Source organism: Lactuca virosa, chromosome 7 (genome assembly GCF_052849685.1).
Source record: "Lactuca virosa cultivar CGN04683 chromosome 7, Lactuca_virosa_CGN04683_v6, whole genome shotgun sequence".
Classification (NCBI taxonomy): domain Eukaryota; kingdom Viridiplantae; phylum Streptophyta; class Magnoliopsida; order Asterales; family Asteraceae; genus Lactuca; species Lactuca virosa.
This window is the reverse complement of record NC_136432.1, coordinates 256,083,271-256,155,359: the sequence shown is the minus strand read 5'-3', so window position 1 is coordinate 256,155,359 and position 72,089 is coordinate 256,083,271.

Genomic DNA, 72,089 nt, shown 5'->3' with positions numbered 1-72,089 from the left:
TTGTCTATGCATATGAGTTCTGTTAGTTCTAAACTGTGTGCATAACAGATTGGAAGCATTAGTGGGCCTTGTGCTACCAGATGCCAAGAAATTAAGATTGAACAAGTTCAGTCCATGTAAGGCTGAATTTGTTACTAACCTTGTCTTGTGATTATGGTTTTGACAAATTCACATGGATAGGAACTCATACACCATAAAATCTAAGTGTCATAAGGTTTCTCTCCGATACATGAAAATGATGGTGAGGAAATGCTTTCACTAAGAAGATTTTAAGTAGATAGCAATTGTGATGTTTGCATTCTCAAAGTCGTTAGTGGAGCGTGTGTGGTTAACCGACACACTAACATGGACTTGTGAGAAATGGCAAAGGTCTAAACAATTAAGACTATGATTAAGGCATCCCTTTTCATAGTTCTGGAAATTGTTTAGACACACATGTGAGCTATCTAAGAAAGGGTGTACGAATCTAAATTTCAGAAGTCCAGCTGATTTCTGGAAATATGTCAGAGCTAGTGGGAGCATAAGTGTTATGCTGATAATCATCATGTTAGTGGGAGCATGATTATTATGTTTAGTGTTACAAGTTAGCAATGTTAATTATAGAAAAACAAAAGTTTCAATTCATAAAGTTGTAGGGGTTGAAAAAGTTGTTTTGCTATAATTAAGGGAGAGGAAATTATACTTCATTTCAATTCTAAAAGCTTAGATTGAGTTTTAATCGTCTTTAGTCAAGGATATATATATGAATTTTATGTTGGAATGGTTCAACATAAGGAAATTCTATATATATTGCGTTCTCAAATTCGATTATGATCACGACATCCCTCTTCATAGTCGATTTTTGAAAACATGGAAAATAAAAAAATATTGTAGCAAAAGACTGATCCAGTATTAGGTCTTTATGTGAGACATCGTGAATCGTGTCCCATATGCTTCAGGTATAGGATCGGTCACATGTGCTATAGTATTCATCCTTTCTAAATTTTCCAAATGCTCAGAGCATTAACAAGGGAAAAGTCTAGAATTGGATAAGACTAAAATGATTAAGCAATTGTCGAGAACTATCTAAGGCTCACCAAAGATTGGTTGCTTAGGGACAGTTGGAAGTATAGTGTTAAATTTTGGAAGGACCATATGGATATATTCTGAAAAGAGGTAGCTCTTGTTCAGATATGATAATCAAAATAGGAATATGGAAATTTTCCATATTGGGAGTTGGATATTAAGAATCTATGAGAAAGTTAGAAACTTTTATGCAAGAAGGATGTTCAAAGCAATGTACTTTCAATATGAGAGTTCGTTTCCATAGAGTTGATCTCCTTTGGAATCCTCTGTAATGACTGATGACAAGGTTTTGGTGACCTTGTGCATAATCATTACGAGAGGATCAGTGCATATAAGTTTAAAATCTAACAGTTTTGTGGTAAATGGTAGGAAGTAGGAATTCTTACATTTACAATAAGGATTTGGGATTGTGAAATGAGCATCATTGGAATCATGTTCAATTGATCTATTTCACAAAGTAAAGATCATAGACAAACATAGTGTGCATACTTGGAGTATGGCATAACTATTGTTTAGAAAAACAAAGTGTACATGCTAGGAGCATGGGACGACTGTTGTTTTTGTTCAAGTATTAAGTTGATTATTTGAAACATTATACAATGAATAATTTGTAATCAATATGGTGATAATTAAAAGGTGGTTTTATTTATATTCAAAAGGGTTCTGAGACCATATTGGATTCGATTATTATTGTGTTTCACTTTGCATGTTTTGACTTCCAGAATAGCTAGGTTATTCGTTCCGAATGACTAAGTTATTTAAACACTCCATAGTCGTTCATATGTTGGAAGTAGGTATGAATTAAGACTGTCATGAATCGAGTTTGTAGATGGCTAAACGTGTTTAGACATAGCAATGGTTGCTACAACATTCATGAGTACTCATAAGTTATGAGTATTGGAATTAACCCACGCTCACTTGTATCACTTCATGGAATTTATCTCGAGTGATCGTGAGACGGTAATATCATATAAGTCTTCAAACTTAGAGATATGAGTTGTTACCTATGAGTTGGTTGTGCATTGATTGCACGTAAACGCATCAGTAACTTGATGTTATAAAACGTGCATTTGTGTATAATTCAACAAGTGGTAGAAACAAGTATATGAGTCGAAGTTTATCTGTTCCTTCTAGTCCTTGGAGGATTAGAAGCGATATATGGGCCCCTCGATGATTTTGTTTTGACCTATGTATCGGGCCCGGTCAGAACCTAATTGATGTGTTCAATTTAGTTCTTTGTCAAACAAATCGGAAATCGAGAAACAAACTGCTGGACAATAAGTACGACGTTGTTCCATGTATTTGTCCGGCTGATATCATGAGAACAGAAGGTGTCTAAGTCCATAACTTATTTGGTATATACTTGACCCGACCCGGCATGGTCCATTTGGGTTGCACTTCACCCAAACTGTTTATGGATAATTTTATGAGAATTGTATACTTACGATTTATTAATATATTATAAGTTATAATATATTAATATAAAGTCATGTTATTTAATTAGTTTTAATCTTGAATTAATTATGAATTCATTTAGTGATTAAAAGGAAGACTAATTAAATCATGGGCTATTATATTTATATGGTGTGGGCTAATACTCATTTGTTAATGGGCTAAGCTTATATGGAAGTCCATGGATGATCCATGGAGCTTTTAACCCATGGATCCTTGGAAAGGAAAAGACATGGGTTATTAGGGTTTCACCCTAACCATGCACACTATATAAACAAGCTCATGTTGCATGAAATACTACCCTAGTGTGTGTGTAATAGTGGTGGCCGATTTCTAAGTGTTAGTATACTCTCTCATACATTTTCCAAGTTTGTGGTGATTTGTGATTTCCATTTGAGGCATTCACATTATTGGTGCTTGGGTCTCAAACTCCAAGAAATCAACAATCAACAAAAGGTATGTAATTCATCTAGTCCTTTTATGTTTAAAAGTACCCCATGCCATGCTAGATAGGTTATAAACCTTGGAAATTAATATTTTGCATGTACCTTAGACAAACATAGATCCAAGGTTTATTAGGGTTGCATGTACACTTAGGAAGTGTTAGAATGCTCAAAACCCAACAGGTGGTGCTTCTAATAATCCAAGAAGAAGTATTTGAGTAGCACTTGGACAAGCAATAGCATAGTACCTATGGAAGAGCCTTGCATAAGGCTCTAAAGCAGGAAGCCCTGCAACAAGATGCTCATCCATGGCTGTTGTTGGAGGAGGAAGTAATAGAGCAGGAACAACAGTTGCAGTTAGAGTAGTGGTTTCATAACGAGCAACTTCATCATCACATACACTTAAAATTACACCTGTGCCATTAGCAACAGCCCACCTTGGTGTAGATGGCATTAACTGTGGATGCCTACCAGATCTACGTGAAGAAGCCATTACTAAACACAAAATTTTACTACTATGTTAATTGTCATTATCCTTCTTTCAAAAGTTTTATAATAAAAAAAAAACTTTTCCACTTACCAAGAGAAGGTGGCTTCAGTTCCCCTGCAGCGTATTTTCCCATAACACCCCCACACCTACATATGTTAAATAAGTAAGGAAAGGTAATAGTCATGAAAACACACAAAAAGGGTTTTTTTTTATAAATTAAACAAGCACTTACCAACGAAAGTAGTCGCTTCTGATACCTAAAGGTGCAGCAAGCAATAAATCAGTGATCCAAGGAGACAGAGGCCTTAGTGGTTTCCTTTCAGTAGGGTTACTTGTTGATGCTTGGCTACCACTGATACTTCTATCTATTTCACCATGTGGGTGTTCAACTTTGAAAATTGGTCGACTGTAATGTGTTAATATTCGTAAAATCTCTCCACATGCTAATGCCCATTGTTTGTTCATAAACCACATGAGAAGAAATAGAGAGGTGTGAGTATGACTTCAGGTGGCCAAGCCCTATTCACAATAAATAAATAAGTAAATAAATAAAATAATGATCAAACCAAACCATTTGTACATGTTACCTGAAGTTCAACTTTAGCACCACCTTCCTCCACCAGTCCATTCCGGGTGATTTCTAGAGGTGTGTTTAATTGCATTAACCTAGTTTGACCAGGAATCCTAAGATGATTATTCGGCTTCACAGGAATTGGGGCCCGATATTCAATCTCAGATGGCTCGCTTTTGAAAACAGACCCAAATTCAGGCAAAGGACTTGACCCTTTACTTACTGTGATTATCCCCTGTTCATCTTTCTCATGAGATGAAGGAGATAATGGACACATGGAATTGGTTGTAGCAACTTGTCCAATACAAGGAGGAAAAGGAGTAGAACGGTGAATCAGTAAAAAGATATCATCATTACATGGTATGTCTTGATCTTCCATGTTCAAAGTGCAAATAATTTGCCCTTCAGTAAGCTGAACAGATTCTATATGTGATACTGATGTTGATGCCACATCATCTTGAACACCTGGAATTACATCAACATTGCATAAATCAACTTCTTGATTAGGAACATCATCCATTGTATCTTTCATATTATCCTTCACATCTACATCCATGAAAAGAATATCATCTTCATTAGACAAGTTGAGAAGAGAATCTGGTAGATTTGTGTATTCACCCTCATGAAAAGAATACCACTTGAATTTATAAAACCATTAGGTATGTTTCCCAAAAGGGAAACTACTACCCCCGGTGAAGCTTTATTCTCCCTGATGTGATACATACCCTGTGCTCTGTACAACTTGACCAAGAGTTGCAACAACAACCTCACGTTTAGTAGCAGCAGCTCCATCCAATAAAGCTTCGACAACTCTTTGCATAAGTTCAGGGATATATTCTCTCATAGCAAAACAACCCTACACATATACAAGTAAGACTCAACAAATCATACATTTTACACTTAACATAACAAAAAAAATGTAACAATCTCCTACCACTCTAGCAAGATCTCCCATAGTTACAAGAGCATCCACGATAGGAAAGTGTTTTATGTAAAACATTTATATATTTCTAGAATGTAACACATGATTTTTTTATAAGAAATTAAGTAATGATTACAAAATACAAACCCGCAAGCTACGCTTTATGAGAAGAGCATGAGCATCTAAACCATAAAAGAACCAGAAAGGGTAGAACGAAAATCGAGCAAGAGCATAGGGGTACCTGAAGAGAAGAACATAATCTTGTTCGAGCAAATGATGTTGGAGGGTTTCCGGATTGCGAGTCCGATGTAGTTTCTATAAGAAAACAGTCATGCTTTCTAATTCCATATTGGAGTGCAGTGCTTCGGCCTTTGAGCGTAACATTCGTGTTTTGGCCCATGTTTCCAGAAATTCAAGTATCCGCTTTTGGGCTTCTATAATATTTCATCAATACGGAAAGATGCTTAGAACAAATGAGAATCAGAAACGAACGAGAATCAAGATTTGCATTCCTATTGAGACTTGAGAGTATAATACAGAATTGGGGCTTTTCTGACAATTTTAACAACGAGTAGGAGATATGGTGGTTCCAGTGGGTAGAAGTAAGTGAGCCTTGATCGATGTCAATGAACGGGGAAGAATCGGTGGCGGCGGTCGGAGTGCGAGGAAAGAAGCAAGCAACACTCGATGTAGGGAGGCGGAGGAAGACCAGAGAAGATTTTTGTGGTCAAAGAACACACCCAGAGCTAAAGAGGGGAAACAAGGAAGGAAGGCGGGTTTTCTAATTTTGTTGATTTCCTTTTTCTCGCTGCTAGTTGCTGAAGAACGCGTTTGTGAAATTATAAAGCAACATTTCTAGACGACACACCTTTAACATAAGCGCCTTCCATATTTTTTTTGTGAGACACTAATTTTAGGGCACGCAAAAATTTGCGTGCTAAATTCTTCAAATTTATAAAGATCTGACATTATTTTTAGGGCACAACCTTTTGCGTATCATTAATCAGTGTGTGTCGTAAAAAGCGTGTCATTAAAGGTCTGTTTTCTAGTAGTGCCTTTTTATTATCAAATGAATATCTAAATCCTTGTCTATACAAACCATGAAAAGAAATGATGCTTCTTGCCATTTCTGGGGAATAGCAACAGTTATTCAAATCTAGTCCTAATCCATTACTAAGCACTAAAGAGTAAACTCCAATCTTGGTGACAGACGACAATCTTCTGTTCCCCATGATCAAGTTTATCTTCACATGCTCCACATCCCTATTTCTTCTTAGGCCCTGCAAATCAGAACAAATGTGAAAACCACATCCTGTACCAAGTACCCAAGAAATAGCATGTGATGAATCATTAAATTGAATAGTGTAAATACATGCGTAGGACGGCTTGATGTTCCCATCCTTGATATCTTGCAAGTACTTCGGGCAGCTTCGTTTCTAATGCCCTATGTCGTGGCAGTGATAGCACTCTGCATCCTTTGGGCTTGATGTGGGTGCAACGGGACCAGCCTTGGTTCCACTAGAAGAGGTGTCATCACGATACTTTCCCTTATGGTGGGTCTTTGAAGGAGCCTTCCTCTTCTTACCCTTCCATTTCCCAATAACCAAAACTGGGGCAGCAGTAGGAGTTGATGCAATAGATTTATCCTTGAGGTTGCTCTCAGCAGTCCTCAACAACCCTTGAAGCTTTCTCAACATGACCTTCTCTTTGTTCATGTGGTAGGTCATGCGGAACTGGTTGTAGCAAGGAGGTAAGGAGTGAAGAATTATGTCAATCGCCAGCTCCTCATTGAAGTCCACATTTAACTTTTGCAGGCGGTCAACATATCTTTGCATCTTCTGGAGATGAGCAGTGACAGACTCTCCGTTCCTCATCTTGCTAGTGATCATCGAAGTGATGATCTCGTAGCCCTCCTTCCTCGCGCTTTGATGGTACCTATCCATCAAATCTTGATGCATCTCATAGGGATAGAAGTCCTCGTAGGACTTTTGGAGTTCTGTGGTCATGGTAGCGAGCATGATGCAATGGACATTCGTAGCATCACGCTCATGGTTTTCATAAGCAACAATCTCCTCGGGAGTAGCTGTTTCGAAGTTTATCTCCTTCAGCTCCTTGTCGATGACATATTCCTTTTCCTCGTAGCTGGTAACCATCCTTATGTTGCGGATCTAATCATTAAAATTATTCCCGTCGAAGATTACCCTCCCACACAAATTCATGAGTGACAATGAGCCGAAGGAGTTCGAGCCTTGAGCGTTGTTTGATATCGACATCTGAAAAGGAAAAGAGACAAAGTTTGATTAGATAGGAATCCCCAATTAAGCAACCAAAGGAGAAATCAGGGCTAGGATCCAACAACCTTATTTACAACTTAAAAGAGGGATGCCGTAATTTAAATTGCAAATAATTTGAAGGTAAGTGAATGACGATTCATTAATTTCCACCATGAAAAACAAAAGGTAATTAAGTTTTAAATGTATTGAAACTCCTAGATCTTTTGAGATTCATTGAACTTTTCAATGGCATGTTTAAATCTCGATATGCCCTTCAAGTTTGTGACTGGGATACCGAGGATCACAAACAAGGTGTGAATAACCATACGAATGTACTTGGTGCCCTCGATGTTATAGTCACCTAATTGATGGGATTTTGAGCATTCTAACACTTCCTAAGTGTACATGCAACACTAATAACCTTGAATCTATGTTTTCTCTATATACATGCAAATTTCTTTTCAAGGTTATTTCCTAACTAGCATGGCATGGGGATTACATAGAACATAAAACTAGTAGAAATACATACCTTGTTGTTGCTTGGATTCCTTCGAGACTTTGTGAGCCTAGCACCCCAAATGTTGTGCCTCAAATGCTTCACACAACACCACAAGACTTGGAATAACTTGAGAGAATACTTCTAGCACTCAAAATCGGTTATGCCCTCTCTAGTAACACTAGGTCACCATTTTGCTAGCCATGGGGTTCCTTTTATAGTGTTGTCACAATTAGGGTTTACACATGAATTCCCTTAATTGTCATGACTCTTGATTTCTCATGACCCATGGGTTTGTAACTCCCATGGACTATCCATGGAGCTCCATATGGTTATAACCAAACCCATAAACCATGGATCATTAATCCACCATAAAAGAATTGATGATTGTCTTAATCAACCCTATATATTTAATTAGTCTCACTTTGATCACCAAATTAATACTAGATTAATACTTGATCAATACTAATTAAATAATACTATTATTAATATATTAGAACTTATAATATATTAATAATCATAAGTGCCTTATTCTCTCATTTAGTCTATCCAAGTATTGCAATGCCATGCAACCCAAATGGACCATGCCGGGTCGGGTCAAGTACATACCAAATAAAGTTATGGACTTAGACACTATATCCAACAGTCTCCCACTTGGATAAGTCTAATAACTATATTTGCAAATATGACTTCAAAATCCGACTAGCAATCGTAGCTCTTTCAAAGTCTCTCGGAACTGAGATGATGATGATACGCCATTTAATATAAGTGATCATATAATTCTCTGTTCTCATGATATCAGCCGGACAAACACATGGAACATGGTCTTACTTATTGTCCAGCATTTGTTTCTCGATCTCTGATTTGTTTCGACATTGAACTAAATTAAACACATCAATTAGGTTCTAACCGGGCCCGGTACATAGGTCAAAACCAAATTATCGAGGGGCCCAGATATCGCTTCTATTTCTAGAAGGAACAGATAAACTTCGACTTATATGCTTGTACTAACTACTTGTTGAATTATTCACAAAGGCACGTTTTATGACATCGAGTTACCAATGCGTTTTCGTGCAATCAATGAATAACCAACTCATAGTCAACAACTCATATCTCTAGGTTTGAAGATTTATATGATATTACCGTCTCACGATCACTCGAGATAAATTCCATGAAGTGATGCAAGTGAGCGTGGGTTGGATCCAATACTCAGCCCTTATGAGTACTCATAAATGTTGTAGCAACCATTGCATTGTCCAAAGCACTTTTAGACAAATCATACAAGCCAAATTCATGACAGTCTTAAATCAATACTTACTTCCAAAGTTTGACTGACTGTGGATGGTTTGAATAATAACATAATTATTCTGGAAGTAAAAACATGCAAAATTGAAACATAGTAAACAATCAACACAAGATAGTAACACCTTACTCATAAATAAATAACAACTTTTATTTATCATCAAATGTCAATTACATTTTACAAGTTTCAGGAATCTAATTATTGAAACTAATATCATCCTTCAGCCCAATGCGCCTCGCATGCTGTAAATGCTTAACCCTGCTCAGTCCCTTCGTGAGGGGATCTGCCGGGTTCTCATCTAATGATACCCTCTTAGCCACGAGGAGTCCTTCTTCTATTCGATGTATGATGAAATGGTATTTTCTGTCAATGTGCATAGATCTCCCGTGATCTCTTGGTTCCTTAGCCAAAGCAACCGTACTTTCGCTGTCACAGAAAATTTCCATTGGCTCCTTTATAGCTGGTACAACTCCAAGGTCTCCGATGAAGTTCTTTAGCCATATCGCCTCCTTAGCTGCTTCACTTGCTGCTATGTACTCTGATTCACAAGTAGAATCAGCTACTGTCTCCTGCTTGGAACTTTTCCAAGTAATTGCCCCTCCATTTAGGATAAAGACCCAGCCTGACTGAGAGCGGAAATTATCCCTATCAGTCTGGAAGCTAGCATCCCTATATCCTTCCACTCTCACGTCATCACTGCCTCCGAGGGTAAGGACCCAATCCTTAGTCCTCCGCAGATACTTGAGAATGTTCTTTACCGCTGTCCAGTGTGCCTTGCCAGGGTTCCCTTGATATCTACTAACCATGCTCAAAGCAAAAGCCACATCAGGGCGAGTACAAGTCATAACATACATGATCGATCCCACAGCGGAAGCATATGGTATATGACTCATTTCAGCTATCTCAGCCTCTGTACTCGGACTCTGAGTCTTACTCAGCTTGGCATTACTCTGGATTGGTAATTCTCCTTTCATGGATTCTTGCATGCTGAACCTTTTCAGCACCTTATCCAAGTAAGTGCTTTGACTAAGTCCAATTAGTCTCTTACTCCTATCTCTCAATATCCTTATCCCTAGGATATAGGCAGCTTCCCCAAGGTCCTTCATAGCGAAACACTTCCGAAGCCAGGACTTAACCTCCTGTAAGGTTGGGACGTCGTTTCCTATGAGAAGTATGTCATCCACATACAACACCAAGAAGCTAACTATGCTCCCACTAGTCCTGACATACACACAAGACTCATCCTCACTCCTAGAAAAGCCAAACTCTTTGAGTTTCTCATCAAAGCAAAGATTCCATCTGCGAGATGCTTGTTTCAATCCATAAATGGATTTATCAAGCTTACACACTCTATTAGGGTATCTTGTATCGACAAAACCCTCTGGTTGAGCCATGTAAACATCCTCAGCCAACTTTCCATTAAGGAAAGCGGTTTTGACATCCATTTGCCATATTTCATAATCATGAAATGTAGCTATGGCTAACAATACTCTAATAGACTTAATCTTAGCTACTGGTGAGAAGGTCTCATCATAGTCAACTCCCGGAGTTTGAGTAAAGCCCTTCGCAACCAGTCCCGCTTTGTAAGTATGTACCTTCCCATCCATGTCGGTCTTCTTCTTGAAGATCCATTTGCACCCAACTGTCTTACGACCTGGTACATTGTCAACCAAGTTCCAAACTTGATTGTCATACATGGACTGAATCTCGCTGTCCATAGCCTCCTTCCATTTAGCAGACTCAGGGCCTGCCATGGATTCCCTGTAGTTATTAGGTTCATCCAAATCTATTAGTGTACTATCACTAATAAATGTATCACCTTCAGTGGTGATGTGATAACCATAATAAAAATCAGGTGTGTTCCTCACCCCAGTGGAACGTCTTGGAGGTACAGACTCATCTATCGGATCAACAGGAGTGTCCTCCTCAGGTTGGTCGATAGCATTTGAGGTTGCTTCACCACTTGACTCTTGAAGCTCTTCAAGGTCAATTTGCCTCCCACTGTCCCCTTGGCTTATGAATTCTCTCTCACGAAAGACTCCTCTTCTTGCTACAAAGACCACATTATCACTAGGTCTGTAGAAGAGGTAACCAAAGGATCTCTGTGGGTAGCCGATGAAAATACACCTCTCACTTCGAGGTTCAAGCTTATCATTTGTCTCACGCCTCACGAAAGCTTCACAACCCCAAATCTTGATGTGGTCCAAATTGGGAACTTTCCCAGTCCACATCTCGTGAGGTGTTTTGGCAACCTTTTTAGTAGGGACTAGATTAAGAATATGGGCGGCAGTCTCTAAGGCATACCCCCAGAAAGAGATTGGTAACGAAGCTCGACTCATCATGGAACGAACCATATCCAGCAAGGTTCAATTGCGCCTTTCAGCTACACCATTCAACTGTGGTGTTCTGGGAGGTGTCAATTGTGAGACAATCCCACATTCCTTAAGATAGTCAAGGAACTCAATGCTAAGATACTCTCCTCCCCGATCGGAACGGAGCATCTTGATGTTCCTGCCCAATTGATTCTCCACTTCCTGCTTAAACTCTTTGAACTTTTCAAAGGTTTCTGACTTATGCTTGATTAAGTAAATATATCCATATCTACTGTAATCATCAGTAAAAGTCACATAATAGCGGTTAGCATCCCTTATAGCAACTCTGAAGGGCCTACACACATCCGTGTGTACAAGGTCCAACAAACCTTCACCCCTATCACAAGTACCTGTGAAGGGTGACTTTGTCATTTTTCCAAGTAAACAAGACTCGCAACTATCACCTGACTTGAGGTCAAATGATTCCAAGACTCCAGCCTTTTGGAGTTGGCCTATACGCTTCTTGTTAACATGTCCAAGACGACAGTGCCACAAGGATGCTTTATCCAAGCTATCTGAAGAATCAATACACATCACATTATTTCATAGATTGTCTACAACATTCACGGCTTCATATACACCATCACAAGGTAATGCTTTAAAGTAAAATACATCATTGTAATAAACATTAATAGCACCATTTTTATTATCAAATGAAAATGAAAAACCTTGTTTGTACAAGCCATGAAAAGAAATAATATTTCTCGCCATTTCGGGCGAGTAACAACACTTATTCAAATCTAACATTAACCCATTATTAAGCAATAAAGAATAAACTCCTATCTTGGTAACAGGTGATGCTTTCCTGTTGCCCATGACTAAGTTTATCTTCCCGTGCTCCACTTGCTCACTTCTTCTTAGTGCCTGCAAATCAGTACAGATGTGAATACCACAACCTGTATCAAGCACCCAAGAATTAGCATTAGATGAGTTATTAGATAATATTGTGTAAATACCTGCATGGGTGGGTTTAACCTTCCCATCCTTTACATCTTGCAGATATTTAGGGCAGCTTCGCTTGAAGTATCCCTTATCCTGGCAATAGAAGCACTGTGCTTCCTTTGGGTTTGAAGAAGGAGTAATGGGACCTTTCTTTGTCCCACTTGAAGAGGAACCATCAAGAGTCTTACCCTTGGTACCCTTCGAAGGGCTTTTCCTCTTCTTACCCTTTCCCTACCCAATAGCCAGAACATGGGCTGTTGAAGGAGTAGAAGTAGCAACCGCTTTACCCTTAAAGCCATTTTCAGCTGTCCTTAAGAGTCCTTGAAGTTTGCTAAGTGTGACTTCCTCCTTGTTCATATGATAAGTCATACGAAACTGATCATAACTTGGAGGTAAGGAATGGAGAATGATGTCAATCGCCATTTCCTCAGGAAAGTCAACATTTAGCTTCAGCAACCGGTCAACGAACCTTTGCATCTTCTGCAAGTAACCGGTGATGGGTTCACCATCCTTCATCCTTGCGGTTATCATGGAGGAGATGATTTCATACCTCTCCTGACGCGCGCTCTGATGGTACCTTTCCATCAGATCCAGGTGCATCTCATAGGGGTAGAAATCTTCATAGGATTTTTGAAGTTCAGGAGTCATGGTGGCCATCATGATGCATGCTACTTTAGTAGCATCCTTTTCATGTGCAACAAACTCCGCAAACTCTTCATGAGTAGCAGTGGCTTCATTCACAACCTTAAGCTCCCTATCGAGGACATATTCTTTGTCCTCATAGCGGGTAATCATTCTGATGTTTCTGATCCACTCATTGAAATTGGATCCATCAAAGATGACCTTACCACACAAGTTCATAAGGGAAAAGGAGCCTGTTGGGTTTGAGCCAGAAACATTGTTGGAAGACATCTGAAAGGAAAGAAAGACAAGTTTCATTAGATTAGGAATCCTTAATAATTCACCCAAATGAAATATTAAGGCTAGGATCCAACAAACTATTTATAGTTGGAAGAGGGATGCCGTAATCCATACTATAAAATATTTGAAGGTAGGTAAATGACGATTTACCAATTTCCACCATAAGAACGAAATATTTTATTATTAGGTTTTATTGGTTTTGACACTCCTAGATCTTTTGAGATACATTGAACTTTTCAATGGCATGTTTGAATCTCGATTGTGCCCTCTCAAGTTTGTGACTGGGATGCCGAGGATCACAAACAAGGTGTGAATAACCATACAAATTGACTTGGTACCCTCAACAATATTACCTAATCGATGTGCCGGTTAACCACACACGCTCCACCGATCTATAATAAGGTCAAGTTACCCTTTGCCACCCTTACTAGTCCATGTTAGTGTGCCGGTTAACCACACACGCTCCACTAACGACTTGGTAAGGTACAAAGTGTAATTTTATGGGCTAGCACCAATTTCACATTTTCCTAAAGTAACTAAGATTGGGAATTTATAATGTATAGTTACTTTATAATTCATTATACTTTTAACGACTATTTAAAGTCGTATCCTACCCGTTCGGCTAACGACCCTCCACCGATCAAGGAAGCGGTGGGTGAGAGTGGACACCCATTAAGTCACCATTTTATAGGCAACAACCTTATACCCCCCTTATAGACCGGCTTCGTGAATGAGGCCTACTAACGGTAAGAATGACATATTCTTATACATATCTATATAATAAAATTATAATAATAGTATAAGTGTTGATTTTTAAAACTTTTAAAAATCTAAGGTTTAATTTGGAATTAAAGTATTAAAGTGTAAGACTTTTCAAATTCCAAAACTTGAGGGCAAGATTTGAAACTATTCCAAGTCTCTTCAATCTCTTCAATTTGTAACTTATGAGTTTTAATGGTTCATAAAAAGAAGACTCTTCATTTTATGAAACCTCTTTAGTTCTTTAATCATAATTAAAAGAAGTGACTTTTGGTTATCCATAACTTGAGGACAAGTTATGGACACCATCATAGCCATTAAGATCATGAATTAAACACACATGGAGGTTACACATAATTCCTATGATCTTCTAAACTCATATGAACACAAATTCATGTCAAGCAATTTCAAGAAAATCATATAAACATATATAATACTTGAAAATTGATAAAAGTCATGTGAAATGGGTTAACATAATCATTATCATTTTGAAAAACAGATTTTACAAGTCCAAAACAGATTGGGATAATGATCTTAATCCATTTCCAGCAACAAAACTCGAAAAAACTGCCCAACACGCTCCTACTCGCCGAGTGCATTATTCTACTCGTCGAGTAGGATGAATTTCTTCATGGACTCGGCGAGTCCTCCCCATGCACTCGGCGAGTCCAGTCGTCAGAGTGCAGAATTTTCGATTTTTAAGCAGTTTTGCAACAAGTATACAGAAAACAATCTTAGGCTCTGATACCACTGATGGGATTTTGAGCATTCTAACACTTCCTAAGTGTACATGCAACCCTAATAACCTTGAATCTATGTTTTCTCTATATACATGCAAATTTCTTTTCAAGGTTATTTCCTAACTAGCATGGCATGGGGATTACATAGAACATAAAACTAGTAGAAATACATACCTTGTTGTTGCTTGGATTCCTTCGAGACTTTGTGAGCCTAGCACCCCAAATGTTGTGCCTCAAATGCTTCACACAACACCACAAGACTTGGAATAACTTGAGAGAATACTTCTAGCACTCAAAATCGGTTATGCCCTCTCTAGTAACACTAGGTCACCATTTTGCTAGCCATAGGGTTCCTTTTATAGTGTTGTCACAATTAGGGTTTACACATGAATGCCCTTAATTGTCATGACTCTTGATTTCTCATGACCCATGGGTTTGTAACTCCCATGGACTATCCATGGAGCTCCATATGGTTATAACCAAACCCATAAACCATGGATCATTAATCCATCATAAAAGAATTGATGATTGTCATAATCAACCCTATATATTTAATTAGTCTCACTTTGATCACCAAATTAATACTAGATTAATACTTGATCAATACTAATTAAATAATACTATTATTAATATATTAGAACTTATAATATATTAATAATCATAAGTGCCTTATTCTCTCATTTAGTCTATCCAAGTATTGCAATGCCATGCAACCCAAATGGACCGTGCCGGGTCGGGTCAAGTACATACCAAATAAAGTTATGGACTTAGACACTATATCCAACACTAATCAATGTGCCGGTTAGCCACACACGCTCCATTGATCTATGACAAACAACAAGTCACCCTTTGCCACCTTTGCTTAGAGCCATATTAGTGTGCCGGTTAACCACACACGCTCCACTAACGTCTTAGCAAGGGTACAAAGTGTAATTCCATGGAATAGCATCAAATTCACATTTTTCCTAAAAGTAAGTAAGATTGGGAATTTTATAAAAACATTTAGTTACTTTATTAACCATTCTACTTTTAATGAGGAATTAGGTTGCCCTATCCTAGCCGTTCGGCTAACAACCCTCCACCAATCAAGGAAGCGGTGGGTGAGAATGGACACCCATTAAACGACCATTTTATAGGCCATAACCTTATACCCCCTTATAGATCGGCTTCGTGATTGAGGCCTACTGACGGTAAGACTAGCATTTATCTTATACATATATAATAATTATTCTTATAATATTATAATAGTATAGGGGTGAATTTTAAACTTGTAAAATTATAGGGTTTGGAATTTAATTATTTCAAAATCAAACTTTTAATCAAAATTTTAAATTCCAAAACTTGAGGGCAAGTTTTGAAACATTTCAAAACCATCTAGATCAAAATTCAAATAAACAATTAAACAATTAATTTGGTGATTATCTAATTTTGACCTAATCCAATTGCATGCATGATAATCGATCAAATAATTCAAATAATTAATATTTATCAAATAAGGTAATAATTATTTAATTAAAAGACCAAAATCTTTTATTTTGACAAAGATAATCATCTAGAATCAATAAAATTCGGATTTTATCAATTAGAAATACTTATGGTAATTATCCCAAGTCAAAATAAGCAAAAATCCCGAAATTCCCTTTGTCTGACTGCCCGACTCGCCGAGTCCCTTACTGGACTCGTCGAGTTCATCCGACTCAGCGAGTCCTCTTTGGGACTCGACGAGTCTGTCAGAAAGAAGGCCAAAAAATCGAATTTAAGCAATGAACAATCATACAATGCATCAAATACAATAGAAACCAAGCAAGGCTCTGATACCACTGATGGGTTTAGAGCAAAAGAACAATCATATGTGCTCATGCAAAACCCTAAATCTTGGATCTAGGTTTCTCTATTGTACATGCAATTCATCCAAGACTTGAATACCCTAATCTAGCATACTACAAAACTTGAGATCTATATAAATAACCAAGTAAGAATATTACCTCTTGATTGTAGTATGAAACTTGAATCTTCAAAGCTTATGAGAACCAAGCACCTCAAATGTGATGCCTCTAATGGCTTACAAACACCAAGGCAAGAGGATGATGTTTAGGAGAGAGGGTGAGAGGCTAGAAATCGGCTCCAAGCTTCCAAGGGATCAAGTGGCCGATTCCAATGCCTTAGGGGTCCTTTTATACTTGAGCTGCTAGGGTTTCAGTCAAAACCCTAATTGGATGGCTTAGGCCTTAAGCAATCCACATAACCTTCCAGAATAAGGCCGCCTTTGACGAATTCAATATGGACTCCACCTTAATTTCTTTCATGCCTTAATCCATAAGGATTCTCAGCCCAATATCAATTATCTTATAATTGCAGTTCCATTCCCCTTTATTTAATCAATCTCTTTTAGTCATAATAATTAATTCTTAATTAATTGTTTAACTAATATTAATTAAATAAATATGATTTCTCTTTTGATATATTATTCTTATAATATATTAATAAACCAAAATATCCTCTTTCTTTATAAATCGTCATGTCTGGTTGCTTTGGTGAAGGCAACCCAAAAGGACCATGCTCAACTAGGTCAAGTACATACCAAATATAGTTATGGACTTAGACACTAATCCAATAGAACTATCTACCATAACCAAGAAGAAAATAACATCCGAGCCACTATCTATACTAACTGATGTTGATGGCAACATATCATTACCTCCATAGTGTCCACTCCTATCTCCGACACCAAACACCTCAACTCTGTCTCTCTCACATTCTTCTCAAGACTCTCAATCACGATCTGCTGATATTGTAATAGAGATTGAGTCTCCTCTAGATGATCATAAGCGTGGAGGATCCTCATGTCATCATAATATCTCCTATGCTCTAATCCCCTAACTCTACCAGGTAACATCTTGACCTCTCTCCTCAGCGAGTCACGATCCTACTCCATCCAATGTTTGCGATCCTCGTATCGTGCAACATGCGAGACTAACATTGAGATCGCTCTATCTGTGGGATCCTCTAGGATGGGATCGCGCCTAGGTGCCTGGGATGACTCTCTGATCTCATAAAACCCAATGCTACCCTCCTGGATCCACTCATCAACCTGGGATGTCCATTTGTGGGTGGGGAACGTTTTTTTTTGATGGATTCGGGGATGATGGTGGTAAGGCTGCCCTCTTTGTGGGATGGGATAGGAATGGATTTTATGGGGGTAGTGATAATTTTATGTCTTGGGGCATGATTACTGAGAGAGGATAGGGGAAGTGGGGCAACAGTCTCTGGGATGACTCCGACTCAGTAGGGTCCTCCTCCTGAGTCTCCTCACAATCCTAGTGGGAAGACGAATCTGGGTTGGGCGAACTGTCTGTAGCTACACCACCGATCTCATCACCAGACTGCTCCTCTTTACTAGGTTCTTCCTTATCTTCAAATGGCTCCTCATCAGCTGATACTGGAGTAGACGGTAGGGGCATTGTAACATCCCGAAAATCATAGGGTAAAATTTTCATTTTTATTACAATCAAACATTCATTTAACCTTTATTCAAACATTTAGAAGTGTTCCAAAATATAACAATTATCAGAGTTCATTCCCAAAATCATGTCTTGCGGAAAACAAAGGTTTATGCGCTGCGATCAAGCCAGGCCCTTCCGTTCTGAACCGGATGTACCTGAAACCACCAACTACAAATTGTAAGCACAAAGCTTAGTGAGTTCCCCAAATACCACATACCATACATAACAAACATACTGCCAAGCATATCCGGGTTCTGGCCTACCCCTTCAGTGTATTTCAACCAGATACTGCCGAGCATATCTGGGTGCTCGACCTTCCCCTTCGGTCTATCTCAACCGGATACTACCGAGCATATCTGGGTGCTCGACCTACCCCCTTCGTTCTATTTCAACCGGATAACTAGTCTATTTCACCTCTACCACTACCACATAATATCACACAGAAATCATCAAGCGATACATGCACAACTGACAATTATCACATAAACAATCATCATAATATAACATAACTAGTGGGCCGGCCTTGGTTCCTTCGACCCACGATTTATACGAAGGGATACTCACCTCGAAAAGCTGAATCTCTCAGAAAGAAATCTCTTGATGCTGCCCTGACGACTCCCAAGCTATCAATGCAAAATAACAATCAATCAAGATCCAATAATCCATCTTAGGATACAATAACTATTTTACCCCTGGCCTAATTTGGATAATGACTAAGCCCCAAAATCATAACATAAAAGGTCCATCACTAGATAATCTTCCAAAGCCCACCAGTGGCCCAATTATGGCCCTATTTTCCAAATTAGGCCCAAATTCCTCTAATGGGCTTTACTCTAAAGCCCAAACATAAACATAGCCCAATACCTGATTGCATATTGTCCACTATACCCCAAAGCAACAAGGTCCAAGAAAATGGCCCAAGGAAAGCCCACTGTTTGGTCGAACGTTGGGCGTTTCCTTGTGGAACGATAGGCGTTCGTCACCAGTGAACAGATCGCGAGCCCCGGCCAGAACGTTGGCCGTTCCTCGACCCAACGTTGGGCGTTCGCACACCGATGCCCAAAAGTAAGCACATAATACCTAAAACCACACGACCAGAACCTATATCCAAGTCCTAAAGATCATCTAGAACCATAAAGTCACTCACTTGGTGGTTTTGCGTTCCCCAAAAGGTCCCAACTTCAAGGTATAGAATTCAACTTCCATAAAAAGGGCTCAATCTCATGCATGGGACTTATAAAACTCTGAAGATGCAAACCTTATAAATCTAAAACATCATAAACACCAAGTGAAGCAACTCAAAGCTTCTGGAGTAACCATAACTACAAGATCTCAACCATGGGACCAAAATCCATAAAACTTAGATCTAAGATTCTAATGAGCAAGGTTAGAGCTTTATACCTTAAATGTGCTGGAAATGGAGCAGAGAACCAAGATCTAAAAGCTCTTACTTGAACCACCACCTTGCACCAAGCTTCTCTTCCTTGAATGAGCTTAAAACATACACAATGAGTCACAACTCACAAGGAGGCTATAGGGTTTCGAGATTAAGGCTTGAGGCTATGGAGGCTGGAAATGAGGCCAACACCTGGGACTTAAGGTGTTTAAATAGGGTCCAACACCCTAAATTAGGGTTTCCATATGATCATAAGAACACCCTGCGTTTCCAAATCTTCCCGCATCCGCATTTCCCATGTACGCCCTGTGTACCTCCCTTGTACGCCATGCGTAGCCGTTTTGGCCCAACACCCCTCTAACTTCAAATGGTCATAACTTTTGCATCCCTTATCCGTTTTCGACGTTCTTTATATCCACAGAAAGGTGGAGAGAAGCTCTATACTTATAACAACTCACCTTCATCTTAAAACCTCCCGAACAAAACCCAAAATCCATAAAAGACTGAAATATAAAATTACGGTTATACCCTTGGCCTCCGAAGACACAATCGAACACTAGGATCACTTGGACCATAACACCCACACCCGAGAAGGGCCAAATTCTTCCTTTCCCAAGGTCTTAAGCCTCATGACCACTGAAGATTGGACTGCAGCCCCGAATAAAGAAGCAAATTTGAAACGAGTGTTACAACTCTCCCCCACTTAAATTAGGTTTCGTCCTCGAAAGCGCTCCTTACTAACACTCGTATCCAATCCTGAGGAAAGAACCCGAAAATTCTGCTCATAAAACGAGCTTCCCAAGACAACCGAACCCAAACTGAAATTCCATTCCGAAGAAAACAATCCCTAAGCTCCCGTAGGAAACCACTTCTACTTTTTTGAAACCTGAAATCCACTATGGTCTGACTCCCTGACAGACCGCCCATGTTGTAACATTACCAAACCAAGCCTTTATCGAATAAAAGAGCAAACATACACTTCTAACCCTGATCATCTTGATGCTACCAACAGAACAAATTCACTGACGATAACCAGATCCAGAACACCTATGCTTGACAGAAGGCTCAGATAATCCTTCCAGTAGGAGATTCATCCCTGCAACGGTTAGACTCAAATGAGAGCAGCGCAACAGGGTCAAATCAATCACTTTGAGATTATTTAATCCTGCTGCAAGTGACTTAGCACTTTCTATCAACAAGCTACTCTACACAGACGAACCCCAAAATCACTACTATTGCCTGAAGCATCACGCTGCCTCCTATCTGCTTTCCAAAAGTAACCGAGATTTCCCTGGTCCCAACTTATCTGCCAACTATCTGGATTACCAGGTTCCTGCCCGGTTGCTGAGCCAAATAACACCCTCACATTCGCCCCGCGTGACCTCCGAAAGGGAAGTTCGACCGGCAATAATTACCCAAACCATCTCGATACTAAACCCGATGCTAAGCTGAACGTTAAAGGACCAACTGTAGTATTACCTTATTCCCGGTCTCCCACAACCTACCGTTTCCTGATTCCAAACATGTTGTAGCCCTCCCACAGCCTGGAGAACAGACTCACCTTAACCTAAACCATTTGAAGAAATCTGTGAGCAAGTCACATATTTGCCACAATCTTACCGTTGAACATGGACGGTGAATGCTACAGCCACCCCGTAGTCTTACAACACTCCCACACTAACTGACCACTAGTGAATGCTACGGGCCACCACGTAGTCTTACAACACTTCTACACTAACTGGCCACTAGTGAATGCTACGGGCCACCCCGCAGTCTTACAATACTCCCATACTGTTAGGTTTTATGTACTCTAACATCCCTATGGTGCACATACAACCCTAATGCATTGGATCTAAGTTTTCTCTAGTTATACAAGCAACAATATTATCCAAAGCATGAAGCCTACAACTAGCATATAATTTGACATTTGAATCATAAAAAACTAGTTAGAAGATTACCATTATAGCTTGTTGTATTTGGCATTTAAGAACTTAGCACCTCAAGTGCGATGCCTCAAATGGTTCACAAAACACCAACAACAATTGGAGAACTTAAGAGAGAGGTTATGAGGCACTCAAAATCGACTATAGTATCTCTAAGATCACTAGTGTATCCAATTTTAGGCCAAGGGGTTACATATATATATATATATATATATATATATATATATATATATATATATACATATATATATATATATATATATATATATATATATATATATATATATATATATATATATGTATGTATATATATAGTGTAGAATCCAAGAGTCATATGTAACCCTAATTCTTACACTTAGGCTTATGATCCATAATCCATATGGACTAACTCTTCATGGACTCTTACATAAACTTAGCCCATCATGGACAATAGCCCAAATCATATGTATCATTGATTTACATAATTAGTCACCGTTAATTTAATTAGTCTCTTTTGATCACTAAATTAATTCCAAATTATTTCTTGATCAATACTAATTAAATAATATGATTTTACAATTCAAATATTATACTTATAATATATTAATAAATCACAAATAACCTCTTTCTCAAATATCCATACTATCATATAGTTCTGGTGAATGCAACCCAAAATGGACCATCTACTCTCGGGTCAAGTACATACCAATTATAGTTGTGGGCTTAGACACCTGATCCAACAGTCTCCCACTTGGATAAGTCTAATAACTATAACTGCAAGTACGACTTAAAAACCGACTAGCAGTCGTAGCTCTTAAAAGCCGCTGTCGAACTCTGACGCGCCATTTAGATAAGCGATCATATATTCCTCTATTCTAGATATCGTGTTGAGAGAAAAACTTGAGACACACTTGAACAAACGTTAGAACAAGTATAGTTGCGGAATAGTTTATCTCAAAGGATCTAAAAGCTCAACAATAATAATAAGTTAGAGTTAGATAATTAGAGAGTTAGGTGCGGAAATGTAAGCAAATATAAATGACAGCAGATATTATATCAAGTATACACATAAGTTGATTATTAACAAGGAATGCATTCAGACCAAGTTAGTAAGTGAGATCAAACTTAGTGATTAAGTCAAGAATGACTTACTCCGAAGAGAGATAATATTCAGTTATAATCTAGTAAACTTTTAGAGTAAGAAGGAGATAAGAGTAATAACACAAGATATGAGATTCAAGATGCGTAGTGTTATCAGATGTATTGAATAAGAAGGATTGAGCTCTATATATAGAGACTCAAATATTACATTAGTTCAACTATCTAAGCGTAGTCAGACAAGGCATACTGGACAAAAGAGAGTATTCTAAGAAAAGCAGATAAAGAGCTAAACTAAGAAAACTAGATAGTGAACTGCGGATAATGATGAATTCGGATGTGGTTGCTGAACTGAGTTGACTGTGGATCGTGGAGGGCTGCGGTAGACCAAGTTTAAGAGGGTCACTTTTATGATTCAACAATTTCCCCCTAAGTGACCTCTACAACTTTTCTTCAGTTATCAAGTTTTAGGAAATTGATTAGAATCCACCAAAACTTTCTGACATTCTCCAACCAGGTGATCCTTCTTAAAATTTTGAACCTGACTTCGGCAGTTGTGTGTTTTGACTTTTGAACTACGGTTCGACAAATTTCAAGTTTCTTCCTTGTGAGACGATTCATGGCAGTTATAGGAGTGAAATATTTGGTTTCATTGACCTTTCGTTTAAAAATGATTCCAAGATCTGGGATGTCACACCCCCAAACCAAGGATGGCGGAAACGTCCGGGGGTGGCGGACTTCATGTATAGTATCATAACAACGAGTATAATAATGATCAAAGCAATACAACCAAACATAAATATAATCGAAAAAGAATTACATGTTTTCAAGTGTTACATATTTCAATGATTGATTACAACATTATATAAAAATAGTTATTCAACGTCGTAGCGTTCCATCCTCAAAAGCTTGTGGTTACCTGGTTTCGTTGATTTCCTGAGAATACAAGTAGTTTTGAAAAAGTGTCAACAATTAAGTTGGTGAGTTCATAAGCTTTTTAGATGAATAGTTTGGAAACCGATCTTTGTTATGAATTGTGTGATACCAAGAAAAATCCAATATTTTCCTTATAAAAGTGACGTGTAGTCTTAAATTCCAAGACCGAAAGTATACAGTAATATCCATACTTATTGATATAAAAAGTGATTTTAAATCGACATAAAACCCTTTTTGATTTGAGAAAATCCCCGTAAACTTTATGTGTTGTTAACTCCCTATGTGAGTCGCTATAACCATACTATGACTAATGAACCTGCCACGACGTTTCTCAGGCGTCGAAAAAGATAATGACACTTGTCACCCCAGACCTGCCGGTCTAGATGTTGCATGCAGCTCAGGTGTGGTTTGTCAAACCCAATATAGATCTATACACAACTATCACGTTCTCCCTACAAGAGACTCTGGTTATAACTACCAGGAATTTTAACCCGTACTCTAGGAGTACTAAGAGAAATGTCTCACAATTTACGTTAACAAGTTTCCGTGTGGTGTGTGTGAGTGTAAAACCTTTTTCTGTGGGAATAAACCTTCCGAAATATGTTTGTTGTGTTAATGGAAACATAAACTATACCTATTATAGCTTATGAAGACGTTTTGTAATGGTAGAAATCCTCTTTGTATATGATGTAAACCTTTATAATGAGGTAAAAGACATGTAATATAACCAACATGTATTTATATATATGATAATACACACCTTGCTCAGCAAGTTACAAGGTGTAAATGAGTTACTGACAATTTTCTAGTTTTATCTTTTCTGTTCCTGTTCTTGGAATAATTATAGAAAAATCATACGGAGTCAAAAAGTGATTCCGTAATTTCTGAGGGTTTAGAAAATGTGTCTAGTTTGTTCATAATTTTTATTATTATTTTTAGAAGTCTCTAACTTGTGGGAAAATGTTAATATTCACTGACTGGTCCAAATTCGTTTCTGAAATGATAGGCAGTATTGTAAAAATCGCCATAAATTGTAGAAATATCGTATGGAGATGTGCAAGTAGCCATTTTAAAGGTATGAACCTGATCTTTTTTCATATTTAACAGTTTTGAAAGATATTAAGTCTAAGTTGGTCAAAACAGTCCGTGAATATGACTCAACTTTTCTGATGAAAGCTGTTGTTTGAGTTTTGTTAAATTGTTGGTGTTTTACTTGTATTCCCCCCCCCCCCCCCCCGCCCTTAAAACTTGAGAAAAACATGAAAATATAGGGGTATAAACTCACCTTGAGTTATTTCAGTAGATGGATGATGAAGAAAAGAAGTGTTCAACTCAAGAACACTTGGGAGATGTTTGAAGATTTGAAGATCTAACAACAAATATGATGATATTTGTGTAAGGAACCCTTGATTTCAGTGAAGAAGTGTAAGGAAAACAAGTGAGGGATGAAATATCTTACCAAAGGTGGATGAGAAGCCTTAAAACTCCTGGAGAATTCGAGAATTTGGAGAGAAGAGTGAGAGGGAAAAGTGTTTGCTCTTTGGTGAGAGAGTGAGTAAAGTGGAAGGAGAGAGGAGATTTCAGCTTTTGATGAACATTTACAGCTGGAGGAGGGATGTCAAAGGACCAATAGTTGACTAGGTAGGGATGAATAGTGACTGAGGTGACCATAAAGTGGGTATGTGGGTTGCTTGTGTCATAGCTTTATGGAAAGGTCAACACTCCACCTCAATATCTTATCCTATAGATTTTATTCTTAGACTAAGATTTCCCTTAAAATGTGTTTAAAATATGAATATTTAGAGTCTCTTATGTTAAAATACGAGTTTGGGTGAAAATCCCGCGTTAAAATCACGAAAAACGGGCTTAACAGGAGAAAGTAGTCGAAAACCGGGCAATATGGACCGAACCTGCGAGGTTCAGCTCTAAGAGAGTGGGAATCGAGAGAAGGGAAAGAAGGAACCGAGAGGAGGAGAAGGGACCGAAGGTGCGAGGGGGAGGGATCGAAGGTGCGAAGGCTCGGTCCAAAGTGGGTAGGTTCGCTTCTGACAGGTTCGCTTCTGACATGTTCGGCTACGAGAGGGTTCGGTCCTATTAGAAGGGTTCGGCCCTAAGAGGTTCGGTTCCTAAGAGGTTCGGTTCCTAAGGAGGGTTTTGGTCCTATATGGCTATTTTTCGAGAAATCTTTCCGTTTTGCTTGATTTTTGACCAAGTTAAGGGTCGGGATGACCCGGATGACTTTTAAAAAGTTTGAGAGAGATTTTGGGAGAGATTTCACATACTTGGAGAGATTTGGGAGAGATTTCACATACTTGGAGAGATTTGGGAAAGATTTCACATACTTTGAGAGATTAGGGAGAGATTTCACATACTTGGAGAGATTTGGGAGAGATTTCACATACTTGGAGAGATTTGGGAGAGATTTCACATACTTGGAGAGATTTGGGAGAGATTTCACATACTTGGAGAGATTTCATCTATTTGGAGAGATTTGGGAGAGATTTCACATGCTTAGAGATATTTGTGGTAGCGAGAGATAGAGCGAGAGAGATTTGAGAGAGACTTCGTTTGAGACCTTTTTGGATGTTTAGCTTCGCTATGCAAGGTGTGTAAACCCCGTTAAGTCTTGTTATGAATGTTATACTCCCCCGAAGGGTTTGTATTAATGTTTTATTGAGTAGGTCCATCACTTACCCTAATTTGGGTGTAGATTTTCTGAACACGTGAAACTTATAAGTGATGCTTTGTATTAAGATGGTGTGTTGTACAATAGTAAACATAAGGTAAACCCTAATATACAAGGGTTAATTGAGTTGACCGGTTTCACTTGTTGACTTTATTTGACTTTGACTTGACCAGAAATTGACGGTTGTCACATGGGAAGTTTGTTGCACCCAGAGATCTTTCTTGATAACCTTCAGTAAGCATCGGTGCAGGGTTAAGTGGTGGTAGATCGAACTTTTTGGCAAGGGCAGGGTGAATGTCTGCATCAATCTTTGCGAAGTCACAGACAGTTTCCCTTAGAAATGTGCTTGCCCTTTCAAATGCTATCTTCATCTTTGGATACTTCTCGGTTTTGTTTTGGAACACCTTTGCTATCAGGAAGACTTCTTCTGGATTCATGCATGGGAAGTCAGCTTGGGTGCGGATGTAGTCCTGATTCCTTCTTGTAAGAGTATACTGGATAAAGTCAGCTTTCATGAATTTCCTAGGCTTAAAGTTCTTGACTGTAGATGGTCTATCATTAGACCAGATTTTCTCTATTGAAGAAGCATGTTTAGCATGGAATAGATTGAGTCTTTCGATTTTCATGGGCAGTCTCTTGTGATCAGGTAAGCTGCGGTTAAATTGCGCAAATACAGTGAAGTATTTTTCATTGGGGGATATTGGAACATCCCAGTATCCGTCAGATGGGGGTTCAACAAAAGTAAGATAGGGTTTATAGTCATCATCCAGCAATCTGCGGTGGGGATTGATCCAAGAATTGACCAAAGATTCATCCATGGTTATGTCGAATCCGTTTTCTCTCCAGATTAGCTCAGCAAATTTGGCTGCTTTCCAGTCGGCTTTCTTCTATTTCATTGCGGGAGAATCTTTGGAATGTTCGGATAACATGTTGGATGCTAAGTTCTTGAAGTGGGGAGGAGTCTTCGGTCGCTTAGGAGAAGGATTAGATTCTTGAATGATTTCCTGTTGTGGTGGTGACTGATGTTGCGGTGGTTTCTGATGGCTTGAAAGCTTGTGAGGAGATGGTTGCGGTGAAGGAACTTTTTCATTAATGATAGGGGAGCTTCTATGTTGGTGCGGTGGTGACTGATGTTGCGGTGGTGTTTGATGGCTTGAATGCTTGTGAGGAGATGGTTGCGGTGAAGGAACTTTTCCATCAATGACAGGGGAGCTTCTATGTTGGTGAGAGATGATGTCTGAGTGATGGTCTTCACCACTTCCCCCTCTTGAGGAATGCAGAGCCGGGGATTCCTCAAGCCATTTCTTAATACCATCGACTTTAGCACACACATTGTCGAATTGAGCTTTGAGTGCATCAACCAGTTGCTGATTGTTTGGAATGGCTGTGTTGAAGAGTAGTCGATGAATCTCCTTGGTAAGTTGAAGAATCTCAGGACCATGAAAATTTGAAGATAGAGAGCGTCGAAGGCTGTTAATGGTAGATTGTAGGACCGAGATGGTGGACTTATAGGCAGTATGAGTTTCATCTATCAGCTTCTTCGAGTGAGTTGACTGATCCACAATGGTTGTTTGAAGGTCTGTCTTGATTGCGGATTCCTCAGAGATGAGGGGCTCCGCAGTAGCCATAAACTGCTGATGGTCAGCCTTACGACTTGTATCCAAAGAACGAATTCCCATTTCAATTTTCAAGGAAATTCGCTCAGCAGCTACTCGTTCACGAGTTTCAAGTCGTTCTATCCTTTCAATTCGGGACTGCGGTCCTGGAATGTCTTCAGGTTGCGGTTGAGTGGGCTTGACCGCAGCAAGAATCTGGTCTACTTTGGCTTGTAGACTTAGAAATTCTTTTCTGGACAGAACAATCTTCCTTTTCTTCTTCTTTTTCTCTTTAGGCTTGGAGGTTGAGTGTTGAGAGCCACTCGAAGCTTCTTCCTCATCAAAAATCATTAAGTCATCATCACAAGAGGTAGACTGAATTACCTCATTGATATCAAAGTCATCGAACCCGAATGTAGGTGCGGAGCTAACTTCGATTGCGGTGCCATCATCTTGAGAATCTTTAACATTTCAAGTTGGAGGGAGTTTTGATGAACCTTCACCACCAAGAGTGGACTGAGCGTTGCGGACCATCTCAGCCATTGTGGACATCCACTCCTGTATTTCATAATGGTGGTTATGGTGTTGGCGTTATTAATGGCGTCTGCCCAATACTTTGCCACTGATTGAATCTATTGCTGTTTTTGTTGAAGTTGCTTGGTCTATCGATCCTTTCTCGCTTGAAATGCCCTACAGAAAGCGGCATATTTCCTTGCTTCAACTTCATTGGTTGGCTTGTATTTACTCCATGAGTCATTAAGTTCAATTCCATCAATTCCTTGAAAATGCACCGAGGTATCCCTCGGGTCCACAGATCCTTGCACAATTGTGCTCACCGTGCCTAAACCACCTGGAAAAGATGTAAGCAGAGTAGGATTTCCTGAGCTTCCTCGGTCTCCATGACCCGTGGTCAAGTCTGGCCTCGGCTCAGTTCTGGCAAGGGCTGAAGAATTGCCCTGCAGTTGGGAAGGTGTTTGAAGTGTGTGGGTTACTGACAAAAGGATGGAGTTCAACTCCTCAGGTGAAAAGAAATGTAGACGGGAAGCCCTGGAGACCTTATGGCGAGAACCAGTTCCATCCTCTTGGGAGTGAGATGGGGGTGAGTCTCCACGATTAGCTGAAACAGACACACTTTCTGTGTTTGAGTGGAATTCGATGGTTGTATTGAATGCGTCTGCGGCCACCCCACGGACTACCGAAGCCTTTCGAGAGGCTGCGACATCAGTTTGGTCACACATTTGGTCTGTGGATTTGGTTTTTCTTTTCTTGAGGATAGAAATGGGTTGTGCATCATTATCAGAATCAATAGAGGGAAATTGAGATTTATTGTCATCGGATTCGTCATTTTAAGGCATGATGTGTTTGAGTTTCCTTTTCTTTGATGGTTCAGTGTTCTTGGGAGCATCTTTCTTCTTTGGGGTTCCGTGTTTCTTCGTGATGTTGCGGGGCCCTTGGTTGGTTGAGGCTACCTTCTTGATTCTTTGTGATAATGGTAAGTTGGATAGAGTATCGGAAGATGGAGCTGCGGTACTACCAGGATTGATGGGTGCGGATGAGGCTTGTATGTTCTGACTAGGTAGAGGCGGGGTAGGAAGGTATGGGTCAATACCTTATGTAGCCTCTATGTGGTCTGTGACATCAATGGTTTCAAGTCCAAGTGTAGACAGTATGTGGACTGGTTGTCATCTAGTGGGTCCAAAAATAGATTGGTCTTTAGAAGGGTTGTACCTTTTAAGATCTCTGGTGATGAAGAGGTTGACATCGTTGCCCATGCGCAGGCCCGCATCAGCATGAAGATCGGAGATTCATAGAGACCAGAATCTTGCAAAGGTGAGCTCGGTAGGATTTTCTTTTGGACTTTCCTTGGGGATGTACTGCAAGAAGTCATCCCACAGAATCTGACCGTAGTTGACATCGTGGCCAGTAAAAATACTCCATACTAACTCTAACAGTTTGAGGCCCATGTTATCGGTACCTCCGGTCCTTCCAGACAGACTGCGGATCACGACATGGCAAACGAACTGCCATACCGCAGGCAACTGATTTTTCTTGAATTCGCCTATGACTTTCAACTTCTTTTGGTAACCCATTTGGTAAAGTGCAGATAGAATGTCGGACGTGCTTGGGGTGAAGAACTTTGTTGAAGGATGAACTAATAGATTAATGGCGTTGAGAAACTTTTCTTTGGTCAGAATAACCAAAGAATCATACACCAGATTCAGATGCACCTCTTGAAGGTTGTTGAGAGGGCGATATGCAGAGAAAGCACATTCGTAGAGTGGTGAAAGTGGTACCACATCTGTGAAGGCGTCAAAAGGACCAAACAATGGATGATTGGACAGGAACTTGATCATCAACTTGATTGGAGCATTGTAAGAAGAATGATCATCGAACACTGCCCTAAAATTGCTTGATGCAATCGTTGGGGTTTGGTTCCTTAAAGCAGAGTCTGAACCAGTTGGGTTAACAGAGACAGATGCCTTGGAGTGTTTCTTTGAGATACCCGATTTCACCATTTTTAAAAGTTTGAAGAACTTGCAGGAAAACAGAGTGCAAGAAGGTGAAGGAGATGAAGTTCGTCTTGAGAGTTTTCAGAAAGCGTAAACCTTTCTTGGGAAGAAAAAGAGGGTTTTATAGTGGCAGATTTAAAACTTAATTGATTTTACCCTAAGTAGAATTGGGTAAAATAAAACGTTTGGTTTTTTTCTTTAGATGCAATCCCAGCCACAGATGATTTTATTAAAAGATTTATTTTTATTTTTTAATTTTCCAAAAGAGGTTGCATTTAATAAAATGCCAGTCCCTATAACATCACGTTTGATGAACGTGTGGTGAGGGGGTTAATCCATTGTATAAAGGAGGAAGATGTAACGCATTTGACGTTTTGGGGTAATAGGAAGAGACAGTTTAATGAAAAAGATTTCTTAAAAAGAAATTTTTATGGAAAACTGTTCTTTTTGTCATCATACCCAAAATTAGGTCTGACACAAGGTTTATTTTAAAAGTAGAACTGAAACGATGATATGCTACACCAAGAATGTTTTTTGAGAATGTTTTTCTTATTTAATGAAGCATCATTAAATAGCACACAACGTTTCAAGAATTTATGAAGTAGTTGAGAGATTGATCAATGTGATTGCGGATTGATACTTCATTGCGGATGGATCTTTTATCATTGCGGATGGATGGTTAGATGACTGCAGTAGAAGAACTGAGGAGAGCACTTGAAGAAAAATTAGTAACAACAAACAATAAGGACCATTGAATGATAGATATGATATATAGTTGCGGTACATGTGGGATACTGCGGTACATAGAATATACTGCGGTACATAGGATATACCAAAAAGTATCTATCATAAATAAATTCTATTAGGACCGCAACAGAGAGCAAGGGTGGTCTGCGGTACCTATCAATTCAAAAAGAATTGTGGGTCCGGATTCATCATTCCTAACATTTGTAGGAAACTGTTGAGTTTTCTAGAGTCAAGTTCCTTTGTGAATACATCAGCAATCTCTTCATGAGTATGGACAAAAATTAGTTCAATGTTACCTTTCAGGATGTGGTCTTTGATGAAGTGATACCGTAGTTTAATATGCTTTGTCTTATAGTGATGAATAGGATTGTGGGAAATCGCTATAGCACTCTCGGAGTCAAAATAAATTGGTATCCGCAGCATTCTGTATCCGTAGTCCATAAGTTGTGTTTTCATCCACAAGACTTGTGAACAGCAGCTGGCTGCGGCCACATATTCAGCTTCTGCGGTAGACAATGATACATAACTTTTTTTTCTTGATGACCAGCTGACGAGTCTTCCACCCAGAAATTGACATCCACCGGAGGTGCTTTTTCGATCTAGTCTGCATCTGGCATGATCCGCATCAGTGAATGCTTGTAGGCTGAAGTCATTTCCTGCGGGCTACCATAAACCAAGATTCTGGCTACCCTTCAATTATCTTAGAATGTGCTTGGCTGCGGTCATGTGTGACATTTTTGGATCAGCCAGGTACCTTGCGCATACACCAGTTGCAAAGACAATGTCCGGTCGGCTTGCAGTGAGGTACATCAATGAACCAATTATACCTCTATAAGTCTTGTGATCCACTGATTCACCGGAAGCATCAGCAGATATCTTATATCCGAAGGCCATGGGGACCTTGGCCGAAGAACAATTGTCCATTGAGTATTTATTCAGTAGTTCAGTGGTGTATTTCTCCTGATGGATGAATATACCTTGAGGGATTTGTTTCACTTGAAGTCCTAGAAAGAAGTTAATCTCTCTATTCATGCTCATTTTGAACTTGTTGGTCATGAGCTTAGCAAATTCATCCACCAACCCCTGATCAGTTGATCCGAAGATGATATCATCCACATATATCTGTACAAGAATAAGGTGATTACCATTTGCTTTTCTAAATAAAGTGGGATCAATCACTCCTCTTTTGTATCCGGACGAGACAAGAAATTCAGAGAGTCTCGTACCACGCACTTGGAGCTTGCTTTAGACCGTAGACTGCTTTTTCAAGCTTGTAGCAGTAGTCTGGGAATTCAAGACTTTCAAAGCCCGGAGGTTGCTGAAGGTAAACCTCCTCTTTTAATTCACCGTTGAGAAAAGCACTTTTCACATCCATTTGATGTACTTTGATGTTGTTGTGAGCTGCATATGCTAAGAAGATTCGGATGGCTTCCATTCCTGCCACCAGAGCGTACGTTTCATCATAGTCAATACCTTCAAGTTGACTATATCCCTTGGCAACTAGCCTTGCCTTGTTTCTGACGCCCGCATCGGATTCATCCAACTTGTTTTTGTACACCCATCTAGTACAAACAATAGTGTGACCTTGCGGCTTTGGAACGAGTTGCCACACTTTGTTTCTTTTGAATTCTTCTAGTTCTTCTTGCATTGCGGATATCCAGTCTGGTTCTAGTAATGCTTCTTTGATCGTTCGGGGCTCGACCGAGGACATGAATGCTGCATAGTGACAATGATCAGATAAATCCTTGGAAGATCGAGTCTGGATACCTGCGGGTGGGTTGCCGATGATTTGACCCGGTGGGTGGTCCTTCGTCCATACATGTAGATGGGGTTACAGATGATCAGCAGCTGCGGTAGAGGGAATGTCTTCAATATCGGAGGACTCTGCGGTTGGAGACGGCAATTCCCCCTAGATTTGAGAACAGCCTGCAGAATCATCTTGACCTGTTGGAGCGAGATTAGCATTTTCTTGAGCGATTGGAGGAGGTTCCCCCTGGATTGCTGATGGAAGATCCTCTTGAGCGTGAGAAGGTTCCCCTGGATTGTTGGAATTGTGAGAACTCTTGGGTCAGTTCTGGTGTCGATATTCTCTATGTTTTCATCATCCGAGTCCGAAGAAACGTTTGATGGTTGAAATCCTCTGCGGAGAGGGACTGGAGCTGCTTCTTCTAGCATTGGAACCTCGATGGTTGTCGTATGATCCAGAGTTGAGTTTTCCCCCTCAACCAGCAAGGTGGAAGTATTTAGTGACACATCATCGGATAGCATAGGACCAGATACTTCAGCATGTTGCATTTGAGCTTCAGGAGACACAAGAACCTCAAATAGTTTAACCGCCTCTATTGGATCGAAGAGATCATCATAGTTAACTTCAACTATGTTTAATGGACCCGAAGAGTCAGGAACATCACATTCCAGGATTGCTTTGGTTTCGGTGGAGGGAGCAGTGTTGCAGACATAATAATCATCGAACTTTAAATCAAAGCTTTCGACTATTAGTCTCGTACATATTATGAGAACCCTATAGGATACCTTGTTCGTTGAGTAACCTAGGAAGATGCGTTCATCAGATTTTGGTGTAAACTTGTTGAGATGATCCTTGTTGTTAATCACAAAACATCTGCACCCAAATATATGAAAGAATCGGACACTAGGCTTTCTGTTGTTAAGGCCCTCATATGGTGTTTTGCTGAGACGTTTGCACACAATGCTTCGGTTCTGCACAAAGCATGTTGTGGCCACTGCTTTGGCCCAGAAGTAGAGAGGAAGGTTGGCGAAATTGAGCATAGATCTAGCTGCTTCTACTAGAGTGCGATTCCTTCGCTCTACTACTCCATTCTGCTGTGGTGTGTACGGAGCTGAGAAATTGTGACTTATGCCCTTGAAAAGCAAGAAACTATTTAGATGATTATTAGTGAAATCGGTTCCATTGTCACTGCGGATGCGACGCACTTGTAGTTTGATTTGAAGCTCTATCTCCTTGATAAAATTGATGAGTGCCTGCGGTGTTTCTGACTTGAGTCTAAGAAAGAAAACCCATGTGAAACGTGTGAAGTCATCTACTATAACCAGTATGAATTTCTTGTGGTGAAGACTGGCTACGGTGGATGGACCACAGAGATCAATATGGAGAAGTTCCAGTGGTTCTGAGATTGAGGAGTCGATCACCATAGGATGACTTGCTTTGGATTGTTTGCTACACTCACATGCAGGGCAGAGAGTGTCATTGTGATACTTAAGAATAGGGAGACCTCGGAAAAGTTCCCCTGTGACCAGGTTGTTGATATACCGGAGGTTAAGATGAGCAAGCTTGCGGTGCCAGAGCCAACTAACTTCGGATATGGCTTTTGATAGGAAACATAGCTACAGTTTGCCGATGATCAGAGAGACATCCAGAGGATACATAGTACCTTCGGATCTGGATTTGATCAGGCAAGTGCTCCTATCGCTTGTCATTATGTAGCAGAATTGGTTATCAAATTCAACCCGATGGCCTGCCTTACATAGTTGGCCAACACTAATGAGATTGTGTTTAAGACCTTCCACGTAGGCGACCTTTTGAATAGAAAAGTTTCCAGTAGTAAGAACACCAAAACCTCGAATGATCCCATTCGCGTTGTTGCCAAATGTGACGTTACTCCCGTTACAAATTGGCCTGAAATCCTGAAGGTACTCTAACCTTCTGGTCATGTACAAGGAGCAGGCACTATCGATCAACCATTCTTCTTCATGGTCCTCCTTGCACAAAGCCTGAGATTTAAACGGTCAGTTTAGGCACCCAAACGAGTTTGGAGCCCGGGGCAACATATGAATTCTTAATTGATGCATGATACGAGGTTGCAGGGACTGGTTTTGTGTCAACTTTTAGACCTGGTCCTGGGTGTTTGAGATTTTTTGGAGTTGTGTGAGATTGAGAAAAGTTACGAGGTTTTTGAAAAGAACGAGATTTGACATGAGAAGAAATCTTTTGACACTGACATTTACAAACTGAACTTTTGTCATTTTCCTTGACATTTTGTTTGGTCAGCGATCTTGGTGAGGGAGTATGCTTGTGACCAGTCTGAGGGTTGTGAGGTCTGACAGTGGTATTGGTAAGATTGGAAAAGGCAGACTTTGCAGGTGTAAAAGCACGTGTAGACCATTTGTGAAGTGGTTTCTTCAAACTTTGATCTGACTTTAAGAGTGTTGGAGTTGGCAAAATACCCTTCCATTTTGGATCATCTGAGGAATATATTTGAAAACCATTGCTTCGAAAAGACTTTACTTTCTTTTGGGTTATGTCAGATGAATTTGGAATGGATTTAGAAACTGTACATTCCTTTTTCTTTGTTTTCTTGACTGCAGAGTTTTCGGACAGATAATTTGAGAAAACAAGTTTTTCTGGACTCCTAGACTTAGGAATTTTGACAAATCGCTTTTGTTTTGAAAGATTTTCCCGCTTATTGCCACGGGATCGAATTTCTTCTTTGAATGCCTTTTTTGCCTCGGTTTTAGGAGAACCGCAGTCAGTGACATTCAGTTACGGTTTCTTTGAAACATTTGTTAATTTTGAAAAACGAGGACTTGATTCATCCGAACTGGAGAGCTCTGGATTCAGGGAACATTAAACAACTTCAAAGTTTTCGATTGATAGTTCATGATGAATTGGTTGGATGGTCATGGTACTTTTGACTATGGTCTGTGGTTCGGAGCTTTGAACAACCGCAGAATAAGTCTGAGTGGATAAATTGGTGGGACAGTTGATGGAAGGTAGATGGACAGATTGCGGTTCATGATTGCAGTAAGGAATACTACAGTCTGACGGCAGAGAAGGGAAGTCCATTGAGACTTCAGGACCTTCCAAGACAATTTCATCATCGGCAATTGATGAAGTATGAGAACTGCGAAGAGTTGTGCTATCTATAGGATTAGAAAATTCAGGAAGAATTTCCTCGATAACATAATTGTTACTCAGATCGTGAAGTCTACCAAAGTGAGCTTTGATATCTTTAGGAAATGTTTTGTCATTGACCGGAAACAAGAATTCACGGTCCGGAGGGACGTAGGGACGGTCCTTATTGAATCGGGGTGATGAGTCCGTTGCGGTAGAGTACCCATTGGACCAACCCCAATTGTAAGTATTGTCAGTAGTCCCATTGTTAACAAGATTCTCGATGGCTTCAATTTCATTAAACAGTTCTTCTATTAATAGATTTAAACGTACAATTTCACTCTGAGCTAAATCTCTCTGGTTCAATGTTATTTCTAATTGTGTTTTACTCAACATTCTTGCATCTTTCTCTAACATTAAGTCCTTTTCTAACATAGCCATTTTGAGTCTTTTGTTGTCCAGTCGTCCCCTTACGTGAAACATCTCTTGGGACGCAATGTTCTTCTCATCTAATGCTTTGTTATAGTCTGTAAGGACGACAACACATGTGTCATTAAGATTGTCTATGAAGGGACGACAATCATGCATGCTATAATTTAGAGTTTGGATCATAAGTTTTACCTGTTCGACGATGCTGAGTGTCCCATCTTTCGCCATATAGCAATAATTCTTCTCCATCTTTGTAGAGCCATCCTCATCAGCAGTTGATATCATACAGATCTTTCCTTTTCATTTGACGCTGCTGATATCCTCATCTTCATCCCCAGAGGACCAAACCTGATCGTCTCTTTTCACTTGAGCAACATATGCTCTTCATTTTTCCTTTTCTTCCATCTCTTGAGCCATTCTGAGATAGAATGCTCTATCTTTTACTACATTTGCCTTGCAGTCTTTGGCAAAATTATTCTCTTTGTTGCACTTGTGACATATCACAACATCACTTTTGTCTTCTGAGGGAGTACCAGAGTCAGTGGTTTGGATGGACTGTGGTGCCTCCTTGGGTTGAGTGTTTTGAGACTGCGGTGGTGGGTGAGGTTTTTTTGTGAAACGAGAGTGATTGTTTTGAGAGTTAAGATTGCGGTTGAAAGGTGGCTTGTTATACTGTTGATTCTTTCGGAATGAAGGTGGTAATCGGTTGAATGGCTGGCTGACAAGAGCGATTGCATTCTGAAATTTTTCTTCATCGTCATACTCTGAGTCTGCTTCATATGACTGCGGAGGGTTGTCATATGCGGTGGAGTATGATTGAGAGTGAGGGGATTGTGCTACAAGAGCAAGTGGACCACCGAAGTCTGCACAGTCTTTGAGTATCGTAGACTCTTGGGCTTGCAGTTCACCGTAGAGCTTATAGAGAGAAAGAGAATGAATTTTTCGATCCCCTTGAACAATCATTTTGGCTGTCGTCCAGTGTCTTCCTAAACCGTTTAGAAACTGAAGATTTGTTTCATGGTTGCTTCGGACTGTGCCATCATTGGATAGCTTTGTGACTATCAGATTAAACCTCTTAAAGGAATCTTCCAAACTTTCACCCGCATGAGCTTTAAAGTTATTAAACTCATTGAGTGCAGTAGTAAGCTTTTTGTCTTGAGCTTGTTCAGTTCCTTCATACATGTTTTTGAGAACATCCCAGATCTCCTTTGCAGACTTGCAATTTATGATTATGTCGAAGTTGTCAGGCACAACTCCACACGAAATCTCATACAAGGCAATAGCGTCATTTTCCATTTTGTCAAGATCGTCTTTGGTAGGACAAACTTGAACAAGTATATTTCCATTCTCTGAGACCAGTGATGATATTCATTTGCCACAAGTATCGGTGCTCTATTCGAACTACCAACACTGTTTGATACATTAAGAGATAATGTCTGTGCCATATTTCCTTGTTTTGAAAAGTTTTTTGTTGTTTTTTTTGAAGAAATGAGCTTCAGTGGTATAGAAGGTTTTCTGAAAATCAGAGTTTTGCTTCAAAAGGCAACCACTTTGGCTCTGATACCAATTGTTGAGAGAAAAACTTGAGACACACTTGAACAAACGTTAGAACAAACTTGAACAAACTTTTGAGAACATCCCAGATCTCCTTTGCAGACTTGCAATTTATGATTATGTCGAAGTTGTCAGGCGCAACTCCACACGAAATCTCATAAAAGACAATAGCGTCATTTTCCCCTCTTGAAAATCAGAGTTTTGCTTCAAAAGGCAACCACTTTGGCTCTGATACCAATTTTGAGATAAAAAATTGAGACACACTTGAACAAACGTTAGAACAAGTATAGTTACGGAATATTTTATCTCAACGGATCTAAAAGCTCAACAATAATAATAAGTTAGAGTTAGATAATTAGAGAGTTAGGTGCAGAAATGTAAGGAAATATAAATGACAACAAATATTATATCAAGTATACACATAAGTTGATTTTTAACAAGGAATGCATTCAGACCAAGTTAGTAAGTGAGATCACACTTAGTGATTATGTTAAGAATGACTTGCTCCGAAGAGAGATAATATTCAGTTATAATCTAGTAAACTTTTAGAGTAAGAAGGGGATAAGAGTAATAACACAAGATATGAGATTCAAGATGCATAGTGTTATTAGATGTATTGAATAAGAACGATTGAGCTCTATATATAGAGACTCAAATATTACATTAGTTCAACTATCTAAGCGTAGCCATGCAAGGCATACGGGACAAAAGAGAGTATTCTAAGAAAAGAAGATAAAGAGCTAAACTAAGAAAACTAGATAGTGAACTGCGGATAATGATGACTTCGGATGTGGTTGCTGAACTGAGTTGACTGCAGATCGTGGAGGGCTGCGGTAGACCAAGTTTAAGAGGGTCACTTTTATGATTCAACATATCGTATGGACTGAGACATGGATTGTAATCTTCTCTCTGTCCATTTTTTGTTTCCCAATTTTCGATTTATGACAACTGACTAATTAAACAAATCAAATCAGTCTAGGCTTGGCCAAGCGCTTAGGGTTTTCATCACTAAATCATCAAGGGGCCCACTGATATCACTTTTATCCCTCTAAGGGTAAAAGGAACGGATAAACTTCGACTCATATGTTTGCTCTATTTACTCATCAAATGACACACAATAATATGTTTTATAACACCAAGTTATTGGTGCGTTTACATATTATCAATGTGCAACCGACTTGTAAACTGCAACTATATGTCTCTGTTTCAAGAATATACGATCTTATCGTCTCACTAATCACTCGTGATAAAATCCATGAAGTGATTAGATGAGTGTGGGTTTAACCCAATAATCAAATCTTATTATAGGAGTACTCATGAAAACTATAGCAAACTTGTGCTATGTCTAACACTTAGACAATCTACAAACGGATTCATGACAGTCTTGCCTCAATACCTACCTCCAAAGTATGATCGACTGTGGATAGTTTTGAATAATCTTATTATTCGGGCAGTCAAAACATGCAACATGAAACACATGAACAATCGAATCCAATATGGTCTCAAAACTTTTGAATATAAATAAAACACCTTTTATTTAATCACCATATTGATTACACATTATTCGTTGTATAATGTTTCGATTAATCAACTTAACACTTGAATTAAAACAATAGTTATCCCATGCTCCAAGCATGCACACTATGTTTATCTATGGCCCTTTCTTTGTGAAATAGATCAATTGAACATATTTTCAATGATGCTCATTTCACAAATCTAAATCCTTATTGCAAGTGTAAGAATAACAAATTCTTGTCACTGCTAGAATGTGTTAGATTCTAAACTATCATGCAATGTACCTTTTGTAATGTCGAGGTACCAAAGTCACAGAGGCTTTGACAACGATAGTACAAAACTTTCCACTAGAGATTGATAACAAAACAATTCCAAGAAGCGAAGTCACAAATTGAAAGTACATTCCTTTGAACATCCTTCTTGCATAAAAGTTTCTAACCTACACATAGATTCTTAATATCCATCTCCCATTATGGAAACATTTCCATATATGCCATATGACAATTCATTATAAATAGAATCATGTATATTCATAATAATGTCAATATGGTCCATCCATTACCATACTTCCAACTTCCCAAAAGTGACCAATCCTTAGTGAACTTTGGATTGTCCTTAACAGTTGTTTAATAACTTTAGTCATATCCGGTTCTAGTCCTTTTTCCCTCTTAATGCCCTACGCATTTGGAAAATTAGAACACATGAGTATTAGAGCATATTCAATCGATCCTATACCCGAAGCATATGGGATACGATTCATAATGTCTTACCTAAAGACATGATGCCCGACTAGTCTTTTGCTATAATATTTCCATATATATAATTTTCAATGTTGAAACACTTCAACATGGTATTCATATATTCTCATGACTAAGATTGATTAATACTTCAATCTAAGATTTTAGATCTGAAATAAATTATAAGTATCCTTTCGCTTATTATAGCGAAACAACCTTTCAAATTCTTAACCTTGGTTTCCTATAACCAATATTGCTAACCTGCAACACTTAACATAATAATCATCCTCCCACTATCATGATAATTATATTCTTACCAGCATAACACTTACGCTCCCACTAGCTTTGACATGTACCCAGAAATCAGCTGGACTTCTAGAAATCAATACTTATTGAATTTCTTTCCATAGTTCAGATTTCTGATACGAGATGCTTCGATAAGACTTTATCTAAGCTCATACACCTTTTATTAGAAAGCTTATTTGTGTGTCTAAACTATTTCATAACTTACAACAATAAGTTCTGAATGTTCAAACTATCTGTCATTTCTCATAATTCGAACTATGAAGAGGGATGTCGTAATCATAATCGAATTTGAGAACGCAATTAACACAACTGCTATCTCCTCAAAATCTTCTTAGTGAAAGTGTTTCCTCGTAATCATTTTCATGAAGTCGAGAGAAACCTTATGTCACTTATATTTTATGGTGTATGTGTTCCTATCCATGTGAAACTGTCATTTCCACCCATTATCATTAGATAACATCTATGGCAGATTCATACTCATATGGACTGAACTTGTTTAATCTTAATTTCATTCCACTTGGCAGCATTAAGGGCTACCATGTCTTCCAAGTTGTTAAGTTGTTCACCCTAACTGATTAATGAACTTTCATTCATCAAGGTGCTTTGCCTTATGCAAACAATTGAGAACTCATAAATCTCACATGCATAGTCAACTGTAACTGGAATGGGCACATAAACAAGAATATGTAAAAACGATAGGTTACAAACCTCAAGTCGTGTGCTACTGATTAACAATTGGTTTACTCTTGATTAGTTCTTGAAACTTTTCAAGATCTTTAAGACTCTCACTGACCTCTTGACATATAAGATTCTCTGTCAAGAAACACTCCTTCACAATATATATATATATATATATATATATATATATATATATATATATATATATTCAAGAGTTAGTTCGGATTCTTATCAAGAATGACACTTCATACAATTGGTCCTAGTTGGTCTCTGTTTTATCCAAAACATCACAACTACCAATTTCAAATGTGCTACAAACCTACTTAAGATATGTCACTCAAGTCATAATCTTGGAGAATGACTCTAGGACTCGATTTTGGAACGAAGTATGACTCACCTTAATTGATTTAACCATTTCAACAATTCCTGATTGCTCTTCTTAGCCATACAAATGCACTAAGGTGTCCTTAGATGATCAATTGTGATATGGTTTTCATAATCATTAAGATGATCACAAAACACGATAATAAAGTACTTTCCTTTCTTTTCAGATTGGAGAAACTTTTATCATTCTGCCTAATTGATTCTTCTTATTCGTTCTGCTATACATTGAAACTTTTTCAATGATTCAAAATTACACTTAATCTTGTAAGTATAACCATATTCACTAACTTTAGTAAATCATGACGAATAGTCTTATCGTTCTTTGTGGTGGACCTGGACTAGTACACAACAATTTGTACTAGATTCCCTAGTCCTTCACTCGACTCACATATGCAAGTGAACATGGAATTAGTCTTAATTTCCCAAATACGAAGGTTCTCATTCATCATGCAATACAAGTTGCATGATTCCAAGTTTTTGTCCAATTGAAACTTTGGTGATGAGAATGTTTCCTTATTTGGTAAATTTAGAAACTACCACAAAAGAAAGAATCAAATCCATATTGCTAAAAAATAGAAACATATAAACATCAATTTTCACAAATGCCATTGCAAGGAAATATAAAATAAGATAAATTTCAAAATTTTTCTTTATTTATAAAAATTGCAGAAAATCTTGTCCTTACAATGCAATTACAAATAAAAACTACGTTTCTAAATATTTCCAAACAATCTATCATAACTCCTAAGTGGTAGCTCAAATATCTGATCATCGAATCATGTGATCGAAATCTATCTTTTCGCGATCAGATTCAACTTACTCTTCCTTTAAGCTTCCTTTCTTTTCTTCGATCCTACAAAACATCAAAATGTAATTACATTACATCATGTATTAAGAATCTCCAAATAGGAACTTAATAGAGTTAGATAGTGGACTTACTTGAAGCAGAGTCAAACACTCTGACTTTACCATCCTAATGATCCTTTAGGTAGATATGACAGCTCTGCATCCAATGTTGTTACAACAAAGTTCTTGTAGGATCGATAGATTCTAAGTAGATAAACAATAAATGACGTAATGAAGAACACAGGAATGGTTTAACTGATGTCGAATGATTAAACTTTAACACCTCAGAAGAGCTCGATTAAGAACTTCGACTGTAGAGGTGTTTAGGGTTACAAAGCAATAATAACTATAATCACGTTCGTTTTTAAGGCATACATGCATGCACTATTTTAGCTAAACCCTACATAATAATCACGGATGGACAGGCCCAATACGGATATACAATACTAAGCCCATGACGCAACATAAAATATCCAACAATCTCCCCCCTTTTTTTTGGGTATTTAATGTTACGTCATGAGCTTAGTATTGTATATCCGGATTGGGCCTGTCCATCCGTGATTATTATGTAGGGTTTAGCTATAAATAGTGCATGCATGTATGCCTTAGAAACTAACGTGATTATAGTTATTATTGCTTTGTAACCCTAAACACCTCTACAGTCAAAGTTCTTAATCGAGCTCTTCTGAGGTGTTAAAGTTTAATCATTCGACATCAGTTAAACCATTCTTGTGTTCTTCATTACATCATTTATTGTTTATCTGCTTAGAATCTATCGATCCTACAAGAAATTTGTTCTATCAATTGGTATCAGAGCGGGAGACTGTGTGATCAATACACATTCCTTCTGTGTTAAGAATTCTTTAGGGTTTCCGCTTTTATCGAATATAAAGAAGCCGTTTTCTTCCTGGTGACGGTAACTCTTGTGTTTGATAAAACCCTAATCTCAAGTTTACAGGTCTGATTCTAGCGGTTCTACGGAAAGGCTCACCATGTCTCACGAAGATTCTCAAACTAATCCCATCAACATCTCTAACAGCATTGGATCCACTACAAGGGTTCCCATTCTTTACACTCAAGACTATGAAGTATGGGTGAATCACTTTGAAGATTACATGGTTGGATCTGAAGATAATGGTTATCTCATCTGGGAAGCTATCACGCTTGGTCCATTTGTTCAGTCTGGAACGAACACAACAGTGAAGACTCAAAAAGAATATAATAAGCTTGTGGCGGACGTAGATAAGATGCCACAGGACGAAAAGGATAAGTTGCTATGTAATGTGAAGGCCATGAGAATGATCAGATTCGCATTGCAATCTGACACTTTTTGGTTAGTTGGTTCGTACACGACGGCTAAAGAAATCTGGGATAGGTTGAAGGAACTTCATTCAACCGATGAAGATCTAGAACACTCCATTCAAACCTTGCTACTCTCTGAATTTGGAGTTTTCGAACAAACACCTGAAGAGAAACTGATACAAACCTTCGATCGCTTCAATCATCTCCTTAGCAAGATGATCAAGCATGGTAGAGAAAGAAAATTGATCGAGCAAAAGGTAAACTTCATGAATGGTTTAAGACCAGAATGGATGGCAGTGGTTTCAACAGTGAAAGCTCACGAACAATTCAAATCATACTCACTAGCGAAACTGGTGGGTATACTTAAATCCCATGAGAATGTGGTAACCAAGGAGGCGAAGGTAGTTTCGGGTGTGGGATCGTTAGCCCTTGTCTCAAAAGGCAAAAGTGTTGCAGAAGAAGAGGAGGAGTCAGATATGTCTGAATGTGACCTTACAAGCGAAGAGTATGCAATGATGGTCACCAATCCAAAAAGGTTTGCACGAAAGAAGTTCCCTGTCAATAAGAACCGAAACTGGCAGGGAAGTTACAGTTCTAAGAAGGTGAAAGATGAAGCGAAGAATACTTCTCAAAAGGATGATGACAAGAAGGAGAGACAGCTTGCAGGAGACTCTGGATTTGACTGCAATTACTATCATGGCAAGAACCACTTTGCCAAAGATTGCATGCTGAGGAAGATGGCTGAGAAAAGAGATGGTGAAGATGATGAGGTGTATTACATGGGAAAGTTGGAAGAGATCAAGAAAAAGAAGGTAACTAACAGTTCAATGAATGCCTTGATTGTGCAGGAAAATGCGGATCAAGATGAGTTCGTTGGCGTTGAAGTCTGGTCAACCGATTCTGAGGATGAAGAAGTGAGAAAGCCCACACATGGAAGAGCTTATGTGGCGAAGGATACTGGTTCGGCTGGAAAATGTTTGATGGTTACAGCTGGTAAACCAACCGAAAGTGAGTGTAAGGAGTCGAACCTGACCGAGGACAAGTGCTTTGCAGCCAAGCCCGTGAGTGAGAAGATCAACGACTGTGATCGGCTGATCAAAAAGGTACAATCCATCCTTGAATCACTTAAAGTTCCAGTACCAAATTATGAAGAAGAATTAAATGAATTAAAATTTAAATTTTCTAACTTAAGTGGTAGTCTCATGCAAACTCGCTTAGCGAACTCTAACCTAACTGACCAACTCAGCAGGGTGTCTTCAAAGAGTGAGGAGAGAAGGATGTGGATTGAGCTGAAGGAGACGGAGTTAAATAGGGCTAGGGATGAAATTATTTATTTGCAACGAGACAATTTAAAGTTTTTGAAACAAAGGAATGTTTTTTGTTTAATTGCTAAATGCTTATTTACAAATATTGCTCAGTTTCACTTAAGTTGTGAAATAGGGAAAAAGATTCATAAGATGATCTTACCCTTCCTTGAATTTAAGGAGGATGAGGTCATCGCTGAATGTGAATCCATAATATCCTCAGAAGAAACATCCATCGCTTATAAAATCGGACTGGACAAGATAGAGACCTTCATTGACTCTAAGGAACACAAGTGTATGCTTAAAAATCTTTTAGATGAAAATGATAGGTTAAAAATTAATTCTGAGACCATACAATCATTTGAGTCGTCTAACGCCAAATTAATTTCAGTACATAAAATGAATATAGAAAACACGTCTGAATTTGATGAGGAAAGTGAGATGAGCGAAATCTCGGTAGAAAATGTCGTTGATTGCTCTGAGTTCATGAAGAGTGAAACCGAGAATGAGAAACCCCTCATATATGAAAACTCGGTTGAATACGCTTGCCTGTCAAAAGACAAGCCACATAAACTCAAAGAGAAAGCAATGGTTTATCAAAAGGTTCAAACTGTGCCAAATCAGGTATATGCTGTTACAGGGGTCACTGCAAAACAAACAGCAGAATTAAAAATCTTGGTCGGCAAAGACAATGTTGAAGGGTGCGACGATTATTTCTGGTCAGCCCCTATTGATAACGCAGACGAAACCATCAGCTTATCGGAGCAAACCTCATGGAGGGTAAAAGGTAGATACGTTGCAGAACCCATCAACAAACCCTCAAGTTTTGACAAACCAAGCACAAGTGGAACAAAAGAGATACCTGAAGAACCAAAGAAAACACCGAATGTGCCTTCCAAGACTGCCGAAACTCAAAAGGAGAAGTAAAAATGAAGCTTCAATATTCACAAATCTTAGAAGAAGTTAGCTGAACAGAAACGACAAAGAAATCAAAGATACATGAAAAATCTGAATGAGCAAAAACGTTATTGGCAATCTTAAAACCCCAACTACGTTCCTTCCAAGAAAGAGTCAATTGCCAAAGAAAAGGAAAAGCTAAAAGGAAAAGAAAATTTTAGTCCAAGCTTCTACTATTCCAAAGCTCTGAACCGAACGTCTAGTTTCGGTTCCAACACCAGCGCTCAGAACCGAACGTCAAGTTTCGGTCACAACGCCAAGTCTAACAACCGAAAGTCAAGTTTCGGTCCTTCCTACTCCCAAAGAAAATCGAATTCAGTGAAGGACATCAATGGAAAGGGACAACTTGATTCAGATTCTGATATCAATAATAAGAAAAAGTCAGCTAACCCTAGGATTAAAAAGAATATCCCAAAACCATCTAACAACACACCATCTAATACACCAAAATTTAAACAAGATAAAAACAAAATCAGGGTGTATACCATCAAAAGAAAAGACCAAACAACTCTAATAAAAAGAACTTATTTGGTTGATATTTCTACTGCTATTCCTTTTTCTGTAAAAGACTCACCAGGGCCCAAGAAACTTTGGGTTCCTAAATCTGCTTGAATTTGCAGGTTATAAGTGACGAGCAGTTCGATGACGAATGGTACATAGACAGTGGCAGCTCGCGTCACTTGACAGGAAGGAGGGAAGAGCTGAGGGAGTTTCAGTCCCTAAAGGATGGTGGATGTGTGAAGTATGGAAATAACACTTATGGCACAATCAAAGGATATGGAATGATAACCAACGGAGAATTCTCGTTTCGAAAAGTAGCTTATGTGGAAGGGTTGCAGCATAACCTCATCCGTGTATGACAATTAGTTGTGGGAACTGGTTTAAAGGTTTCATTCGATGATGAGGGATCAGAAATAATTGAGAAGTAATCTAAAAGGGTTCTGTTGAAGTCTGAACGCAAGGGAGAGATGTATCCTTTAAATCTCAACCCAATTGGAGGAAAACCAGCAATATGCCTGCTGTCAAAGGCAAACACTGATGACAGCTGGTTGTGGCATCAACGCCTATCGCACCTGAACTTCAAAGACATTAATAAGTTGGTGCTTGGAGATCATGTTCGAGGCCTTTCTCTTCTCAAGTTTGATAAGGAACACCTATGTGCAGCGTGTGAGATGGGCAAATAAAGCAGAAAGAGCCATCCTACACGCATCAATACAAAGATTGTTGAAGCTCTTGAACTTCTGCATATTGACTTATGTTGACCTTCGGCTATCGAAAGCTTCGGTGGTAGTAAGTTCATTCTTGTCATAGTAGATGATTTTTCACGCTTCACCTGGGTTTTCTTTCTTAAACAGAAATCAGATGCGAATCCCAAGTTGAAGACATTCATCAAGCAAGTGAAAGTAGAGCTGCGAAAGCTGGTGAGGAATATAAGAAGCGACAATGGGCTTGAATTCAAGAATAAAGATTTTGAAGACTTTATGGCTGAAAAAGGGATATCTCACAACTTCTCGGCCCCTTATACACCACAACATAATGGGATTGTTGAAAGACGAAACCGTTCTTTATGTGAGGCAGCCCGAACCATGCTATTCTTCGCTTCTCTTCCACTATACTTCAGGGCTGATGCAGTTGCAACCGCGTGCTATACTCAGAACCGATCCTTACTCAATAAATGATTCTCAATCACTCCATATGAGATTCTGAACAATCGAAAGCCCAACGTTAAATTTTTCCACGTGTTCGGTTCAAGGTGTTTCATCTTCAATTCCAAAGAGAACCGAAACAAGTTTGACGTCAAAGCCGATGAGGGATTTTTTCTTGGTTATTCACTCACTTCCAAGGCATACAGAGTTTTGAACAAACGCTCTAAACGAATTGAAGAAACATACTATGTAACCTTTGATGGCAACTACATGAAGAAAGTTCAAAGAAGCGAAAGTGCCTTACGGGAAATATTTCCAGAATCAGGAAAAGTCTCGGTTCTAATTTCCAACCTGTTTGAAGAGTACATAAGGCTATGTGATGAACCAAAGAAGGCTGCACACTCAGAGGCGAAAGGAGCAGACAACAAAATCGACAATCTCAAAAAGATCATAGATAAAGCTGCAAAAGAAATGGAAAATGAACCTCCTAAACCGACTGGTGGTCAACCCTCTACTGACCCTCCAAACAACAGCTCAACGTTCAAGGGGGAGGGTTCATCTGCACCAAAGACAACCGATATGTCTTTCGAGGGGGAGAATCCAATACCAATCCCAACCCATAAAAGTCCAGTCGAGGGGGAGTATCCAATACCAATCCCAACCCATAAAAGTTCGGTCGAGGGGGAGCATCCAACTCCAATCCCAACCAATAATAGTCCAATCGAGGGGGAGAATCCAACTCCAACAGAGGAGGAAAACTCTGAACCTGACAAGGGATACTCTTCGCCATTTGAGGGGGAGAATGAGAAAACAAATGACGAAGGTGATCAATCAGAACTTGAAGAAGAGGTAAATGCAGAGGTAGATCCAGCCTATGACCCAAATTACCCTCCTCTAACGAAATGGACTAAGGACCATCCCAAAGCACAAATAATTGGTGAATCATCTGAGCAAGTTCTAACACGTTCTCAATTGAAAGCGAAACAAACTGCATTGTTCCCTAATGTTGAATTTTGTATGTTTAATTCGTTTGTCTCCAAAGTCGAACCGAAGACGGTTAATGCTGCACTTGATCATGCTGATTGAGTACAAGCCATGCAAGATGAACTCCATGAGTTTGAACGTAATCGAGTTTGGAGGTTGATTCCCACTCCAAAGGATGCTTCAGTGGTCGGCTTAAAATGGGTCTTCAGGAATAAATTGGGCAAAGAGGGGAATGTTATACGCAATAAGGCTCGGTTGGTGGTGAAAGGATATTGCCAAGAAGAAGGGATAGATTATGAGGAGACCTTCGCTCCAGTAGCAAGGTTGGAATTGGTTACAATCTTTCTGGCATATGCTGCTCATAAAAACTTTGAAGTTTTCCAAATGGATGTGAAATGTGCTTTCTTGAATGGAGAACTAGAAGAAACGGTGTATGTTGAGCAACCACCTGGGTTCGTGAACGAGAAATACCCTGATCATTGCTATGTGTTAGATAAAGCTGTATATGGTCTGAAGCAAGCACCGAGGGCCTGGTATGAAACTTTAACTCGCTTTCTTAAAATGTCAAAATTCAAGCAAGGTTTGGTTGACCCAACCTTCTTCCGAAAGAAAGAAGGCGAACATCTAATGATAGTTCAGATTTATGTCGATGACATCATCTTCGGCTCTACGAATCCTAGCTTAACGGCTGAATTCAGGAAGTTGATGGAGACTAAATTTGAAATGAGCGCAATGGGTCCGATTAATTTTTTCCTTGGTTTGAATATAAGACAGGGACCAGAAGGTATTTTTATCAACCAGGAGGCCTACACGAAGAACTTGCTAGCAAAGTTTGGTATGATGGGAGATTCGAAAGTGAAGGTTCCTATGGCGTTTGGCACAAAGTTAACACCGTCTTTGGAAAAACCTGCTATTGACGTAACACTCTATCGTCAAATGATAGGGTCTCTTCTGTATCTAACGGCTAGTAGACCAGACATTATGTTTTATGTTTGTTATTGTGCCAGGTTTCAAGCAAATCCAAGAGAACCTCGCATGGTGGCAGTGAAAAATATTTTCTGTTATTTGAAGCGAACCTCTTCTCTCGATCTTTGGTACCCTGCTAGATCTGGATTCTTTGTTCAAGCCTTTTCTAACGCCGATCTTGGAGGATGTGGTCTGGACCGAAAGAGCACAACTGGTGGATGCCAATTCCTTCACGGTAAACTTGTTAGCTGGTAGTCCAAGAAGCAAACTTGTGTGTCTCTTTCAACAGCCGAAGCTGAGTACATAGCTGCATCATCCTGTACCTCTCAAGTGATATGGATACAAAGCCAACTAAGAGACTACGGACTAAGTATGAAGAAAATACCTCTCTATTGTGACTCAGAAAGTGCGATAAGAATATGTCACAATCCAGTGCAACACTCAAAGATAAAGCATATTGCTCTGAGATACCATTTCATCAAGGACCATGTAGAAGATGGGAATGTGGAAGTACATTTCGTTCGGTTCTCTGATCAACTGGCTGACATATTCACTAAAGCCCTACCAGAAGCAAGCTTCAATAAAATTTTATGAGGTTTGGGAATGATGGAAGCAGAGTCGGTACCGAATCCTCAAACCTCTCTCTAAAAATTAGACAAGCGAAATAGAGCGAACGCTCGGTCTATTTCGGTTCCGGATTTTTCGGGAACCGAAATGAACCGAACGCTCGGTCTATTTCGGCTCCATAATTTTCGGGAACCGAAATGAACCAAACGCTCGGTCTATTTCGGCTTCGGAATTTTAGGGAACCGAAATGAACCGAACGCTCGGCTTATTTCGCTTCATTCTTTTAAGGTTTGGTTTCGGCTGTAAATTTTGTTTATTTTTTTTAAGTCTATTTCTTACTCTATTTTCTCTTTCATTTTTTTTTTTATTTTAGTAAGAGTGTTTTGTGCTAATTTCTTTTGGTTTATTTTTCTGTTTTTATTATTTTTCAGAACACTTCAAAAATCCAAAAATATTTTTTCTTTTATTTTTCTGTTTTTATTATTTTTCAGAAAATTTCAAAACTCCAAAAATATTTTTCTAAAAGTTTTTTTTGTTTTGTTTTGTTTGTGTGGTTTGTTTGTGTGCTTGTTCTTTTTAATTAGGTCCCAAGTATTTCAGTTCAACATAATTTAGAGCTAAGGCAAGTATGATTCTTTTCATATGAACTAGTTAAGTGTCCCTAGAAGCATGCTGTTGCATGACGTCCGAAGCCTCTAAGACTAAGAGCTAGGCCTTAATGATTCGATCTATACTTATCGTTTCTTCCCAATAAGGCTGATAAAATTCACTCAAGTCAAGAGCTACCTTACTCTTCTCAAATGAGTTAAGAGTTTTCTGCTTTGTCACATTTATATAGCAGAGGTACTTTCGGTTCCTTCACCGCCTTCCTTATATTCTCCATCAACTTTCGGTTCCCCACTGTAAACCTTGAGACTCTCAGCTTTTACCACTGAGGTTTATGGTTGCATAAAATCTGTGTTTATGATCATAGATACGTACACCACGTGCTGAGTGAAACCCACAATCCAACACCGAGGCATTTCTTCAAGATCTTACTTGTTACCTAACGAAATCTCATTTTATTTTTGAGTGGTCTTTTATGAAATTGTCTAACACCAAGGCATTTCTTCCCAAAAAGATTCAGTTTGTTTTTGTTTTTGAGATTTTTATAACATCTTTAGTCACAACAAAGTATATCCAACCTACTTGTTCAACAGACCATATCGGTCTCACAAGTACTTCATCCAACGTTCGGTCTTATGTTAAGAATCGACGTTCGGTTGAAGATAAGCCACCCTTAGCCTATTATTTAAAAGAAGCCTTTTGGTGTTTCTTTACAAGCACTCGATCGTATTTTCTCGGGAAACCACGCAAGCACTTCAAGTCTCTGTTGACTTTGAAGGAAGACATTCTTGCCCGGAATCATCTGCTTTATGTCTTCTAACAGACATCACTCACATCCTATACACATTTCGCTTTATTTCTTAATTTTTGGCACACTCTTGCACGAAAATACTTTGTGATTTTCCAAAATTCTGGTTGATGTTTCTTATGGCTCGTTTGAAGTTTCTTTAAGGCGCGAAAATGGTTATAATCACATCTGGAGCGAAGGTGAATTTGAAAAGACGATATGTGGATAAGATTTTGGGCGCATGATTTTGAACGGTTCCTAAACCAACGCTTGATGACGTCTATCTGGGGAAACCAAGCTGTCACATCGCGCTTTTTCAGGCGACGTTTCAGTGATTGTATCAATCATCACGAAGATTCTTTCTCTCTCCTGGCAACGGTATATAAGGGTTTCTCGCACACATTGTACCTTCTTACCTTCTTCAAATTCTCTCAATAACACAAGGCGATCTGCAACTGTTCATCTTCTTCCTTACCTCAACAATGGCGGATCCCTCATCTGTTCAAGATCAAACTGCATTGTCCTCATTGCTCGTGATCAAACCCAATCAAAACATGATCATTCAACTGAACCCCTTTCTGTATGATTCATACATGCTCCAGGTTGTTGAATGTCTCAAATACTCTCCTCTGGTAATCGCACTCACACAGGTGGAATCTGTCCCGATGTCTCTATTATTGCAAGTCTACTCTACTGCATCATATGACAACAACAAGGAGAGGATCTACTTCCAAATCTTCTCTCACAAGGCATCTATTTCGAAAGGGCGATTTTGTTCCTTGTTAAAACCTGTTGTAGATGCCTCTGTTATCTCTCCGGATTTCGTCACCACAACCCAACTTTTTACAATGCTCTACGAGATGGGCTACACTGATGTTCATACCACAGTGACGAAGGTTAAGAAATCATCTTTGCCGCCGCAATGGAATGGCTTGCTTACTCTTCTCAACAAGGGTTTGGCGGAGAGGGTTGTTGGGTCAGATGGTACCAGTAAGGGTTTTCTGACCATTCTATATGGTCTCTACAATGGGATTAATCTCGACTATGGGTCGATTATTTGGTCACAAGTGGTGCAAAGTCTCAACACTTCAACGAGACACTCTGAAATTTCTTGTGGTCGTTTCTGGACCATCATCACGCGAAGGGATATTGAGTCTTTGCAGATTCCAGTAATGAAGGATGCCCTGGTCTCGTCTGTGGCTACTTTTCATACGAAGAAGATCATCTTCTCTGATGCCACAAAGTTCTCCCATAATGGTTCCATACCTGAGACGATGTACAGGTGTGTATCAGCCGAAAGTAAGGTGATGGCTGATTACCGAAAGCTTCCTCCCAAAGGACCGAGAGTACTGACTCCTGAACAGCAAGCTGCTTTAGAAGCTGTGGAGAAGCCAGCCAACCGAGGAAAAAGGGCAACTACCAAGAAAGTGACAATCGAAGGTCCTTCGTCTAAAGTTGCCAAGTCTAAAAAGCGAAAGGCTGATAAAGGTGATTCTTTGACTCCAAAGAAGATTAAGAAGATGGCGAAGAAATCAAAGAGTCCTTCTCCTCCCAGTTCAGACAATGATGAGGAGGATGAGGAAGAGGAAATTCAGCATCATGACTCACTGAGAGGTAATACACCTCCTCGTTCACCAACTCCCACCGAACCTCTTAATGACAAGGTTCCAACACCTCCTCCATCTCCACCGAAAACCACTGTTCCAGTTTCGGTTGCTCCTATTCCACCACCTACTACATCTCACATCACAAATTCTATTCCACCACCACCATCAGTTAGTACCGTACCAATTTCTACCACTCCTTTACCACCTCCTATCATTTCCCAAGCAACTACCACCACTACAACCGAACCGACAGTTAACGTCAATGTATCTGATACGGGGGCGAATACTGAAATCGAACCTCCTGTTACATCCAAACCTCTTTCACCCTCACATTCAACCGATTCTGGTGATACTCTTGGTGGTGATAATGTTGAGTTTGACTCGACTTATTACAGTCCTTATCGGCTTCCAACAGATGAAGATGAAGAGGCTCCTATCTCACGACAACAATTACAGAGTATTGATTAAAAGCTTGATCAATTGCTTGCCTCTAACAAGTCATACAACGATGTTGTGCTTAAAGCTTTTCTGGACACCGCTTTTGAGCAATATACTGGGGCCATTGACAAATCGACGAAGGCCGTTGAGGATTCCACTTCTTCTTGCAAGAAGGCCACTACTAAGGTTGCAGAACTTGTTCACAGTTCTCAGATTTTTCTTGAATCACTCAATGGTCATGCTGATTCAAATGCAGCCAAAGTGAACGATTCCATTGATTCTTTATCAAAGTCACTCAAAAAGAGGAGCAAGCTAAATTTGAGCATGTCCGTTCTTCTATTCAAGCTGAGAACACTTCTCTACTTAGCTCAGTGACTTCTCATCTTCAAACACTCAACCCTGATTTAGCAAAGGAGAGTGCATTAAAGGAAGATCTTGCACGCCAAGCCTCTACCATTGAAGTTCAGAAAGTGCAATTAGCTCAAGCTGAAAAGGAAATCTCATTGTTGAAGACAAACCGAGTTGTATTCCGGAGTTGTATTGGGGATGTAAAGAATATGCTTACCAATCTTCTTAGTGCTCATGATCCAATACTTACTCTGACCATCGGGAATCATCTGACTTCCAAGCTTCTTCCAGCCCTTGCACTGTTACATGAAATGAAGGTTGTTTCGGAGAGATTCGTACCTCCAAAACAAGGGGGAGAAGGTGCTCACACTACTCAACCGAAGGTCACTGTCAAAACCGAACCGAAGGGTAATGAAGCTTTGGGTTCTGGTAATCAAGATAAGAAAAAGGGATTGGATGATGATAGTGATGAAGAAGAAGAAACAATTGCCGAGGTCCTTAAACGAAAGAAAAGGGATAAGGAATTGGATGAAACCCTTCGGGTTGCGAAGGAAGATGAAGAAAGGGAGCGAAAGAACAAGGAAGAGCAAGATGCCTTAAACTGCAAAAAGGCCTTGTTTCCTCTTTGGACAAGAGAAACGCTCATCAAAGAGGCAATAGAGTTTCCAAGCATATACTGGCTGGAACCTGTCGCTTCTTTTGATTGTGAAAATTCAAGGGACTCACAGTTCTATATGCCTATAACACGAAAGGCATTTACATTTCATTTCTTTGATTCGACTGTTCATGTTCCTTCCCCTCATCCTAAAGTTGATCGTGAACTTATCGATTTTTATGTCAAGTTCGGTCAGCCTCAGTACCTGACATGGAGTGCACAGAAGATTATTACTGTCAAGGTGCTGAAACCTTCGCCTGCCGGGAAGTTTATCAATGTTAGCTTCAAAATAACCCGAGGTTCAGACAACTCGGTTTTGGTTATATCCCTGGCAGATCTTCCAAATTTGAATCCTCATGATTGGATCTTGTTGTTTAACATACTGATCACCAATGCGAAAGAATATGAGCCGATCCTGGATCATCTAAAGAGGATGTTGGCCTCCTATATCCATGAAGTAGCTGCAATGGATCAGGAGATAGCTAAAGTTATGAATAAGAAACCCACTGTAAAGACAACAGCAAAACATAGAGATGTGAATAAAATGAAGATGGGTCAAATTGATTATAAACATCTCACAGTGATGTTCACAAGAGGCGAAGGCAACAGATTTCTTTTCGCTCTTGTTGACAAATATTTATTCTCAACAGACTGCTTAGAGCACATAATTAGTATCATCCATCGGTGTAAGCAGAACTCTAAGGCAGACAAGAAGAACTTCACGGACATGCTTCGGTGGTATATCACGTTTCGACATACTCTTTTGGCCATTATACCGAAGGTGTTCAAGACTGTCAAGAAGTCTTCTATAGCTCAACCGAACTGAGCTTTCGGCTCCATTGACGCAAAGGGGGAGATTGTTGGGTATTTTATGTTGCGTCATGGGCTTAGTATTGTATATCCGGATTGGGCCTGTCCATCCGTGATTATTATGTAGGGTTTAGCTATAAATTGTGCATGCATGTATGCCTTAGAAACTAACGTGATTATAGTTATTATTGCTTTGTAACCCTAAACACCTCTACAGTCGAAGTTCTTAATCGAGCTCTTCTGAGGTGTTAAAGTTTAATCACTCGACATCAGTTAAACCATTCTTGTGTTCTTCATTACGTCATTTATTGTTTATCTGCTTAGAATCTATCGATCCTACAAGAACTTTGTTCTAACAAATGCCCATTCTGTTGGCAGTAGAAACAAACAGACTCTTTCGGAATGGCACACGAGACAATCTCAGAATTAGCCTTTCTCTTTACCATTCGGTCAAACGGTTTGACCATCGCCGATATCTTTCCATTGGGAAGAGAAGACTTTTCTGGACTTTCAATGTTTCCATTGTCAATGTCCATGGAAGTTTGGGAAGTAGATCTTCCAATCAAAATTGCTTTACCAGTGCGCCAAATCATTTCTGATTCAGCATCAATTAGCAAATAGGTAAGATCGATAAGGGTCACGTCGCGGTCTGTCATATAGTAATCTTTAATGAACTCACTATATGACTTAGGAAGTGATTGAAGAACCAAGTCAACAGCCAACTTCCTTGACACAACGACTCCTAACATTCCCAGCCTGTCAATGTGTGACTTCATCTCCAAGACATGTGCACACACAGACCTTTAAACTTCATGTTTGCTTGCCAATAGGGCTTGAGTGACCTTGAACTTTTCAAGTCGACGAACATGTGGGTTAGGGAGAACTATTGGAGGAGGTGGAGGAAGTGAAGTATGATTTCCATTTCCACGATCCAATCGTGGAACATCATCTTCATGAGGAAAGCTTTTTCCAATAGATTCAGGAAGACCATAGTTGTCTGAACTAGACATCTACATAGGAGAAATTCAAGTTTAGTTGATTTAAGTCTTTAATATAACACCCAAATGAAATATTAAGGCTAGGACCAAACACAATAATTTACAATTCGGAAGAGGGATGTCGTAATCCAATTGTAAACTATTTGTCGGTAGGTAAAAGACGATTTACCAATTCCACCACGAAAACGAAAATTTTAAACGAATTAAGTTGTAAATGAAACTCCTAGATCTTTTGAGATTCATTGAACTTTCAATGGAATGTTTAATCTCGATTATGCCCTTCAAGTTTGTGACTGGGATACCGAGGATCACAAACAAGGTGTGAATAACCATGCAAATTAGCTTGGTACTCTCGAAGTCATGTATCACCTAATCAATGTGTCGTTTAACCACACACGCTCCATTGATCTATGACAAACTACGTGCTACCCTTTGCCACCCTTACTAGTCCAAGTTAGTGTGTCAGTTAACCACACACGCACCACTAACGACTTGGCAAGGTGAAAAGTGTAATTTCATGGAATAGCATCGAATTCACATTTTTCCTAAAGTAACTAAGATTTGGGAATTTATAAAAGTATTTAGTTGCTTGTTATTTCATTATACTTTTAATAGAAGTTGTGTCCTATCCTACCCATTCGGCTAACGATCCTCCACTGGTCAAGGGTGCGGTGGATAAGAGTGGATACCCAATGGCGGTCATTTTACAGACCGCTTCCTTAAACACCCCTTATAGACCAGCTTCGTGAATGAGGCCTACTAGTGGTAAGCCTGACCTTTTACTTATACATATAAAATATATTAAACTTTTAATTTTATATAGTATAAGGGTGTATTTTAAACTTTTAAAACACTTGATGGTTTAATTAATAAATTATACTCTTAATTTAATTAAACTTAAACCATGTTATCACGGATTTATTAATCTTCTCTTTTAATTAAACACTTTAATTAATTTAATACAATCCATAAGAGGCAATTTGAACTATTCAAAAAGACATCAAAGTTCAAAATACAAAATTCAAAATTAAAACTATTTAATTAATTTTTAAGTTATGAACCCAAGAGTTGCACCTTTCAATTAAAAGAGTTTTAGAATTCAATGTTTCTTAATTTGAGACTTTTCAAATACCAAAGCTTGCGGACAAGTTTGTAACTCTTTGAAACGTTTGAATTCCAAAACTTGATGGCAAGTTTGGTAACTCCTTAAAAACTTTTAGAATTCCAAAACTTAAAGACAAGTTTTGTAACTCTTCAAAAACATTTAGATCAAATTTTTTAAACTAATAAAATAATCATATTATTTATCTTTTACCTATTTGACCTAATGCAACTCTTGTAGTAAGATAATTTCAAACCAAATTAGACAAATAATTAGTTTATCATATAATGTAGAAATTATTTTATCATTTGACAATTTATCTTTTAATTGGATGGGATAATCATTACCATATCAGAAAAAACGAATTTTAACAGTTCAAAACAATTTTTGGTAATGATCCTAATCTAAAAATGGCCAAAAACATGAAAATCTACACACAGATGGTCCACCATGTCGTGGTAACTTTGACCACGTCATGGTCATCTGTCAGATTCCAAAAAACGATTTTCTTTTGCTTTGAACAATCAACCAATGCATCAGTATAACAGAAAACACCCATGTCTTTGATACCACTGTTGGGTTTTATGTACTCTAATATCCCTATGGTGCACATACAACCCTAATGCGTTGGATGTAAGTTTTCTCTAGTTATACATGCATTAAAATTATCCAAATCATGAAGCCTACAACTACCATATAATTTGTCATTTGAATAATAAAAAACTAGTTAGAAGATTACCTCGTGTTATAGCTTGTTGTATTTGGCCTTTAAGAACTTAGCACCTCAAGTGTGATGCCTCAAATGGTTCACAAACACCACCAACAATTGGAGAACTTGAGAGAGAGGTTATGAGTCACTCAAAATCGACTATAGTATCTCTAAGATCACTAGTGTATCCAATTTTAGGCCAAAGGGTTATATATATATATATATATATATATATATATATATATATATATATATATATATATATATATATATATATATATATATATATATATATATATATATATATATATATATATATAGTATAGTATAGAATCCAAGAGTAATATGTAACCTTAATTCTTACACTTAGGCTTATGATCCATAATCCATATGGACTAACTCTTCATGGACTCTTACATAAACTTATCCCATCATGCATCAATAGCCCAAATCATATGTATCACTGATTTACATAATCAGTCCCTGTTAATTTAATTAGTCTCTTTTGATCACTAAATTAATTCCAAATTAATTCTTGATCAATACTAATTAAATAATATGATTTCACAATTAATATATTATACTTATAATATAATAATAAATCACAAATAACCGCTTTCTCAAATATCTATCCTATCAGATTGTTCTGATGAATGCAACCCGAAATGGACCATGCTACTCTCGGGTCAAGTGCATACCTGTTGCAGCATGGAAATGCTCTACAAATAATGAGTGATAGTTAGGTTGTATTTTTCCCTTTATTGTATTGTTGGTGTATTTTCTCTCCCTCCTATATAAAGGGAGAGGTGGTCATTTTTCTTTGGCTGCACCTTCCAAAAATGTAATCTCTAGAGAGAGAAAGTGGTGGGATCTCTCCCACCAAGGGGGAGTCTTCTCTCCCACCCACGTTCTTTATGCATTCTCGTTCTTTTCTTCCTTTCTTATCTATCTATGAATACTCATCATATGTTCTTCATGCTTATATTTTTATACATGATAAATCTCGAGATATTTTTTCTTCTGCATCCACCGTTCGTATAAAAATGGGTTCCTACAATTGGTATCAGTGCCGTACCTTGAAGGTTTAATCGACTAGTTCAAGGGAACAACTCCCGTTCGGTGATTATCTTGGTGATTTTTCGTGTTTTTGCAAGAATTTTCGGGTCCAAATCAGAAATTTTTTGATGAGTTCTTTCTATTTTCTGGGTTGATTCAAGCTTAGCAGAATAATTATGTTGTTGCTGCTCATTCGAATTTTCTGTTGGAAGTTATGTTCTTGAAGTTCTTATTATTTTTCTATTGAAGAAATGAAGATAAATGGATGAAGGTATTATTTTTGTGGTCTCCAAGCTGTTGAAGAATATGCTCCAGGAGGTTCTTATTCTTGGAAGAAAAGACACAAATTGATGGGCTTATTTTCCTTGAAGTTGTGTATTTTTTAAAACCCAACAACTCTTCTTCACAGAGGTATGAAGTTATTATTCTTCACACTATTCTTGCTGTGAATCTTTAAATTGAAGAGATTTGGACGTAATATGTGTTTTCATAAACCACTTTGTCCTTTTTGCTCTTTTGGGTAAAATGTATTCCACTCTTATTTTCCTTCCCAAGATAAAACCATGTGACATTGTCCCTTCTCATCACCTTTTGTCCTTTAAAACCCCCTGCACACTCTTCTTTTTGACTTCCCAAGACCATTTTTTGACCCAAAATGCTTGAAAAAATATTCCCCTCATTAAAATATGAATAAATGGCCTTCGCGGTACCATTTTTCATGAAAGATAGCATTTTTCGTCATGTATTTAGCCCTTCTCGGACCCCCGAATCACAGCCAAAAACTGCCTACCGGAGCCTCCTAAGAAGCCTCCCCGCAACCCTTCTTAGCCTTGATCTGCAGCCCCTCTTAGGCTTGGCCCGCAACCCTTTTTATCCTGAACCCCAGCCTCAGATGTCTCTTATCAGACCGCAACTTCGGTCCTTCTGATGAGCCTACCGCAGCCAGACCGCAATCCCTCTTCGTGCCTTCGGACCACCACTTGTTTCTCGGACCGCAGCCTTCCTTCACACCCGCGTCCGAACCGCAGTAACCCCACCCCCTCGTCCGAACCCACCATCTCAACCTCCATCCACACCCTTATCCCTCCACATTCCCTCCATCTTAGACCCGCAACCTCTTAACATCGGCCCCTTCTTCAGCCCCTCCAATCTCAACTTGTTTCCTCCTTCTTCCCTCCTTATTCCCCCTTATTCCTTCCTTCTTTCTTTCCTTCCCTTCTCTCATCAGCCCCTTGTTCTTAAACCCTCTTTTTTTTAACTCCTTTTTTTTGTTCAACCTTATTTATTTATTTATTTATAATTATTTTTTTTAACTCCAATTATTTTTATTCAGCTAATTTTTTTTTACACCAATTTTTTTTATTTAGCCATTTTTTTTATTTTATTTTAAAGCCAATTACTTTTTTTTTAAAACAAATTATTTTTTTAAATACCAATTTTTGCCACAACCGAACCTTGGATTGTCACATTGGTTCATTTCATGCCTGTTATTTCATACCGCAGTCAGACTTCATATTATTCTTTGTGATGCTTGCACCGCAACGACGATTGATCAAAAAAGTTGTTTCGCATTCTTCACTTTATGGGATATTACGACTTGACGCTCTTGTTCTTCGATAGACGAATCATGTATCTTGAGCATGTGGATTTTATTTTCTTTTGAAAACCACTTCGAGAGTTCCGGCACCGTAGTTTGGGTATTTTGGTATGTTTTCGGCACAACAGATTATTTTCTCATGCAGAGTGATTCTTCTTTCTATGGTATTTGTTCGTGCAGCTTCAGCAACCGAATCACCCATCTTCTCATGACCGCAGAGTATCTATTTTACTCTATTTCTCGTGTCTTATCGAGACCCTTCATACATCTAGGGAGAGTCTTCTTGGCTCTTGGTATCTAACACTCTCCATCCGATGATTTGTTGATTTTTGATATCCGGTCATTGGTTATAAAAAATAGGGAGAGAATATCATCCAGATTTGGTTCTTATGATTGTTTGAGTTTGGATTTTTGAAGACTTCTGGAGACGATAATTTATTTAGTGATGCGATGTGGCACTTATTTTTGGTCTTCCCGGGTCAAATTTTTGGCATTACTAGATGTTTACCGGTTCTAGATTATTTATTATTCGGACTCCACCACAGGATGATTTTGTGTTTGCATCCGGTTCAGATATTATGACTTCTCGAGTTTGGATTTGTGATATTTTGAAGACGAAGATTATGTTGGCGATGTGACGTGGCACTTATTTTTGGTCTTCACTGATCAAATTTTTGGCATTGTTGGACCACGTCTTTGGACTCACATTATTTATTATCCGGACTTCATTTTTGGATGCTTCACATTTTTAGCAGGATATTCTTTGAAGAATTTTGGTGTATTATGATTCGAGAACTAGAGATGTTTTTCTGACTTTTTGAAGACGAAGTATTTCTTTTATTGGATCTTCTACTTGCTCATGGTGTTCTTCTTGTTCATGGTGCTTATGACTAGTTTGAAAATTTGGATCTTATTATTCTACTCCATTGGTGGTGCTTTGAAGCCAAAGAGCTTCATTGTTTAGAGATTCATGGCCAGTTTCAGACTTCACAGACACTTCAGAGTTTCAGAGACATTTCAACATTTGGTTCTCATTATGTTTCATTTTATTACCACACTTGCTAGTCGGATTACTGTATTATAGCCTTGTATCACTTGTTGTATCTCTCATCATTTGTAAGCATTTAGGGAGAGAATGTTGGAGCATGAAAATGCTTTACAAATAATGAGTGATAGTTAGGTTGTATTTTTCCATTTATTGTATTGTTGGTGTATTTTCTCTCCCTCCTATATAAAGGGAGAGGTGGCCATTTTTCTTTGTGTGCACCTTCTAAGAATGTAATCTCTAGAGAGAGAAAGTGGTGGGATCTCTCCCATCAAGGGAGAGTCTTCTCTCCCACCCACGTTCTTTATGCATTCTCTTTTTTTCTTCCTTTCTTATCTATCTATGAATACTCATCATATGTTCTTCATGCTTATATTTTTATACACGATAAATCTCGAGATATTTTTTCTTCCGCATCCACCGTTCCTATAAAAATGGGTTCCTACAATTCGATGACTATTACGTCCGCAACACTGCTCCATCAAATGAAACAAAAGCAATCCTGGAAGGTGATATCCCAGCTTCTTCGGGTCCCTTAAACATAGTTGAAATAAACTATGGTGACCTTTTCGACCATGTAGAGACTGCTCAGCTCTCTGCAATTCTCGTGTCTCCGGTAGCTCAACAGCAGCATGCCGAAGTCTCTGGTCCGATTCTATCTGATGACGTGTCACTCAAAACTTCCACCTTGCCGGTTGAAGGGGAAAGTTCAACTCTTGGTCAGATGACAACCATCGAGGTTCCAGTGCTTGAGGAAGCAGCTCCGGCTCCTACCCGGAGAGTCACTCTCCCATCAAATATTTCCTCAGACTCAGACGATGAAGATATAGAGAACATTGACACAAGAAATGATTCAAGGATTATCACTCTCTCAAAAATCCAGGGGGAACCATCTCAGGTTCAAGGGGAACTCCAATCCGCAATCCAGGGGGCACCTCACTCAATTGCTCAAGTAAATGTTGATCAAGCTCCCACAGTCCAAGACAATTCTGCGGGCTGCTCACAAGTCCAGGGGGAACGACCGTCTCCAACCGCAGAGTCTTCAGATATTGAAGACATTTTGTCCACCGCAGTCGCTGATCATCTGGAGCCTCGTCTACATGTCTGGACGAAGGACCACCCACCGGGTCAAATCATCGGAAATCCATCCGTAGGTATACAAACTCGATCCTCTAAAGATTTAACTGATTACTGTCACTATACAGCGTTTATGTCCTCAGTCGAGCCTCGAACCATAAACTCTAAGATATCAATCACTAAACTAAACAAAGTAGCAAAAATCATAAGAGAAGAAAGCTTTATTGGAACCCGACTGGATATCCACAATGCAAGAGGAACTGGCAGAGTTTGAAAGAAACAAAGTGTGGCAACTTGTTTCGAAGCCAAAAGGTCACACTATCGTTGGTACAAGATGGGTATACAAGAACAAATTAGATGAATCCGGTGCGGTTGTTAGAAACAAAGCAAGACTAGTTTCTAAGGGCTATAGTCAACTTGAAGGTGTTGATTATGATGAAACTTACGCCCACGTAGCCAGGATGGAAGTCATACGCATCTTCTTAGCGTATGTTGCACACAAAAATATCAAAGTACATCAAATGGATGTAAAGAGTGCCTTCCTGAATGGTGAACTAAAATAAGAGGTTTATCTCCAACAACCTCCAGGCTTCGTATGTCAAGATTTCCCAAATCACTGTTACAAGCTTGAGAAAGCAGTTTATGGTCTTAAGCAAGCACCAAGGGCATGGTACGAGACTCTCTTTAAGTTTCTTGTCACGTCCGGATACAAAAGAGGAGTGATTGATCCCACATTATTTAAAAAGGCAAATGGTAATCACCTTATGCTTGTACAAATCTATGTGGATGATATCATCTTCGGAACAACAGATCAGAGGATGGTGGATGAATTTGCAAAGCTCATGACCAACAAGTTGCAAATGAGCATGAATAGAGAGATCAATTTCTTTCTAGGACTTCAAGTCAAACAAGTCCCTCAAGGGATATTCATTCATCAGGAGAAATACACCTCTGAACTGCTAAAGAAATACGCAATGGACATCTGTTCCTCTGCCAAGGTCCATATGGCCTTCGGATATAAGATTTTTGTTGATCCTTCCAGAGAATCAAAAGACCACAAAACTTATAGAGGAATGATTGGTTCTTTGATGTACCTCACCGCAAGCAGACCAGACATTGTCTTCGCAACTGGCTTATGCGCAAGATACCAAGCCGACCCGAAAGTATCACACATGACCGCAGTTAAGCAAATTCTCATATACTTGAAAGGAAGAAGAGCCTTAGGTCTCTGGTATTCTGCAGGGAACGGCTTCAGACTTCAAGTATTCACTGATGCGGATCATGCCGAATGCAGATTGGATAGGAAAAGCACTTCCGGTGGTTGTCAATTTCTTGAAGGAAGATTGGTTAGCTGGTCCTCACGGAAACAAAATTGTGTTTCTTTGTCTACCGCAGAAGCCGAGTACGTGGCCGCAGCGAGCTGTTGTTCTCAAGTCTTGTGGATGAAAACCCAACTTATGGACTACAGATACAGAATGCTACGGATACCAATTTATTGTGATTCTGAGAGTCCTATAGCGATTTCTCATAATCCTATTCACCATTCAAAGACGAAGCACATTGAACTTCAGTATCACTTCATCAAAGACCACATTCTCAAAGGTAACATCGAACTGATTTTTGTTAACACTCATGAAGAGATTGCTGATGTGTTTACAAAGGCACTTGACGCAACAAAACTCAACAGTTTTCTACAAATGTTAGGAATGATGAATCCGGATCCTGAATTCTTTTTGAATTGATAGGCACCGCAGACCACTTCTGGTCTCTCCATTGCGGTCCTAGTTTAATATAATTATCATACATGGTTTCAGTGTACTCTGTGTACCGCAACCATATATCATATTTATATTTCTTGGGTCCTTATCCCTTGTTATTTCTGATGTTTTTGTCAAGTGTTCCTCAGCTTGTACTACCGCAGTCACATGCCCATCCACCGCAGTGAAGAATCAATCTGTATTGATGAATCAATCCGCAGTCGCATTTAATGATTTTCAACGACTTCTTCATAAATTAAAAAAAACATTGTGTGCTATTTAATATTTCTCATTAAATGAAAATTCTTCTATATTAAATTCAAACATTCGTTTTGTAGCATACAACGTTTCAGTCTCTTTTCAAATAAACTTTTCTTGTCAGACCTATTTTAGGTCATGTGACAAATAAATTGTTTTTCCCATAAAAGAGATCTTTTAAGAATTCTTTTATATTTTTCTGTCACATCTCTCTAACCAAGACATCTAATCCATTTCAACTTCTACTTTATCCAACGGATTTTCAACCCCCTCCACACGATCCTTGATCGTGGGCAGACATTCAATAAATGCTTTACCTTTCTCAAAAAAAAAAAAAAAAAAAAAAAAAAAAAAAAAAAAAAAAAAAACCAAAAATAATTTTTTTTATGAATGGCTGATAATGGCTTAAACCCAAGGGATTTTACCATTAACAGCTGTTAATAAATTAAATAACATAACCATTTGAAATCCAGAACTATAAAAACCCTTTTTTTCTCCCAAGAAAGCTTTACGCTTTCTAAACTCTCAACACGATCTTTCTCTTCTTCACCTTCTTGCTTACAGTTTTCTGCAAGTTCCTAAGTTTTTCAAAAACAACAATGGTGAAATCCGGGATCTCAAAGAAGCAATCCAAGGCTTCAGCCTCAGTTCAACCAACTGGTTCTAATTCCATGACGAAGAACCACTCTCCAACAATTGCCTCAAGCAATTTTAGGGATGTTTTCGAAGATCATCAATCCTACAATGACTCAATCTATCTGATGATCAAGTCCTTGAAAACTCACCCTTTATTTGGAGCCTTCAATTCATTCACTGATGTTGTTCCACTCTCGACCCTATTCAAATGGGCATTCTCTGCATTCCGCCCACTCGACAACTTGCAAGAAGTTCATCTAAACCTAATCGATGATTCTTTGATCATCTTGACCAAGGAAAAGTTCCTGAATGCTATCAACCTTAGGGTTCTTCCCAATACAAGAGTCTATTCCCCAAGCATGAACGACATCACCTCAACCCTGTACCAGATGGGTTACGAGAAAGGAATCAAAGGGATTGGAGAATTCAAGAAGAATCAATTGCATGTGGTTTGGAAATATGTTTGTCACTTTATCATCCGGAGTCTCTCTGGCGGAACCGGAGGCACAAACAATATAGGTTTGAAGCTGTTAGAACTATTGTGGAGCATCTTTATTGGGAATGCTGTTAACTACGAACAGATTCTATGGGATGATTTTCTTCAATACATTCCTAAGGAGAATCCAAGAGAAGACCCAACCGAACTCACGTGTGCACGCTTTTGGTCACTCTGTATTTTAGACCATCACAAGGATGCAAAGCTCAGCATGGGAGATGACATTAATTTCTTTGTCACCCGCGATCTCAAAAGGTACACTCTTTCCAAAGATCAATCTATTTTACGACTGTTGGGTCTGGTGTTGCGTCTTTGGGCTCGGTTATAAATCCATTTAGTTAACCCGGTTTGGGCCTGTCCAACCGTGGATAAACATTAGGGTTAGCATATAAATATTGCATGCATGTATAGCTTTTATTATCGATCGTTCTCATTAATTACTTGCATTGTAACCCTAGCACACATCTACAATCGAAGTTCTTCATCGAGCTCTTCTGAGGTGTGAGTTATTAATCATTCGACACCATTGACCCATTCTTGTGTTCTTTACTTGATTAAATATTGTTTTTCTATTTGGAATCTATCGATCTACAACTCATTTATTCCAACAATTGGTATCAGAGCAGGAGATTGTGTAATACATACGCATCTCTTCTGTTTGAAGAATACTTTAGGGTTTCCGCTTTTATAAATATAAAGACGCTGTCTTCCTCCTGTTGACGGCATCTCTAGTGTTTGATAAAACCCTAAGTTCAACATTACAAGTCTGATTCTAACAGAACACGTTCATCATGTCTTACGATGACTCTCAAAGAAATCAAATCAACATCTCCAACAGCATAGGATCAACTACAAGGATTCCCATTCTCTACACTCAAGATTATGAAGTGTGGGCGCATCACTTTGAAGATTATGTAGTTGGATCTGAAGACAATGGCTACTTGATCTGAGAAGCAATAACATTGGGTCCGTTTGTTCACTCTGGAACAAATCGAACAGTCAAGACTCAAAAGGAGTATAACCAACTCTTCGCGGACGTAGAAAAGATCCCTCAAGACGAAAAAGACAAAGTGTTGTGTAACGTCAAAGCCATGAGGATGATCCGATTCGCATTGAAATCCGATACCTTTCGTCTGGTGAGCTCATGCACAACAGCTAAAGAAATATGGGACAGGTTGAAAGAATTGTATTCAACAGATGAAGATTTAGAGCACTCGATCCAAACCCTTTTGCTCTCTGAGTTTGGTGCTTTTGAACAGAAACCTGAAGAGAAGCTTGTTCAAACATTCGAGCGATTTAATCATCTGCTCAGAAAGATGATGAAGCATGGCATTGAAAGGAAGGTGACTGAACAAAAAGTTACCTTCAGGAATGGATTAAGGCCCGAATGGATGGCGGTAGTTTCGACTGTGAAGGCTCATGAGCAATTTAAATCATATTCACTGGCGAAACTGATGGGTATTCTAAAATCTCATGAAAGCGTGGTGACGAAGGAAGCAAAGGTTGTTTCAGGTGTGGGTTCACTGGCCCTCGTTTCTAAAAGCAAGAATGTAGCAAACGAGGAGGAGGATTCTGATTTGTCTGAGTGTGATCTATCCAACGAAGAATATGCTATGATGGTCACAAACCCAAAGAAGTTTGCTCGCAGAATGTTCCCAGTCAATAAGAACCGAAACTGGCAGGGAAGCTATAGTTCTGAAAAGGTGAAGGAAGAACCGAAGAACAACAACCAAAAGGACGATGAGAAGACTAAGACTAAACTTGTGGGAGACTCTGGGTATGATTGCAACTACTGTCATGGCAAGAACCACTTTGCCAAGGATTGTATGCTAAGAAATATGGATGAGAAGAAGGAGGGTGAAGATGACGAGTCTTACTACAAGAGAAAGCTGGAGGAGATAATGAAGAAGAAAACTGCTAACGTTTCCATGAATGCTTTGATTGTGCAGGAAAACATTGTTGATGATGAGTTCGGTGGAGTGGAAGTTTGGTCTATAGATTCTGAGGATGAAGAGGTACGCAGACCCTCGCATGGAAGAGCATATGTAGCGAGAGAAGGAGTTGTTGAGTCGGCTGGGAGATGCTTAATGGTTACAACCGAAAGTAAGCATGAGGAAGCGAAGGTCATAGAAGACAAATGCTTCGCTGCCAAGCCTATGAGTGAAAAGATCAGCGACTGCGATCAGTTGATCAAGAAGGTACAAACTATCCTAGAATCTCATAAAGTACCAATAACAAACTATGAAAAAGACTTAAATGATTTAAAATCCAAATTTTCCAATTTAAGTGGTAGTCTTATGCAAACTCGCTTAGCCAATTCTAACTTAATTGACCAACTCAGCAGGGAGTCTTCCAAGAGTGAGGAGAGGAGAATATGGATTCAGTAGAAGGAGTTAGAGTTGAGTAGGGCTAGGGATGAAATTATTTATTTGCAAATAGACAATTTGAAATTTTTGAAACAACAAAATGTTTTCTATTTGATTGCTAAACGTCTATATACTAATATCACTCAGTTACATTTAGATTGTGAGATAGGAAAACAGATTCATAAAATGATTTTGCCTTTCCTTGAATTTAAAGAGAACGAAATCATTGTTGAATGTGAATCTATAATGTCCTCGGATGAAATCTTTGTCACTTACAAATACGGACTGGACAATATTGAATCTTTCATTGAGTCTAAAGAACATAAGTGTATGCTTAAAAATTTGATGGACGAAAATGATAAATTAAAAATAAAGACTGAGACTATACAGAAATTTGACTCATCCAACGCCAAATTAAGTTCAAAAAATAAAATCAATTTAGAAACCACTTCTGAATTTGATGAGGAGAGTGAGATGAGTGAAATCTCTGTAGAAGACGTTGTCGATTGTTCAGAATTCATGAAAAGCGAACCCAAACCAGCAAAACCCCTCATATCTAAAAATTCGGTTGAATACGCTCGAGTGTTAAAGGACAAATCAAATAAGCTCAAAGAAAAAGTTGTTGTCTATCAGAACGTTCAAACGACTCCAAACCAAGTGTATGTTGTGACTGGTGTAACTAAGAAGCAAACGGCAGAGTTAACATCAATTGTTGACAAAGATAATGCTGAAGGATGTGATAACTTCTTCTGGTCGGCTCCCATCGATAATGCAGACGAAACAGTTGGTCTGTCAGAGCAAACCTCATGGAGAGTTAAGGGACGATATATACCCGAACCCCTCAACAAGCCCTCAAGCTTCGATAAATCCAACACAAGTGGTAAAAAAGATATACCAGAGGAACCACTGAAGGCTACCAGCGATTCATGAACTACAACCAGTGCTCATGAGAAGAAAGCGAAGCCTAAGGCCAACATTCACTTAACTCAAGAGCAAATCGCTGATCAGAAACGACAGAGGAACAAAAGATACATGAAGAATCTCAATGAGAGAAAGCAGTTGTGGCACTCACAAAACCCCTCTTATGTTCGCTCTGAAAAGGCTTCTACTCTCAAAAAGGAAGCACAGGCCAAGTCTCATTCCAGCAATCAACATCAATCGTACCATCATGCGAACCGAATGGCCCGGTTCGGCCCTAATACTTGTGGTCACAAGAACCAAAAGACAAGTTTTGGTCCTAGCTCCTACTACGCCAAAAACCAAAGGACCAGTTTCGGTCCCAACACAAGAGCTCAAAATCGAAAGTCAAGTTTCGGTCCCAAATCCCATCCTCCTCACTCTCATCCTAAACCCAACTCAGTAAAGGATGTCAAAGGAAAAGGAAAGTTGTACTCAGACACTAAAAACCAAAACACCAACAAGTCAGCTACGCCTAGATCTTCCAAGAAAAACAATACTGAGAAACCTACTAACAATAACAGACACCAGTTAAAACAAGATAAAAATAAAATAAAAGTTTACACCGTAAAACAAAAAGATGAAACCACATTAATAAAAAGAACATATATGGTTGATCTTTCGGTTGCAATTCCCTATTCTGTGAAAGACTCACAAGGACCCAAGAGACTTTGGGTTCCTAAATCTGCTTAATGTTACAGGTTCTCAGTGACGAGTAGTTTAACGAAGAATGGTATATTGACAATGGCTGCTCTCGTCACATGACTGGAAGAAGGGAAGAACTCAGGGAGTTTCGGTCCCTTAAGAATGGTGGATGTGTGAAATACGGAAACAACTCTTACGGCACTATCAAAGGGTATGGGATGATAACCAACCGAGAGTTCTCTATACGAAGGGTAGCCTACGTGGAAGGATTGCAGCATAACCTCATCAGCGTTTCTCAACTAGTGGTAGGAACAGGTCTGAAAGTCTCATTTGATGATGAGGGCTCTGAAATAATTGAAAAACAAACGAAGAAAATTCTGCTAAAATCAGAGCGAAAAGGGGAGATGTTTCCTCTAAATCTAAACCCAATAAAAGGAAAGCATGCAATATGTTTGCGGTCAAAGGTGAACTCAGATGAAAGCTGGTTGTGGCACCAAAGACTATAGCACCTGAACTTCAAAGATATCAATAAATTGGTGCTTGGTGATCATGTGCGTGGACTTCCTGTTCTCAAATTTGACAAGGAATATCTGTGCGCAACATGCGAAATGGGCAAGCAAAGTCGTAAAAGTCACCCCTCTCGAATCAATACAAAGATCATCGATCCTCTGGAACTACTGCACATCGATCTGTGTGGCCCGTCGGCTATCGAAAGCTTCGGTGGTAGTAAGTATATACTCGTAATTGTAGATGATTTTTCTCGCTTCACCTGGGTTTTCTTTCTTAAATAGAAATCAGAAGCGATGCCCAAGCTGAAAGTTTTCATCAAACAAGTGGAAATCCAGCTGCGAAAGGTGGTACGAAATATAAGAAGCGACAATGGTCTTGAGTTCAAGAATAAAGATTTCGAAGATTTTTTGGCTGAAAAGGGAGTATCTCACAACTTCTCTGCTCCCTACACTCCACAGCAGAATGGGATTGTCGAAAGGCGAAAACGTTCTTTATGTGAAGCAGTGAGAACCATGCTAAGCTTCGCCTCACTTCCTCTATATTTCTGAGCGGATGCAATTGCTGCTGCATGCTACACTCAGAACCGATCCTTCCTAAACAAAAAGATTCGCCATCACTCCGTATGAAATCTTGAATGGTCGAAAGCCAAATGTGAAGTTTTTCCACGTGTTCGGTTCAAGATGATTCATTTTCAACTCCAAAGAGTACCGAAACAAGTTTGACGTTAAGGCAGACGAAGGAATCTTTCTCGGTTATTCGCTTACTTCAAAAGCATATAGGGTTCTAAATAAACGCTCGAAGAAGATTGAAGAAACCTATTATGTAACTTTTGACGACAATTATATGAAGAAAATGCGAACAACGGAAAGTCCAACAGAGGAAATCTTTCCAAAATCAGGTCAGGTCTCGGTTCCTATTGCCAACCTGTTTGATGAATACATGCTACTCTTTGATGAACCAGAAAGGCGATCCACTCAGAAGCGAAAGCAGCAAATTACACAATCGATAACTTGAAGAAAATCATCGATGAAGCTGCTAAAGACATGGAAAGCGAACCTCAACAACCAACCGAGAAGCAGTCTCAAAGCGAACCTACTGTAGCAAGTGATCATCCAGCTGCTGATGACCCTCCAAGAGAAAGCTCAACAATCCAGGGGGAGGGTTCGTCTACTCCAAAATCACACGACATGCCTTTCCAAGGGGAGAATCCTTCAAAGGCCCCTGAAGATCCATCTGAGGGGGAGAGCATTGAATCTGACATAGGTTTCGGCTCGCCATTTGAGGAGGAGAATGAAAATGCAAATGACGAAGGCGATATGTCAGAAATGGAAGAAGAGGTCAACGCTGAACTGGATCCTGCCTATGATCCCAATTACCCTCCTCTTATAAAATGGACAAAGGATCATCCTAAAACACAAACTATTGGTGAATCATCTGAGGGT